The 59,006-nt window shown below is 47.3% G+C and overlaps 3 protein-coding genes and 1 long non-coding RNA gene across 9 annotated transcripts; 2 read left to right on the top strand and 2 right to left on the bottom strand.

Annotated features, from left to right (window-relative positions):
• The first annotated feature begins 3,809 nt into the window (after positions 1–3,809).
• Positions 3,810–12,702, top strand: PRR15L (proline rich 15 like). 2 transcript variants are annotated; one of them, XM_079134757.1, is made up of 3 exons: positions 3,810–4,194; positions 8,303–10,276; positions 10,326–12,702. In XM_079134757.1, the coding sequence occupies exon 2, from the start codon at positions 8,334–8,336 to the stop codon at positions 8,634–8,636; it is 303 nt and encodes a 100-aa protein (XP_078990883.1). In that variant the 5' UTR covers positions 3,810–4,194; positions 8,303–8,333; the 3' UTR covers positions 8,637–10,276; positions 10,326–12,702. The 2 variants fall into 2 exon arrangements, with proteins under 2 accessions (XP_078990883.1, XP_078990884.1); XM_079134758.1 differs by having other exon boundaries at positions 3,813–4,194; positions 8,306–10,276.
• Positions 11,601–18,721, bottom strand: PNPO (pyridoxamine 5'-phosphate oxidase). The gene is made up of 7 exons (XM_079134756.1): positions 18,467–18,721; positions 17,205–17,329; positions 15,955–16,054; positions 14,761–14,814; positions 14,389–14,517; positions 14,019–14,089; positions 11,601–13,866 (listed from the first exon to the last, which is right to left on the bottom strand). Exons 1-7 carry the CDS (start codon positions 18,602–18,604, stop codon positions 13,698–13,700), a joined length of 786 nt encoding a protein of 261 aa, XP_078990882.1. The 5' UTR covers positions 18,605–18,721; the 3' UTR covers positions 11,601–13,697.
• A 226-nt stretch (positions 18,722–18,947) lies between these two features.
• Positions 18,948–54,094, top strand: LOC306658066. Of its 5 annotated transcripts, XR_013762953.1 has the most exons (5): positions 18,948–20,520; positions 35,621–35,719; positions 35,877–35,980; positions 38,874–39,041; positions 39,574–39,702. It is a non-coding gene; the product is annotated as an uncharacterized lncRNA (long non-coding RNA). The 5 variants fall into 5 exon arrangements; XR_013762950.1 differs by lacking the exons at positions 35,621–35,719; positions 39,574–39,702 and adding an exon at positions 52,247–54,094; XR_013762951.1 differs by lacking the exons at positions 35,621–35,719; positions 39,574–39,702 and adding an exon at positions 46,326–49,329.
• On the bottom strand, positions 28,362–39,700 carry SP2 (Sp2 transcription factor). The gene is made up of 6 exons (XM_079134759.1): positions 39,621–39,700; positions 37,930–38,904; positions 33,513–33,825; positions 31,195–31,369; positions 30,725–30,918; positions 28,362–29,603 (listed from the first exon to the last, which is right to left on the bottom strand). Exons 1-6 carry the CDS (start codon positions 39,687–39,689, stop codon positions 29,503–29,505), a joined length of 1,827 nt encoding a protein of 608 aa, XP_078990885.1. The 5' UTR covers positions 39,690–39,700; the 3' UTR covers positions 28,362–29,502.
• Positions 54,095–59,006: the final 4,912 nt, after the last annotated feature.

The raw sequence follows: 59,006 nt of genomic DNA, 5'->3' as shown, positions 1-59,006 counted from the left end.
AGTTCCAGTTGCGCAATCAGTTAGCACGCGGTACTTATAAGGGAGAGTCAGAGGGAGCTGAGTTGGACACAGAAGTGGACAAGGTGATGTGAAGACAGAGACAACAAAGACACAGCAGTGTGGGCATGTGCTAGGCATGCCTACTGTCACAGGTAGCTAAAGCAGGCAACCAGCAGATCCCTGAAGTCTCCAGTGGGTCCAAGGCCCTCACAACAACTTGGTCTTGACCCAGGGAAGCTAATATTAGACTTCTGACTTCCATTAAAGAATTGTTTTTGTTGTTTAACACCATTAAGTCTGGGGTAATTTGTTACAGCAGGCACAGGAAACTAATACAAAGAGTAATAGGCCTATTGTTAGTGGAGGTACAAACTGGTGTGTCCACTTAGAGGATCCACTTCAGGGGTGGCTTCAAGGATAAGTTTACTCATTCAGAGCATTTGGAAGAGTGCCTGGCACACAGGCCCCCTGCACATCGGCTGCTCAGACCCCACTCCTTCCACCAAAGCAAGAAGGCCTTCCTCAGTGGCAGCCACGCTTCCCATCTCAGAATAGAATGCAGCTCGGCCTGCCCCTGCCCTGCCTCTTGGTGCACCTGGGGTAGCCACGAGAGACTCATCTTTGTCCTTGTTCTTCTTGTCACCCTGACCAGGCTGGGCCCCTGCAGGATCTCCAGTCTCTTGGCCAGAGAAGGGGAACAAAATGGCAGCTCGCCTCTCCTCTCTGATTTGGGAAAGAAATATCCCTGGAACCCACAACTACTCCCTTGGCAGAGGTCAGTACAATGGAAAGGATATATGTGGACCTGCAGTTTGTGCCCCAACAGGGCACGGAGGTCCCTGGCACTCTTATTTGAATTTAACTTGCTTCACTCAGCAAGAACATACTTCTGGAAATGTGCACATTGTACATTTGTACATGCTACTCAACAATTGAACCTAGTTTTAGAAGGTATGCTTTAGACAACAATAAAGTAGGCTGAAGAGGAGAAGTTACATTCATAGTGCCCAGTCCTTATCTCTAAGTCCTCTCCCTACCCTGCTCCTCCCAGAATAACCCCTGAATGCCAGGGGTTGGGCCAGGTTGGTCCCTTCCAGGAGAATAGGCTGGAGCCTCCTCAGCCTGCACCTGATCCTGGTGGCGCTCAGGGAGCGCAGGCCGTAGGTGGGCCTGACGCTGCAGTTCTCGCTCGGGCTCTTTCTCCACCGTAGAATGAAAGAACAAGGTTTTGCCTCCCTGGGTCTCAGACACCAGAAAGGCCTAGATTTCAGAAGCATCTCCAAGATAAGCTCTTTTCTGTATCAATAGGAAATGGGAACCTGACCCTGGGTTACTGTCCTCAAGTCAAAGTGCATTCCACCCTCCTCCTGGCCTCTTCCAGACACCTGAGCTGGGATGAGTTTTTGACTTCTTCCAGTGTCTTCTAAACCACACATCTGCTCTCCTTGGATTTTCAGAGAATGAGGCATCTTGGAAGCTGTGGGCACCTTTCTGGACAAATGTGTGTTCTTAGCACAAGACGCGGGGAACCTTGCAAAATAACATCCTCCAATTTACATCACCCTCAGGGAGATAGTAACAAAAGCAAGCCAGCGGTAGCTGGAACCACAAGAAGTCTTTTATTTTTTCTTAGGGAGAATAGGATAAAGTAAGTAGCTAAATGAAGACTTTTGTTTCATTAGTTTTTTGTTATACTATATTGGTAATGCTACATTGGTATTTTCTTTTTTAAACACATACACACACACACACACACACACATATATATATATATTTTTTTTTAGTTGTAGCGGGCACAACACCTTTATTTTACTTTCATGTGGTGCTGAGGATTGAACCAGGGTCTCACACATGCTAAGTCAGTGCTCTACCACTGAGCCACAACCCCAGCCCCACTGGTGTTTTCAAGTTGACCTTAAACACCTCCCATATGTCAAGTCTGTATTAGTGATGCCTCATTTCAGGCTTAAGAAGCTAAACTCTTTTATTTTTTTCTTTTCTTTCCTTTTTTTTTTTTTTTAATTGTACTGGGGATTGAACCCAGATTGCTTACCACTGAGTCACATCCTCAGCACCCCCACCTGCCCACCTTTTTTTTTCAGACAGGATTTTGCTAAGTTGCTGAGGCTGGCCTTGGATTTGGGATCCTCCTCTCTTAGCCTCCCAATTTGCTGGGATTACAAGTGTACACCAGTATACTTGTGAGCTAAAATTCTATTAGTGAGGCCAACACATGACTAAATCGTACTGTGTGTGTGTGTGTGTGTGTGTGTGTGTGTGTGTGTGTGTGTGTGTAATCAATCATGGTATATATCATGTCAAGGGGCACAAGAATTTTCTTGGTACTGTGGAAGATACAATAATTAATCCAGGTTTTGAGGGATGAATACAAGTTTCTCTTGGGTTGCATAAGTAAGTGGGGAGGCAATTCCTAGCCCAAAACACAGTGACACCCTTAATCTCACCGTTCTAAGCAACATCTGTGCCCAGGAAGGGCAGAGTGTTCAGGGAGGTTTGGGAAGGATGGATGGCAGGGGTGCTGGAAGGCTATCCAGGTCCCATCAGAGAGAATCACTCAAGGGGGTTCCACTATGGGCCTCTGAAGGCCTGTCTATCCAAAGACTAGGATCAGGGAGCTATTTGGGATGGAAAGGGGTAGGAACCCCAGTTCATAGGAAGTTGAACCAAGTAGAAGCAGAGTTGGAGATGGTAAGACAGGTTTAAGATTTGCCTAGTTAGGATTTAAAATGTACTTTGGAGGGGGAGCCGGGGGTGGGGGGAGTTTTATGTCTTTTCTCTTCCTAGCGCCTCACTCTGTGCCTGGTACACAAGGGCAGTCCATGAGCAGGTAGACTTGGGGTAGGCTGGGCAGCTAAGCTGGTCACCCCTGGGCACAGGAAGCTGCAGGGTTCTTGGATGTGCCCCAGATGTTTCCCACTCTCCAGAGAGGCCACCAGAGAGAGAACACAAATGCCAACAGGCCACCTCAGGGTGGGTGCAAAACATTTTCCAAGGCCAATTGTCTGACTGGCAGGTTTGTAGGATGCCGTGGGGCTTCAAATCAGTGAGGAGAGCTCTCCATGCACACTCTGCCCCGCCGCCAACTGTGTGTGGGCACCTGCCTTCTTTCTTTAGCTCTCTCCGCCTCACCGGGACCTCACCTCTCCCCTTTCCTGAGAGATTGCCCTAGGATTTGCCAACTTTACAATCCCTGATAAAGCATTTCCAACAGACTGCTGGAAGTTTTGGGGGAGATGAACCAAGTACTAGTTTGGGGTGGGGAGGCCACCACAGTTATGTTTGAGAGTCTGCGAAAAGCATAATCCTATGCAGGAAAGCCAATACCCCTCTGCCCACACCTGGAATTTTGCATAAGATTCCAAGGGCCTGAAACCCAGGAGGAGATGGGTGTGGATGTCTGAGGTAGTGGTGTCCTGGAGGGCCTGGCCCCAGGGGCCAGTGCCTTCTTTCAAGGAGGGGCCCTTCAGGTCACATGGGAAGCAAAGCCTGGGACCCAGCTCCATGGAGGAGCTTTGCCTATGGGTGGGGAGAGACAGCTTGGGAACCGGTCTGCCAACCAGTTTAACCAGGGACTGGTTTCGACTCGGGAGTTCAAAGTGAGCCTTTAACCCTTTCCCGGTGGTGCCCTGGACATGGGCAGGTAGTGGTCCATGCTGGAGAGGGGTCAGAGTCTCTTTGGAAGATGAAATGGGTGAGAGTGACCTTGGCCACAGCTGGAGGGTACAACCAGACACGAGAGAATGGGGAAACTGAGGAGAGAGGTTTCCATGCTTCCCCACCCTGGACTTCCCTTGGGATTCCCTCCTCCAGGCCAGCAGTCCCAGGAGGACCCTGGCTTCTGGGTAGATACAGGGTCGCTGGGATTGGGTTTCTGGGGGTGATGAATATTCATCAGCCTGAGCCAGCCTCTGCTTCTGTTTACTTAGCCGGGAGGGGCCGGGTTTCAGGTTCACCTTGACTCTGGGAGCTGCAGCGGAGCAGGTACCCGCTCCTGCACCTGTTTCTCTTGCACCTGCAGCTGCTCCTACCCACCTCTCCTGGCTGAGCCTGGCCTGCGTGGCACCCTGGAGGCACCCTCTCCTCCCCCAGCCTCGCCCTCCCAGGGCAACTCCTCCACTCAGCTCCTTCTCTAGGGAAGGTCTCGCCTTCAGCCGGGAGCAGTCAGGATTACAGGTACAGGCAGAGGGCCAGTGGGTGGGGAAACCAAGGCACAGTCTCTATTCGGGGCTCCCAGTGCTGCCTCCACGGCCGGCAAGCCCAGCAGGGAGAGGAACCCAGGCGCTGTCTCCTTCCAATCTCATCCCACTGGTCACTTGGAGTCAATCCAGGCCTCCAACAGAGCTCCTGCTGAAAAAGCCTTGCTCAGAAGCTGTTCTCTATTAACTCTTACTAAATTCAAGCCCACTCCTGTTCCTCCCCCAGCTGGGACTAGGTCTGGTAGTCTGGTAGGTGCACCTCACCTTTCCTATTCAGGCTACTGTAGTGCTATCCAGAGGGCCCATTAGGGGCCCTGCGGAGGGTGGGGGAGGGGTTCTGGGTTTTGTCTCTCAATACAGATTTTGACTCACCCCCCATCATGCCCCCTCCCCAGTCAGTGGTTAACTTATCCCAACTCAGAAGAGGCCAGGCAAGCCCTTCAGAGTAGCTCATTGAACATAGGCAGGGTAGTGGGGACTGTCCTGGGGCACCCATGTGAATACCACGGTGCTGGCCACCAAAGGTAGACTGTCCCACGAGGAGTTCTGTGAGCCCAAAGCTGTGCAAACAGCAGAGGTGGAATTGGCATCCTCAGGGGCTGATTTCCATCATCCATGGATTGCAGCGCCTGAGGGCAAGGGCCCAGCCCTCAGCCCTCAGCGTGGCCAGCCTGCAGGCTCACCATGTTACCAAATGCTGGGTGTGTGGGACCCTACCCTGTCCTCACCCCCAGAAAATTCCTGCTGGCCTTCTGGTATCACTTGGTTTCTTTACTCTCCCCCTAGGAGCTGTCACAATCCACTCCTAGGTGTCCTGAGAACCAGATCACAACCCTCCCAAACCCAGAAGGCCAGCAGGATTGAGCATGGTCATATGTCTGGAGATACCTTGCTCTTTGCAATTTTGAGTATTTGGGAAGTTTGGATATCACACCACCTTTGAAAACCAATTCAGATTTTACTCTGTCTTTTAAGGCCCGCTATTTAAAGATTACTGGGTTATTGTGTGAAGCAAATAATAGTCCTCTTCTCTGCTTTGCAAATTCAGATTTCCATATGTTAGGCTTGCCTAAAGGGACAAACACCTGCTTACTTGTACTCAGATGTCCTCCTGAACAGAAGGGGCAGGAAGGCATCCTAGGAAGACTAGAATACAAGTACAGGACACAAGCGCACCAATGACTTGGTGTATTGGGGCAGGCCCCAAGGCAGGGTATAAGTCTGTCCCTGTTTCTATGGCTTTCTGACAAGTTCCCTGTGAATTGTGGCATCACTTACACCAAGAAGTGAGGCCCGATGGATGCCAACTTGAAATATGGTACCTGTTGAAATAAGCATATTTTAACTGGCATAGGTAGAAGCCCCTTTCTTACATAGGTCTAAGAAATCCGTGTTAGAGGAGGTTCAGGCACTGGATCATCTTTCCCTGCATTCTCAATTCTCACGCAGCTCCACATGAGTGATGGTGGAGCCAGGGTACCCACAAAGCAGTGACTGGGGCTCCCACAGAGCAAGCGAGCACCCTGTTCCTCCTTCCCTGTCCTTCCCACAGCTCCTTCCAGAGGCCCATTCTGGCACACCAAGTTCTGTGCAGGGTTGTGCTAAGCCCAGGCGGGGCAAGCTGCCAAAGCAAACCTCTCAGACTGTCCCTTGGTATACTCACCTCTCGAGGGCACCCTGGAAGTATTCTGCCCTAAGTGGGAGCTGCCCAAGGTCTGTCCTTGGCTTCTTTTGCTATTTGAGCCCAGCTGAAGGAGCAGAGTGGGCAATATGGGGCTTGCTTCCTGGTCAAAGGGGTGGGAAGGAGTTCCCTGAGTGTGTATCAGGGGAAGAGAGTACAGCTATGGAGGAGCAGGAGCAGGAGCAGGAGCAGGAGCAGGAGAAGGAAGCAACAAGGGCATTCAACTCATTCCCAGGCCATTCCTTTAGTTTTTCCTGAATTTGTTATGTTCTTCCTCTAAAAATATTCGTATCAATGGAAATTCTGGAAATCAGAAAACCAACGGGGAGAAAGCATCCTCTATTTCTTTTATATAAAGAAAACCACTAATAATCACTTGGCATATTTCTTTGTGATCTTTTTACAAAATAAAGTTAGCAGAGCATGGTGGCCCATGCCTATAAACCCAGCTTAGGAGGAGGTTCACAAGTTCAAGGTCAGTCTGGGCAACTTAGGAAGATCCTGTCTCAAAATAAAAAATAAAAAGGGTTGGGATGTAGCTCAATGGTAGAGCACCCCTGGGTTGGATCCCCAGTACCACACACACACACACACACACACACACACACACACACACACACACACACAACATGGCGAAGACTATCAGCTTTTATAAGGAGGTAATATATTTGTTTGGACCTGGGTCACCTGGCCATCTAGCTTTCTGGTATCCCCTGTCTTCTGTACTCTCTTCCTGGTGTCCTAGGTGTCCTAAGAACCAGATCACAACCCTCTCAGACCCAGAGATGCCTTTACTTATCATCACTCTGCTCTCTCATCTATCTTCATTCCTCTGGTCTGCTGTCCCCCACTCTTGTCTTACATGCCCCCCAGACATCAATGGCACCCAGGCAACTTCATCTTCCAGAACTTCTGCTAGCTCACGCAGCACCTTTGTGGAAATTAGTGAAAGGTGCAGCCTCTGGAGAGGGAGCTCCGAGTCGGGGCACACCTTTTTGAGTGGAGAAGCCTGGATTTCACCCTCACACCTCTCCCTGGGGTATCCTTAGGGAAGGTACAGCCTGTGATGGCTACATCTCTGTGGGCTCCCCTTCGAAGATCTATCCTTATGGTGGGGTGGTGGGGAAAGGAAACCATTCCTTAGTAATCACCACACTTATCCTTTAATTTTGCAAAGCATGTCTAGCTCTGTGTGCAGAGATTAACAGTAGAGCTAAATGCTAGGGCTGGTGGGGGTAGATAAGGAAACTGAGGCCCAGAGAAGTGATTTGCCAGAGGTCACCAGGCTAGACAGTGCCCAGGATTTCCCACTCCCAGCGGAGGCTCCCTTTCTCCCATGATCCTTTTATTTTGTAAAGGAGGAAAGATATATTGTGGCTCGGAGTTTCAGGGGTTTTGGTTCCTGTGACTTTGATCGTAGGGTTTAGCTGAACATCATGATGGGAAGCGTGTGGTGGAGCAAAGCTGCTCACATCATGGTGGGCCAGGAAGCCAAAGGGATTCAGTTCTCCCTTATGAAAGCTCAGCAGCCCCTTCAGCCCTGTTGGTCACTGCTGGGAAGGTCAAATTTCTTGGAATATCACAAATTTTCTTTAATTTTCTAAGGCATTCCAAGCAAAATGCATGGAATGTTTCTGTCTGCATGGTCATAGTCTGCCCAATCTGGGCAATAGGGTCTGGTGGTATTTTGGGAAGGTTGGGCTCTGGTGTCCAGGTCCTGCATGCCCTGTGACTGGGCAAGCTGTTCCAGCGCCTACAGCCCTGAGGGCCTGGAAGGAATGACCTCAAAGCTCCCTATAGCTCTGTAGGACAATGGGATGTAGTTGTCCCACAGTCCCTCTGTCTGGCTTAGTGGATTCTCTGTTTACTTTGGTGGCTCTTACCCTAGACTCTTCTTCCTTTCACACTTTCCCAAAGCATTATATCACACCACCTACTTGAATCCAGGGTTTCTTTGGCCCTACCTCCAATTCTTTCTTCAACTCTTAAAATAGCCAATGAGGGGGCTGGGGCTGTAACTCAGTGGCAGAGTGCTTGCCTAGCATGTGTGAGGTACTGAGTTGGATCCTCGGCAGCACCACATAAAAATAAATAAATAAAAGTAATTAAAAAAAAAAAAAAATAGCCAACGATTGCTGGATGTCATGGTCTATGCCTGTAATCCCGGGCAGGAGGCAGGCAGGAGTTCAAAGCCAGACTCCGCAATGGTGAGGCCCTGCCTCGAAATAAAATACAAAAAAGGGCTGGGCATGTGGCTCCGCGGTTGAGTGCCCCTGAGTTCAATCCCTGGTATCCTCCCCCACCCCCCCCAAAAAAAGCCAGTGATTACTAAAGAGCCTGGAGAGGGCTGATCCAAGGCACCCACCGGATTTGCCCACTGACTTTGTCCCTTTCCCTGCTCCAGCAGGAAGCCTCCCCTCAACTCAGGGAACGTCATGAGCGAAGTTGGTTGGTGGAAGTTGACTTTCCTCCGGAAAAAGAAATCCACGCCCAAGGTGCTGTACGAGATCCCTGACACCTATGCCCAAACAGAGGGAGGCACGGAGACCCCGCGGCCTGACGCTGGAGGCCCCAACAGCAACTTTAACACCCGCCTGGAGAAGATTGTGGATAAGAACACAAAGGGCAAGCACGTCAAAGTCTCCAATTCGGGTCGCTTCAAGGAGAAGAAAAAAGTCCGGGCCATGCTGGCGGAGAATCCCAGCCTCTTTGATGACCGAGAGGACAAAGGACAGTGAAGGGGGCCGAGGAAGCTGCTAGCATCTCCCTGCTCCCTGACATCAGCCGAATCTGAGACAGGAGCTTGCCACGCTGGCCTCTGGTCATAGCTGAAGCCATAGGGGCAGTTTGATGCCTGCTGGCAGGAAATGTCTGGGTTTTAAGTTTGTGTTTCTGTGCCCCAGCTTTGTGTAAGGCATCTCCTCCTCCCCTGACCACATAAAAATGGTACTCTTGATGGAAGAGGAAGACTCCCACCCTGGAAGCACAGGCTTCCTAGGAGCCACAGCAAGGCCTGGAGGGAGGCGAGGATGGTAGGGCGTAAAGAGGAGCGGCAGCCTCATTCCACCTGCCCTGTGAACACAGGGGCAAGGGTCAGTTTGAATTGCAGCTCCTTCTACTTTCTCTACTTGGAACTGTTCCCTGGACCAATCCTCGAAGAGCACATTTTCCAGAAGCCACGTCCATGTGATTGGGGGAAGGGATGGTTTCCTTGGTACCAGAGGCAGAGATGTTGAACTTGAGCTCACCTCTTAACACAAGCGGTAAACTTCCTGGAACTTTGCCCCAGGTGTGGAGGAGCAGAGGACCCGGTCCCTCCCTGGGAGAGCTGCAGAAGGCCAGACCAGTGATCCCCCAGGTTCCTGCCTTGGCCACCGATGCACAGACCCTCAAAGGGCAACGTCGCCAGCTCAAGGAGTCAAACTGGTGATGTGGGTGGGAAAGCCCTGGTAGGAACTAAAAGGAGCCAGTTTTCTCCTCTCCTCCTCCTGTAGTATTTAAGACATGAATCATGGAGCTTTGCATTTTGTTTAAAAAGTAATTGTAGGTTTCTCTTTGTGATAAACAATTCTGCAAAAGCGGAGAATCTATTTCTGCTCTTAGCTTGCATTTATGGAGATGTCTGTTTTTCATGTGCTCAGACTGTTTCTTTGAGCTTCAGAAAATATCCCCAGGTGTGTGAGAATACAGGACTTCTTCGGTCACTAATTTCACCATCAAGCTAGTTTTAGTATGGCGGGAGACAGAGGAAGGAGCTAGTCACACACACCTCAGTGGTTAGTTCCTTCTGGGCAACAGAGAGGCCAGAAAAGTGGGGCAAAATTTTTTAGTGACTGATCTTAAAGTCTCTGTGTGTGGTTTGGTTTGGGATCAGGATTCAAATGCTCGTTCCCCTACTTAGTAGTTGGGTGACCTTGAGAACATTTTCTCAAAGATTACTCTGAGCCTCAGTTCCCTCTTCTGTGAAAGGGGCTGTTGTAGCACCTATTTCCTAGGGCATGGTCCATATGAAATGGCCCATAAGGAGTTCCATAGTAGGTGCTCAGTTAAATACTGGTTTGCCTCCTTTCTTTATTACAGAATAATAAAGAAATTACATCATGCCTACAGCTTCAGTTTAAGAATGAGGCAAGAGCTGTCTTCCTATAATGTTTAGGGCAGGCTCTTTTTAAAGCCACAAGACCTGGGAACTGGAATAAAATTGGCCAAATCTCGGGAACTCATGGTGAGAAACAAGGAGAGTCCGGGGTGGCCACTGAACTATGTGGCCCTGCACCTTCCAGATCAGCTCCTTGCAGGCGCTGGGCCACCCCACCCCAGAGAACTGCTGCTGGACAAATTTATTGCCAAAACAAACAGAAATGTAAAAGGGGCCTTTGTTAGGTGCCTCCCCTGACCACATAAAAATGGTACTCTTGATGGAAGAGGAAGACTCCCACCCAGGCCAGGGGGAACTCAGATGATGAGTGAGGAGACCAGGAGTTGGAGGGATGGAAGGTGGGTTCAGGGGTGCTGCCTTCACTAAGGACTCCTCTCCTCCTGCTTCCCACTAAACTTTCTAGTCTTCTCACCGATTTCTCAATCCGAACAGTCTCCCATGGAGGAGCTCAGGCCTTCCCCAAAATCATAGTCCTGCCTCCTGTTAATAATTACCATTTATAGAGCACTTGTAACAGGCAGCAGGGCACAAGCATCCCACAAGGCTCCTCATTTAATCAGCTCATCACGGAGATGGGTGCTATTATCCCCATTTTCCAGATGAGTTAGCTGAGGCTCAGGTGAAATCACTTGCCCTGGGTCAGGCACTCACACAGGCAGAGCTGGGTTAGTCCAGTTGGTCTGCGCCCATAACCACTGCCCCTATGGAGCCTTCCACTGTTGATTTGCATCTTCTGGGGGGACTGAAAAAAATGAGGCTCAGAACAAAGGAAGAAGCATTGTCAGTGACCTTCTGCAGAAAGGGAGTGGGGAGGAAAATGCACAATGTCTGGGCCTTGGAATCCTAGGAGGTGAGGGCCACTTCAGGGGGCTGTACAGACTCTGGAACCGATAGGAAAGAGCCAACCAGCCCCCAGGCCGGGTGTGCCCTAGACCCCATACTGTAGGGCCTCCAACGTCAACCCAACTGGGAGATGACAACAGGGCCTGGCGCATGGTTCTGCCTATTACTGGTACTGCATTGCCATCTACTCCAGTATCATTGTGACCCCTCTTAAGTAAAAGGGTCTGTAAGCTCCCTGTCCTTTGTATGCTGACCTTGTTCACAACCCCCACGTGATCTTCACAGGAATCTTCCAGGGAAACTCCACACATATACCAAGAAGTTGGAAAGGCTGGCTGGGGTAAGATGTGGACACTTAGGAAGTCTGGGCCAGGCAGCTGAAAGTTTTCAGGAGACTAGAGGAGGAGGAACTGAGAGTGCAAATATGTGCAGGAGCCGGGAGAGGCTACGCGTTATCGACCACAGTTTCACTGGGACACAACCCAAGTGGAGGAAGGGGGAAGCAGGCCAGGCTGGCTGGAACTGCCCTCCACTGCCCAGAAGGAGCCGACCCTGGGTGGCGAGCTCCCCCTGCTGGACGCCCGACCTGCAAGGTGAGAAACAGGATAACAGTCACGTAAATTCCCCAGCTCCCTTCCTTTCTGAGGCAGGTGGAAGACTGAGGGGTGGAGATCCAGCCAAGTTAAACATTAATACCACACGTGGTTGACAGGCTTTTATTACACACTTGGCACGGCGACTGATGGACAGAGAACTGAAAAGGAACAGCCCAGACCAGGCTCGAGGCTGGGAGGTGACACAGCTCCCCCAAACACAGGTGGGGTGCAGTACTCCACACACACACACACACACACACACACACACACACACACACACACACACGTGCTCATAAAAGTTGCAGTCCATGGCACGACAAAAGGACCAGGTAGGTAAGGTCACCCTGTAGGTGGCCACAGGGTTAATGTGCCTTCCTTCATTCAGGCTTTAGCAGGGATCAACACAGAAGAGGGCTGTCCTTGGAGGACCCCTGCCAACAACAGAGACTGAAGCCCACACCCACACAGTTAAAGGAAGTGCAGTTTACAGAGCAGCAAGTTCAAGACCAACCAGTGCAAATAATTTTGGCTCCATCACAGCAAATGTTTACCAGCCTGGTTCCTCCCTGTGGCCAACAGGCCACTTGGGCATGTCCTTGATCAGCAGGCCTGTGCTCATGGGAAGCAAATGCAGTTTAGCGCAGAAAACAGACGAGGGTTATGAAAGGCTTACCAACTATGAAGGTGGGAGGCCTTGATTTAGAGGTTGAGACCAGTGCCTGTAATCACAGAGAGGCTTATAAAAATGCAGCACTGGATGCAGTGGGTCTTGGGTGGGTCTGAGGGTCTGTATCTCTTAACAGACTCCCAAGTGATGCTAATGCTGCTGGTCTACAGACCAGCCTTGGTGAATGGCAAGGATTTAAAACTAGAAGGTCTCACTCTTGGCTGCACAGATTTCCCTGAGGGATGTTGAAGTTCCCCAATGCCCAGGCTGCACTCAGATCAGTTAAATCCTCTCTGAGGATGGGACCTGGGGAATCAGGATTTCTAAACCTCCCTGGGTAATTCCAATGTAGGAGAAAACCAATGACCTAGGAATTATCTTCAGTAGAGGTGAGGAGTAAGGGAAGGGAGTGTGTGGATAGTCTGAACAGAAAATCTCTATAGTAATTTTATATTTGGAAAATAAATTTATGTGCACATACATACATGTGCACATGCATGCACACACTAAGTTTCCATAAATGAACGTGGACAGTAAAATTTTTTAAAAATCTTCCTGGCTTGTAAGTAACAAACAGCACATGAACCCCTCTTCAAAATTTCTGATGGGCTAGGATCCAATACTTCTAATGACACAATACTCACTACCTAACAGAGGCGCACTCCAATTTCTCCTCACGTGGAGATGAAACTTACTTATCTGAAACTTCTACCTATGGGTCCCTAGGAACTATGAAGAATAAATTTAATCTTATGCATATTGGTATGCTTCAAATAACGGAAGGTAGCAATCAGTGGGAGGTAAATGTTATAAAAATAATCTATCATAAATTAATGTTCTTTTACTTGTAAATTAATTCTAGCTAGTTTAAGCTGAGGGGGGGAAAGAAGACAAAAGAAAGAGAATTTATACAGATAGTAGGGTGTTTTGACACAGAAGGAGGAATCACACAGCAGAGGCATGACAAGGAGGGGTTGGGGGCAGTGCAGGAATTGCAACGACAGCAGCCATAGGCTGTTTCTTGGTTGCTATTAATGACTTAGCTACAGTGACTTCCAAGGCTCTGGTTCTCTCCATTTCAAATTTCAAATTATTAACAAGAATATCTGATTGGCTAGATTGGCTCAGGTACCTGCACTGGGACCAATCAGTTTGGGGCAATATAATTTACATGGTAATAGATTGAGGTTGGGCACCCTGTTGCCAGAAAGGGAGTCACACCAGCCACCACCGTTAGGGGGAGCCATTCCAAAAAATCTGCTGCAAAGTTAAAAAAAAAAAAAAAAAAAAAAAGAAGAAGAAGAAATGATTACAGGATTCTCTCGCATGTGTGATTCTCTATGGCTCAGTTACACTCCACTCCAGCAGCTAATTGAGGCCCGATTGAGTACGGAGAAGTCAGAGAAGGAGATCTGGAGAGCCACGGATATAAAGGGTGGGAAGGGAAATGGACTGAGTGTAGAAAAAGGGCCTGGCCTCCAATCCCACACCCTCTCTTAAGCACCTCCCTGCTCCACTCTAGCCAGGAGACTGGTCAAGGTGCAAGTCTCTCATAGAGCCAGCCTTCCTCCCCATGATGAGTCATGGGCCCCAAAGGGGAGTCTTGTGGAGGGACGTCCCGCCGAAAGACAATCCGGTCGTGCAGCCGGTTGGTTTGACCTTGCCAGAACTCTATCACCTGCGGGCACAGGATGTAGCCGCCCCTACAAGGAGAAGTAAAGGTTTACTCTCCTACCCTCACCCCTCACCCCAAGCCCTCTGGCATCCCATGAGGGTTGCTGGGAGAAGCATGTCTATAATTCCACAGACAGGGGTCCTGGTGTCCACTTCTGGAGGACGACCAGGCATTACTCACCAGTATTTGGGCTTGGGCACCTCTTGTTCCCGATAGAGCTGCTCCAGTTCCTCATTTTTTTTTCTCAAATACTGTTCAGAAGAAGGAAATGGAGAAAGAGCCAGGCCCAACAATGATTCATTTAAGGACTTACTGATTTTGTGCTCTGGGGTAGGTGCTGGGGACACCCAGATGAACTAGGCAGACAGGAGCATAGTCAACAGGAAGGCCAAACAAAGGAAATCTGTTCCTGGCCAGCCCTCTCTTCCCTAGGGAGAGCATCCTTTTTTCTTTGCCAGAGTCAGAGGACTCTGGAATCTCCTGGGGATGACCTCTAGGGATGAGCCCAGGTCCCTCACCACCTGGAGGACCACACAGGAACTCCACTCACCTCCCGATCAGGGATCACCGAACTCTGGTGGCTGACCACAGCACCAATCTGGCTGCTCTTAGGGCGGGAGTGGAAGTAGCGCTTGGCCTCCTCCTCAGGCAGCTTCTTCACAGAGCCCTCCACACGTACCTGCTCAAGAACAACCCTGGCTGGGGTGCTTTCGGTGCCACTGGCCCTTCCTACCAGCACAGGCCCTGGTGGTATTCTATCAGCTGCCTCTCCTCTCCTGCCCCAAACAGAGCAGCTGGCTGAGCATTGTGCCCAAGCACAGGCAAGACGTGCATCCAGTTGGGGGACCTGCTCTAGGCTCATCCATAAATTTGTTCCCATGAACTCAGTTCACACCAGGGTGTCCCAGGAACACTCACTCACCTGGCGGTTAAGGGGCTCCCAATAGAAGACCAGGGAAGCAAATGGATTAGAGTCCTGGAAATGAAAGAGAATTCATGGATAACCATCAGGACAGGGAGAAGATACTTCTGACATGCAGGGGGAAGGCAGGAGACACGCAGCATGCAGGCCCTCAGCAGATGCATTCAAAGTTATACCTCATTTAAACCTTCAAAGGTAGGCCTACTGTCACAGATATGGAGACAGGCTCAAAGAGTTTGTCATAGTAAGTGGAACAGCTTGATTTAAGCCAATCTGACTCCAAAATGAGGTTTGGGCTGGAAGAAGTGGCACACGCCTGCAACTTGGGGAGGCTGAGACACGAGGATTACAAATTCAAGGCCAGAATCAGTAACTTAGCAAGGCACTAAGCAACTTAGTGAGACCCTGTCTCAGAATAAATTTTTCAAAAAGGGCTGGGGGTTATAATTTAGGGGCTAAGCGCCCCTGAGTTTAATCCCTGGTACCAAACAAAAGAAAAGTAAAAACAAAACAACCCCAAAAGTAACAATGAAAAAAATGAGTCTTGGCTATTTCTGTCACTCATAGATTTGTGAGAAATGCATGTGTGGCTGGCATGGACTTGGGCAGGGTTACTCATTTTGGACTCATTCATTGAGTGCACACAGAATGCCAATTTTGTGTCCAACACCAGGAGAGGGACTGCAGGTAAAAGAGATAAAATAAATGCAGCCTCTCCATTATTATGTATGACTATAATGCATCAATTAAAAAGTTAAAAAAAAAAAAAAAGGATGCAGCCTTTATGCCCATAGAGTTTACTGCTTAGCACAGGAGACAAATATTAATCAAATAATTACACAAATAAACATACAGTCACAAACTAGACAAAAATGGCAGAAAGGAAAGTTGCAGGTTAAAATGACAGCCAACAGCTTCGGGGCTGACTCAGCATAGGAGTCAGGAAGGTTCCCCTGAGGAGGCAATGCTTGGGCTGAGACCTAAAGGAACAGCAATGATTAGGTATCTGTCAGGTGACAGCAGTAGGGATGGTTTGTTCATTCTCCAGAAAGAGACCACAAGTGCGAAATCTTCAGGCGGGAAGAAGCCTGAGCTTGGGAGGACTGGTTGTGGGTGGGAAGCATGAGAAGCCCATGCAGACAAGGGTGGAGGCTGGGGCTGGAGGCCCTGGGAGGATTGACCCTGGACCCTCACCAGCTCTTTTCCTTTTCGACTCTCGTAGTTAGTGAAGAAGCGGAAGCCATCCTTGCCAAAGCCCTTCAGCAGCAACATGCGGGCAGAGGGTTTTCCGTCTCTAGGGGCACACAGCAGAGTGCTATGGTGAGAACCCATTTCACTTGCTTTGATCCTCCTTCCCACAAGATGTCTGAGCATCCGCTCTGTTATGCCTGCTTATTTGGCTCTCAGGCAACCCACTCCCATGTGCCCCTAGGGATTTGTCCTGGGGGTACAAATATGACACTACTGCCTGGGGCCCTGTCATAGACTGACTGTCTATAAAGCCATATGTTGAAGCTCTAACCTCCCAAGTGACTGTATTTGGAGACAGACCTTTAGGGAGGTCATTAATGTTAATTGAGGTCATAGGGAGGGGGCCCTGATCCAATAGGACTGTCATCCTTGTAAGAGGAGAGAGACACAACGGAGCCCTCCCACTGCATAGGCGAAGGAAAGGCCGCGTGAGGACACAGTGAAAAGGCAGCTATCTACAAGCCACACAGACCAGTCTTACCAGAAACCAAGCCTGAAAGCACCTTGATTTTGGACTTTTAGCACCCAGAACAGTGAAAAATAAACATTTGTTGTTTCAGTCACACAGATCTAGTACTTTGTTATGACAGCCCTAGCAAAATAAGGCCCTAGGAACAGGGATCAACAATAATGCCACCAGCCAGTACCTAGGGATCATAGAAGGAGTTATTAATCAGGTGCTCTGCACAGAGCTCTGAAGCATACCTAGGGAATAGAGTAAGAGTCCTTCCTTTAAGCCCTGCGCTTCAGTGAGGGGGTAAAAGATAAGTTAAATAAGAAGTTAATATGAGATGTGTCAAAGGGTATATGATCCATTGTCAAAAATGAATGATAGAACTAAGTCCTGTGCTAGGTTTCATGACAGGGACAGAGCTTCATAGAGTGATCCCATCTTGAAGAACAGATGGGGCTTGGGCAGATAGGGAGAGAGGCAAAGGGTTGTGTATGGGAAAATCAAGGGCAGAGATACACAAGGCACTCCCTAATCACTGGAAGGGAAGTTAGTGACCTGGTTTTTGGTTTACCAGTAAGGTTTGGTTTACTGAGGCCCAGAGAGGATAAGTGACTTGCCTATGTCATACAACATTTTATAACAAAGGCGGAACCATAAAGTTGGCTTTTATTGAGTTGCGAGCTTTCTAAGTTTCCAGTTTCATCTGTACCCATCCCCTTGGGGCCCAGGATATGCCCACCTGGTGCAGGTAGCCAGACACATGGCATTGGCTTCCCCGATGTCAGGACACTGAACGGCCTCCTCAAACCAGGAAGCAAACTGCTTCATGGGGTCCAGAGAGGTCAGATGAGTTTCTTCAAATGCCTGGGAAGTGAGTTTTATTCCATTTAATAGACACATATAGTGCTTACTATGTACCTGGTACTGAACAAAGCACTATTCTTTTTCTGTAGTATTGGGGATTGAACCCAATGGTGCTCTACCACTGAGCAACAACACCAAACCCCTTGTTTTTATTTCTTATTTTAAGACAGGGTCTCACTAAGTTGCCCAGTCTGGCCTCAAATTTGCTATTCTCTTGCCTTAGCCTCCTGAGTTGCTGGGATTACAGGGTGCCACTACTGGCAGCTCCTTTAGTCCTCACAACAAAAAACAATACCCAGGGAAGTTAAGTTCTATGCCCTATCTTACAGATGAGAAAACACATACAAAGTCTAAAAGACTTGCTGGGTCCCACAACTAGTAAGGAATGAATCAGGGTCTCAGGATGTCAAAACTCTCTGCATATCAGAATTACCTGGGGAGCCTTAAAAAGGATAGATTCCTGCATTATCCACCCCCACCCCCAAACACACAATGAATTCTCATGCAAGTAAGTCTGAGATTTAATAAAATACTGCATATTTAACAAGCATTTCTAGAAATGCTCTCATGCAACCAGATGTAGTAACCATAACTCCGGATCCCTGGTTCCAAAGCAATTCTTTTGTTCCCAATCTTGAGAAGGTCAAGGAGGTAAGCAGAAGGTGCTGAGGGAAATGCTGAGAACTTCTCCCTCCTCCTTATTTAACTTATAAGGTGTTTCATCACTGTTGTAACACTTATCACCCTTACAGGGCTGTTGTACGCACATCGAAGTCCACAGTATCCTTGTGAGGTAAGTACTATCACTTTACGGGTGAGGAAATCTGAGTCCCAGAGAGGATGAGTGCATTGCCCAAAGTGATATGTACATCCAGTAAATGGCTGAATTCCAACCCTGATGGGCTTCAGAGTTTGAGCTCTTAACAACTAGGGTGAACTTCCTCCTGAACCCACCTTCATTCACGTCTCCCCTGAGTCCCTCCCCGGTGGTCGTCTCTGAATCCCGCTTCTCCCATCAGGGTGACCCCTCGCCCTTGCCCCACTCGGGGCTCCTCCAAACCCTCCTCTCGGTAGATGACTCCGCGGCCCCCTTCTCCCGCCCCTGGGGGAGGCCCTGCCCGAGCAGCGCGGCGGCACCTCTCGGTCCCCGCGGTAACTCTTGCGCATCGGTCCCAGGTCCATGACAGCTCCGCGACTACACAGGTGACGGAGGTAGCCCGACCACTTAGCAGGTCGCCCGAACGTCACAGTGACGCCCCTCAGTCCGCACGTCATGGGGACCGCTGGTCACGTGATCTGGCGTCGCCTAGCCCTGGGTTCCTTTGGGTTCGGAACCAATTTCTCAGCCTGGGCATCTAACTCGGGAAGGAAGTATTTGCTAGAGACCCAGACGAGCTAACAGGTATTAAGTCGTCGGAGCCAATGGGTGTCCAGGATCGGAGGAGGGAGACAGACAAGGAGAGGTCATTGGTTGGAGTTTTTCAGGAGCAAGGCCAATTAGAACGCGAACAGAGGAACCCAGGGGCCAATAGGCAGCGCCTCTGGGGGCGGGAGCAGAGAGACAAGGAAATGCTGTCACCGCCGTTAACACGCACGTGGAGGTTTGTTAAAGGTATAGGGACTGCAGCAGTCCAGGCGGGGAGCAGGGGAGGACTCCCTGCGGGCTTGAGGAGAGTGGTCAGTAATAAGTGGGAGCCCCATCGTAGGTGACTGGACGCGAGCTTTGGGCGGAAGTATTACCTGGAAGGGGAGGTTGGTGGACTGGGAAAGAAAAAATGGAATATGGAATTAGGTGTCAGACTCTGAGGCAAGATGAATTGGGGCAATCTAGTTGGAGGAAGATTGTGGCTTGAGAGTGGGAGAGGTTGAAACAACTTATGGATCATACACTTGCTGTGCGGTGGGGATGGGGGTGGAACTCTGGGGGCTGAGGAGGTGCACGGGGGTCTGGAAGAGACTAGGTTGAGAAGGAAGACAACTGAATGGGAAAGGAGAAGAGTGAAATTTGGGGTCAAGCATTCCCAGGTCAGATCCCTCTACCTCTTCTAGCGCTGATCACCCTCCCTCCTGCCTCATTTCTCTATCCTGCTGTCTTTGTTCATGGTATCCCCTATCTAATTGCACCGAAGTTTATACTAGCCAGTGTTCTATTAGATGAGAGGTTGTCGTTTTCCCATCTTTCCCACGTCTCTCCCACCTTGGCTGTTTCCCCCTTTTCACATTTTGCCTTTCCTAGGTAGTAAGGGTCATCCTTAAGTCATTGCCAGCAATATTCAAGGATACAGGGGAGCAGGTGACTTGCAAAGCCACTTCCAGGCTGTGTACATAAGACTGAGAACTGGGAAACCTGCCAGTGCTCATCCTAGCTTTGACCTGGCTGGGACAGCCTGGGGTTGAGACCACCATCATCTGGAAGGGTTGCTGCAAGAGCCATCTAGGCAGGTACCTAGTATGATGCCAGGTAAGAGGAACTCCCTGGCCTGCCCGCATGCCTGCATTGGATACCTATCATCCTTTATTATGTATTTATGGCTTGAGCCAAATAGAATCTGGAAGATACATTTGCTACAAAGAAATTAGACTGTCTCACGACTTAATGATATTAATCTTTGGATTCTCCACTGGTTGGATTTTTTGGTGCCACCATCATTTTCCTCCAGCATGATTGAGAGGTTGTTGACTAGACTTACTTTCTTGCTGAAGTTGCCTTTCCAATATGTCTTATAATTAGCATCCTTCATGGGGCCATGCTCTTTTTGCACTCCTGAATGATTGCTACCCTGGATCTGGATTCTAATGGGCACCAAGATTAGGATCATTTCAGTAGTTTGCTTAAAAACCAAGAACTGCCAGGCACGGTGGCACACATCTGTAATTCCAGCTACCCTACAGGTTGAAGCAGGAGGATTGCAAGTTCAAGGCCAATCTGGGCAGTTTAACAAGATAAAAAAATCTCAAAATAAAAAATAGGTGGAGCTGGGGAATGTAACTCTATGGAAGACCACCCTTGGGTTTTATTCCTAGTATGGCAAAATAGTTGCAGGTACTTAAAAGATGTTTCCATAAGGTAAGAGGAAGCTAAAACAAGGGGGCGCACAGTCCAGAAAGGTCAAATAAAGCGAGCAGACGTTGGATTTGTCCAAGTGTCTGCCAGATGGACAATGGAACAGGCGTTCAGAAGAGGGAAGATGGTGAGTAAAGGCATGACACACCTGGGGAACAGGGAGGAGGGTGCTGCTGCTGGAGCCAGGCAGTCAGAAACAAGCCAAATGAGCCATTGGGGCCCTGTGCTCCTTGCTGGAAGACTCACCATGAAGGTGGTGAGGGCCAGATTTTTTTTTTTTTTTTTCCTGTACTGGAAATGAAACCTAGCGGTGCTCTACCACTGAGCTGCATTCCCAACCCTTTTTATTTTTTTGATACAAGGGCTGGCTACAATGTCAAAGCTCACCTTGAATTTACAATCCTCCTGCCTCAGCCTCCTGAGTCTCTGGGATTATAGGCCTGTGCTGCCACGCCCAGCGTGGGCCATACTTTTAATACACAATGATTCTGTGTTGAACCAGAGTCTAATTCTGGATATTTATTATTTATTTAAGACCAGATGGGCAGGAAAAAAGTGCTAGATTCTGACAGCCTCTCTCTTCCTTGGCAATTATGAAGAAGATTCGCAGCTGATTCTTTTTTTTATTTTCCCTTTGTCTTGAAGATAATAAGTAGGCTTGTGTTGTGCTTTTCCATTTAGTTGGATTTGGTGTCTGGATCACTAAGCAGCCTGGCTGCTGGCTGTGACTGCTACTGATGCAATCCCTGGCAAGGGTTTTCTGAGTGGGAGAAATGAATTTTTTTTTTTTTTTGGTACCGGGGATTGAACCCAGGGCACTTAACCACTGGGCTACATCCCCAGCCCTTTTTTGTATTTTCACTTAGAGACAGGGTCTCACTGAGTTGCTAAGTGCCTTGCTAAGTTGCTGAGGCTAACTTTGAACTTACAATCCTCCTGCCTCAGCTTCCTGAGTTGCTGGGTTTATAGGCATGCACCACTGCGCCTGTTGAGAAATGAATTTTTTATTGGTACTGCTTTTTCTTTCTCTCTCTCTCTCTCTCTCTCTCTCTCTCTCTCTCTCTCTCTCTCTCGTCTCTTCTAGTTGTCGAACCCAAGGACGCTTGTTCTATCACTGAGCTACATTTTATTTTGTTTTTTATTTTGAGACAGGGTCTGTTAAATTGCCCAGCCTGGCCTTGGACTTTCAATCCTTCTACCTCAGCCTCTTGAGTTGCTGCAGTATGGGCGTGCACACCATGCCAGGCTGATACTGCTTTTTCTTTAAAACTTTGCCACGTCCCCCACCTTTGTAATACCATTAATCTTTCTTTGAGAAAGGCTTAGGTGAATAAAAATATGTTGCAAAATTTCATTTTACAGAGAGTAATACTGCTTTCTCAATATGAAACAAAGAAGTCTGTGCTGAGAACTATGCCTTACCTGTTTCCTTCTAATGCTTTTGCATTTATTTTCTTTTTCTTTTTTTTAAATTATATATATATACATATATATATATATATATATTTTAGTTGTTGATGGACTTTTATTCATTTATTTATATGTGGTGTTGAAAATCGAACCTAGTGCCTCACACATGCCAGGCAAGTGCTCCATCACTAAGCCACAACCCCAGCTCCTGCATTTATTTTCTTAAATCATGTTTTTCTTTAATTAGCTGATGGGATTACTAGGTTTCCATTTTATTTTATTGATTGGATTTATGTTTTGGAACCTGCCTCTAGTGACCAAGTGGATGATTGACAAGGGAGGGTAAGGCTGGTGACAAGGAGATGCTGCCCAGTGTTTTCTAGGTAGACACTGGGACAGGCATGGCTGACGCATGAATGTTGGGAGGGAGTGTGGAGAGGAGGGATCACTCACTGGCTTTTGGCAACGTGGGCGGTGCTGCTAATTAATTGGGCATGTTAGAGGAAGAAGTTTGTGGGGAAAGAGGAATTCCTTAGCATACCTGTTGCGGGACACCCATGTTTGGTCAGGTTGGATGGTGGAGTTTGGAGCTTAGGGGCGAGGTCAGGCACTGTGTCACAAGTGGAGGTACAAATGAGATGTTTGCTATAGAAATACAGCCTTGCGGAGGGCAGAGGTGGGAAGTTACCATCAGGAGCCAGGGAGGCAAGAGATAAATCTGTTTTTTTTTTTTTTTTGGGGTGCTGGGGATCGAACCCAGGGCTTTGTGCTTACAAGGCAAGCACTCTACCGACTGAGCTATCTTCCCAGCCCCAAGATAAATCTTTAAATGAGCAGCTTCTTCATATCTAACAAAGGGGACCTAGTATCCCCAAGGAGCAGACATTTTTGTTCATGAAGAAGCCATCACTTCATGAAACTGGACTGATTTAGGCATCATGAGCCTCTGAAGTGGCACTTGAAGCCATAGGAATGATGAGAATATCTAGAAGCGAGAGGACAGGGGAGAGTTAAACATGGTGAGGAAAGGGGAGAGGTCCAAAGAGTAATGAGGCTGGTGAAATAGAGACTCAGCTTGCCAAGAGGAGGTCCTAGGACAGGCACAGGGTTGTGCTGGAGGCCCAGAGCTCAGATATTTCTTAGCCTTGGGGTGAGCTCAGCTTGGAGCCCCTGAGGTAGTGACACCAGGAGACCCTGAATGGTGGGTGCTTGGTTCCTTGCCAGCATGTGCCTGGGCTCTGAGTAGGTTATCCGGGGCCCAGAGAGGGCTGGGACCTCTAAAGCCTGCTGTGGGATGAGAGGAGGCTGAACCTTGTCCATGCCCTGCCTGTGGTCCTTTGTTTACACCTTCATGTGCTCCCAGATTGCTTCCCAAATCCATTCTGAAGTGTTCATTAATGCGACTGATATTATGGAGCAGCGTGGGAGCTTCTTCATGGGAGAGATCACATCTCTTACTTTCTCTGGCTCTTTCTTAAGATTCCAGCCAATAGGGTGTGCTCAGGAAATGCCAATCTGTACCATAATGCATAAATTGCTTTTGTTAAGCTTCTCTGTAGAGTGGGGGGCTAGGCATGGTGAGTGGGGCCTGGGGTGATTTTGCACCTGGTGAGAGCAGGGAGCACCTGTTTGTGGATTGGAGGGATGTTAAACCTCCAAAGGCCTAGTGAATTCCATCCGTCTCAGTCCCTGGCACAGCTGCTTTGGTAATACCGCCATCCTCATAGGTGGAGGCCAAGTGGTGGGTTTCCAGGCAGACCCGGAAGATGGGACCTGGCAGCCTCTCCTTTGGGAAATCCTGATGGCTCTTTGCATTTGGCCTGCCCGATGTCAGCTCTCATTTCCTCTTGGCCCAAGATCTCTGTGAGCAGGCTCCTGACCTGAGTCCCGGTCACCAAGGACTTGCCTTCTTCTCACCCACAGCTCTGTTCCTTGTTTTTTCTTCCCAGCACACCTCTTCCCTCTTCTACTTTGCAAGGGCCTCTTCACCTAGGAAACCCAACTGCCACCTGTCCTGCGATTACTGTGCTTTCTTTCTTTTAATTTTTTTTTTTTTTTTTTTTTTTTAGTTTAGTTGGACACAATACATTTATTTTATTTATTTATTTTTTTTTTGTGGTGCTAAGGATCGAACCCAGTGCCTCACACGTGCTAGGCAAGCGCTCTACCACTGAGCCACACCTCCAGTCCCTGTGGCTTCTTTGGTGGTCAGTCACACATTGTCTCTGAATTAAGTAAGATCTCACCCCAAATTAGGCTCCCTAGAATCTGTGTGACATTAGTTACAAGCCCCCGATGGATCTAGGGACCTGAGATGCTACAAGTGGCTCCTTGTGAGGGACGGGGCAAGGTGGGCTGTGACTGGCAAGCTCTGCCTACAGCAGGTGCCCATGCCTCAGTCCCAGACTCTCTGGATCCTAGTCATCTATCGCACTAGCCCTCTCTTTACAGGGTGTATTGTCCACTCTGATTGTGAAATTGGCTGGGTGATCTTTTTCCATCTGCTTTGATTTTCACTTGTATGTTGTACTCCATTTCTTTCTTTCTTTCTTTCTTTCTTCTTCTTCTTCTTTTTATTTTTTTGAAAGGGGGTGGGGTAACCAAGGATTGAACCCAGGGGTGATTAACCCCTGGGCCAAATCCCCAGCCCTTTATTTTTTAATTTTTTTATTTTTTTAAAATTTTTTTTATTTTTGGGCCCAGGATTTAACCCAGGAGCACCTAACCACTGAGCCACATCCCCAGCCCTTTTAAAATTTTTTTATATTGAGACAAGTTCTTACTAAGTTGCTGAGGTTGGCTTTGAACTTGTGATCCTCCTGCCTTGGCCTGCCAAGTTGCTGGGATTACAGGTGTGTACCACCACACCTGGCCCTTTTTATTTTTTATTTTGAGATAGGGTCTCACTAAGTTGTTTAGGGCCTTGCTAAGTTGCTGAGGCAGGTCTCAAACTCAACGATCCTCATGCCTCAGCCTTCCAAGTGTTTGAGATTATAGGGACTCACCACCATGCCTGACTATATTCCATTTCTTGATTTACTGAAAAGTTACACCTATGGTAGAAAGATTTCCCATAATCCCTTCACCCAGCTTCCCCTAATGTTAAGATCTTACTAAGCATAGCACAGTTGTTAAAAACAACAGTGACACACTGCTAACAACTAAACTACAGGGTTTATTTGAATTTTACCCCCGCCCCCAACTGAAGTCCTCCTATTCTGAGAGCCAGTCTGTCTTCTCACATTGCGTTTGGTGGTCTTGTCCTCTTAGTCTCCAGTCTGTGACAGTTCTCAGTCTTTGAGCTCTGCTGCCTACACTCCCCCACTTAAGAATGAGTATGGAGCCAGGTGGGGTGGCGTGCACCTCTAATCCCAGCGGCTCTGGAGGCTGAGGCAGGAGGATCACGAGTTCAAAGCTCAGCCTCAGCAATTTAGTGAAACCCTGTCAACAAAAAATAAAAAGGGCTGGGATGTTTCTCAGTGGTTAAGCACCACCCTGGGTTCAATCCCTGGTACCAAAAGAAAAAAAAAGAATGGGTATGCAGTGTGGAGATAGAGGCAGCCACATCACTCTGGGAATGATACAGCAGACCTGGTTGGAGACAGGACTGAAGATAAGGGTTACCCTGGGCAGGGGAGTTTTTTGGAGGTCTGTGTACACTGCAAAGTCTCTGCTATGTTCCCTTTCTCCTGTGGTTAAGGAAGATGCTGCTGACCTGTGTGTGTGTGTGTTGCATGTCCATTGTATGAAATGGGACTGTTTCCTGAACCTAAATCAGTGTCCATCAGCTGGGGAGGCCAGGGTGTCCCCTGCTGTGACCTCCCAGGCATCACCAATCCATGATATTTTTTTCTTTTTTTTTGCAGTACTGCAGATTGAACCCAGGAACGCTATACCACTGAGCTACATCCCCACCCAGTCTTTTTATTTTGAGCCTTTTTAATTTCTCACTATGTTACTAAGATTGGCCTTAAATTTGCCATCCTCCTGTCCAGCCTTCTGAATCCTAGGATTATAGGCATTCACCACTGTGCCTAGCTCCTGCTGTTTTTTTTTTTTTTTTTTTAAACAATTGAGCCAACATTTAAAGATTGGGAGACTTCACACGAAACTTCATGTGTTAAGTCAGCTTTCCAGAATTGCACCTAACAGAAAACCTGAGATAATCAACTTAACTTTTTAAGTTAAGGAAAGGTTGCTGGGTCTGGGAGGCTGAGGCAGGAGGATTACAAGTTTCAGGCAAGCCTCAGCAATTTAGCAGGACCCCAAGCAACTTAGTGAGACCCTTTGTCAAAATAGAAAAAATAAAAATGACTGGGAATGTAGCTTAGTGATAAAGCACCTCTGTATTCAATCCCCAGCACCAAAAAAGGGCGGGGGTACTGGGGTATTAACTCAGTGGTAGAGTGCCCTTGGGTTCAGTCCCCAGTCCTGGGTGGCAGGGGGTTGAGGGGTGGGGAGAAAGAAAAAGGAGAAGTTTATTTCAGCTCAGTTTTGGAGGTTTCAGTCCATGTTTGGATGGCCCTGTTGCTTTAGGCCTGTGCTGAGGCAGTAGATCATGGGGAGCACATGATGGAGGAAGCTGCTTAATTCATGGTGGCTAGGAAGGAAAGACAGGGGAAGGGAGGGGTTGGAGCCCCAATATTCCCTTCAGGGCCTTGCACCAACGAGCTAACCTCCTTCCACTGTGCCTCCTAAAGGTTCTACCACCTCCCAATAGCACCACAGGCTGGACCAAGCTTTCAACACCTAGGCCTTTTGAGATATTCAAGATCCAAACCATAGCACTCCACATGTCTGGCCTCCTCAAAAAATCAGGAGAGTTGGCATTTTGCACAGCAACAACTGGCAAAAACCAAGTTAGGGATACCCAGTTGGTGGTCTGTGTCCCCAGTTTTTGGTTTTTGTTTGTACTGGGAATCAAACCCAGGGCCTTGGACATGGTAGGCAAGCACTCTGCTACTGGCTACATCCCCAGCCCTGTGTGTCCCAGTGTCATAGTCATTTACTCCCCAATATTTCATTTACCATGGTGCTTGCTGTTTTCCTTACAGTTGAAAACTGTTCCCCTTCTGGTCCTGGAAGCCACTGAGTGCAATGAGCTAGTGTTTAACTGAAGTCATGACAGCTGGAGAAGAAGTCCCCCACCCCAGTGGCTATGGGGGCCTGAAGTGTGCCCCAGGAAGGTCTGGCTAGGAGAGTCTGGAATGAGTGAGGTAGGGCAGGAAGCAGTCAGCCTTCAAGGGAGGGAAGGAGGAAGGGGAGGGCTCTCAGACCATAGCTCATTTCCAAAGGATGCCAAGGAGTTAGGTCAGTTTCTTCACTGGAAGCACAGGGCACAGGCCTGGGAATCAACTCCCAGGTAGAATAATTCTTTGTGCCTAAGAGCAAAGCTGAGGAAAACGTGTGGCAGAAAGAAACCAGTTGGTTAATACATCTCTTCTCTTCACCAATCCCCTCCTTCAGAACATGCAAGGCAGGTTTCCAACTATGCAGCCACACACTTCCCCCTGGCTGTCAGAGCAGCGAGGAGACACAGGGCCAATGGGCTGAGGAAGAGGTTCTATGCCAAGGTCCATTCAGCTAATGGTCTAGTATTGCCCAGAAAGCTTGAAGTGATCACAGGCAGAGAACCTGGATCCATGAGATATTTGCCCTTTTTATTTTTTCAGTCATTTGAGGTCGACTGGCTCTAAAAGAAAAGCTGTTTTCTAGCAGTGCAGGTGACTGGTGACAAAAGCAATGGACAGCTCAAAACAAGCCTCACCACTCCTGAACAAGATTGCCATCCTGGCTGTCCTGAGGGCGAGTAGAAAGCACATTCTGCTCTCTGCATGCTTGAGATGACTCGCCTTTCCCTTCAGCCCCGGATGCTCTGCTCTTCAGGCCCCAAAGAGGCTTAACTATTGGCTCCAATCTTCAGCTGCATAATACCACAACCCCCGACTTCCTCCCCAACCCGCCCCCAACACAAAAAAATCCCCACCAAAATTTTAGATCTGTAGCCCTTGCTAAAACCAAAAGGCGTCCACCAACTGACTGCCCTCCCTTGGATGCTGGGTGAGGGGACAGAAGAAAAACAATCTGTGGCCAGCCAGGGTCCTCTTTTAGGAAATGCTGGGCTCATAGGCCTCTGGCTGTGGGCCCTCTGAGGAACCTACCTGGTCCTCTACCTTGGGAAGGGCCCTTAGTCCTTGCGGAAACTGTTTTCCAGACTCTGAGCCTTTGGAAGTGGCTGAGCCAGAGTCCTTGGCTCTTCTCCCTAAACTTATTAATGGGCTGTGAGGCCAAAGCCTCTCCCTCCAGGGGCTGAGTGAGGGGGGAGTCAGTTTGCTGGGAGGGAGTGCCTGCTGTAACTTGTCTCTGTGGCACCTGCTCTATGGCAGAAAGGAAAAACAAACGCTGTGGGCCCTGGCCTCTGGAGGTCCCTGGAGACGCTTGCTCTGGGGACTTCACTGTGAAGCACACATGACTGCAGCCCCTGGGCAAGGTCCAAAGGCTCCCTCTCCTGGAGTCCCTTTCTGAGTCCTCCAAGGCAAAACACAAAGGAAGCCAAACTGCCAAGGTGCAGATTTTGCCTCAGGCAACTAAATTTATTAGCAAGAAAAAATTTTTGTCAGCCCAGCACTGACCAACAAAGTACATTGTTAATAAAGGATAACAAATCTGTCACTTAATTCATAAAACATACCTCAAGCAGTTACAACTAAAAATAAAGTTGGATTTTTGTTTAATTTAAAAGCCTCAAAAATAACAAGCAATATGTTTTTTAAAACATGTAGTAGACACAATCGTCTATTATACAATATACACTGTACACAGTTGAGCTTGGGGGGCAGGTGAGATGAGGGGAGAGGGAGGAGGTTCGGGATGGAAGTGTTTTTGAGTTGAAATGCTGTTTCACTTAGAAAATAGGACTGCTAGAGTGAGAAAAAAATTCATATGCTCATCATTGCCCCCCCAAATCCTAAACTGAAAGCAGGCATGGGGGAGGTGGCTACAAAGGAAAGGAAGAAGGGAGCAATTAAATAAAACGTCCTTAAAGCACACACAATACACAGTGTTCATCATCTGAAGTAGAGTATAAGGCAACGTTCTCCATAGAAAAAGGGGAGAGGAAGAGTCCACGGTGTCTGACTTTTTAAATAGGAAGTTGGAATGTCTGGAGGAGAGCCGTGGCAGGGCTGGGCAGTGGAGTGGAGGAGGCCTCCTGAGTCTCTGCAGAGGTGGGTGCCAGAGGGAGGCTGGGTGCAGGACACCGGGGCATCCCAAGTGGGTAGTGTGGGGGGCAAGGAGGCACAGGAGTGGGGGAGGCATGGCACAATGGGACTCCGGCAGTGTTGGGAGTGTTGGGGGCAGGGAACAGGGCAGGGGTGGGCTCACTTTGCTCCTCGACGGAGTGAAATGCATGTTTTTCCTTTGGAAATAAGGGTTCCCATGCGTCCTGGTTTAGAACGTCTCATTGGGCATGGCCACTGCCCATGGTCTGGGCAGGCCGGGAGCTCGTGGTGGGAAGGAAGGGCCAGGGAAGAGCCAAGGGACTTCAGAAGGAGAGCATGGGGAGCAGGGCCCCTTCCTGTGGGGACACAGCCGCAGAACAGGAGCGGGGCTGAGGGCAGCCATGGGCACCTGTTCACTAGGGGCCCAGGCAGGACAGATGAGGGAACTGCATCTTCACGTCCTCCTGTCTCAGTTGGCCTTATAAGTTCTTCGTGACCAGGTGGGTCTTGTAATGCTTGGTGAGGTGGTCACTCCTCATGAAGCGCTTCTGACACTGGGCACACTCGAAGCGTTTGTCCCCTAGGAAGAGGAGATATCCATTACACATGGAGCCCATGTGCAAACACTGTGGTTGCCCCCAAAAGAAGGAGCACCTGAGGGGCCCCTGATTAAGCTGGCATGGCCTCATCGCCTCGTTCTGACCACCTCATGCTTAAACATTTCCTCCCTGTCATCTACTGCTCTGAACTTTTTTTGATCAGTCCTCACTTCTCTGCCCTATATGACCTCTCCAGTCTACTTGGCTGTAGCTCCTTGTCCTTTGCCCGAGATACTCACACTGAGCCCCTGCAGTCTTATGTAGGACTGTCTGCCTGCTCTGTTCTGATCTGTGTTCCTTGGACTTTAAATGTGCATCAACACCTTCCTCACCCAGGAAGACGCCACTCCACTCTGACCTCACGAGCCCTGAGCACTTACTGACCTGAAGCACACTGACCCAGGCCAGGTCAGCCAGTGTTGAGAGAAGTATTTACTCTTCTGCATCTAATGGGGTCTGTCCTGTCCTACACCCTGCCCAGGAGCTCTGGTTCTCAAGTCCCCTACCACCAGTCCCCATACAGGGGTCTGCTCACTGGGGCATCTGCTATAGCATTTTTCTAATAATGTTGCATTTTTTTGCCAGTACATTAAAACATGATATCAAAGCTACAATATAAAAAATAATAATGCTTAGGAAATAAATGAGTAAAACAGATAAATAATTTAAGAAAAATCATTATGTAAATAACAACAGGAGGGCAGCACGGAATAGTGACTAAGAACATGGACTTGGGAGCCAAAGGGCTGGGCTTGAACCTGGCTCTGCCTGTCACTGGCTGCGTGACCTGGCCACCTGTCCATGCCTCAGTACCTCCCAGAGAGTCCTTACCGGGATTAACTCGGGTAATCTGTAAATGTTTAGTATAGCGTGTAGCACACTATGCAAGTGCTTTTATGCAGATGTGGCAGGGGTCACTGGGGTCGTATAATGCAGTGATACCACTTTGGGGAACGCTGTGATTGAGGAATGGCTGCAAAGAATTTCTGGGGTAACCTCTGGACAGTCGGTAGCTCTTGTTCAGTGTGGCAGCTCCTGCACAGGCCAGGGTGCTGATGCACTGAGGGCAGCGGGGCAGGGGTGAAGGGAGGCAGGAGCTGACCTGTGTGGGTGCGAGCGTGCCGCTGGAGCTCGTCGCTCCGCGTGAACCTCTTTCCACAGAAGAACCAGTTGCAGACAAACGGCCGCTCTCCGGTGTGCAGGCGCACGTGGGCCCGCAGCAAGGACGTCTTCCGGAAAGTCTTGCCACAGTCCGGGATGTGGCACACGTGCTTTTTCTTGCCTTGCTCTCCAGACCTGAGAATTGGATTAAGGGTGGGGTGGAGGGAATGGGAAAAGAGGAAGGAGGTAGAAAACAGGCAGAAATAGGATGGAGCAAGGTGTAGGGTCAGGTCACAGGGAAAAAAAAAGGGGGCTAAAGGTGTAGCTCAGTGGTAAAATGCCCCTGGGTTCAATACTCAGTACTACAAAAAAAAAAAAAGGCAAGCTAAGCCTAAGTCCTGGGCACCCGCGGAGCGGGCTGGGGAACAGGGCACATGCCAGGCCGTTCGTGCAGCCTAATCCTAGGATTACCTCTTCTCCCCATCCTTGCAGTTGGGACACGTGCAGGCCATGCGGCGCCGCTTCTCCCCTGGCTGGGCCTCTCCAGCCAGGGCCTGCTCCATCTGCAGCTGGATCTGGGTGGGGCTTAGCCCACTGATGGTCAGGTTGTTTCCAGAAACATTCTGCACCGTCAGCTGCTGCTGCCCTGTGGTAAAAAGAAGGGCATGGTTCACCGGGAGGAAGCCTGAAACCTTGGGTGAACTCTTCTTCCCTTCTACATGATAATGATAATCACAACTGCTATTTTTGAGAGCCAGTTAGAGACATAACAGATACTGTTATCTCTATTTCAGAGAAGAGGAAACCAAGGTTAAATAACATGTCAAGGTTACATGGCTAATAGGTTGTAGAGCCCAATCTGAACCCAGGTTCAGAGTCAGTACCTTGAACCATCATACTTCACAGGCAAAATTCATTCCTTTTATTTTATCTCCCCTCACTTCACCTCATCTTTTTTATTTTCTTATCATTTTATTTTTATATGTGTATATCTTCTGTATTACTGTGGACTGAACCCTGGGCCTCACACATGCTAAGAAGCAGGTGTTCTACCACTGAGCTACATCCCAGCACTCTCCGACCTTTTGAAATTTTTTTGGTACGGGGGATTGAACCCAGGGGTGCTCAACCACCGAGCCACATCCCAGCCTTCAGCCTTCATACACACACGCACACATACATATAACATATTTGGCTTTTTTTTTTTTTTTTTTTTTTTTTTTTTGAGACAGGGCCTCACTAAGTTGCTGAGGCTGGCTTTGAACTCATTATCCTTCTGCCTCAGTCTCCCAAGCCACTGGGATTACAGGCTTGAGCCACCACTCCTGGCATCCCAGCCCTTTTAAATTTTGAGACAATGTCTCACTAAATTGCCCAGGCTGGTCTCAAACTTTTGATCTTTTTGCCTCAACCTTAGAGTAGCTAGGACAGAAGGCATATGCCACTGTACCAAGCTCAAAATGCACTTTAAGATGTTGCCTACAGAAGCCAGGTGTGGTGGTGCACACCTGTTAATCCCAGTGGCTTGGGAGGCTGAGGCAGAAGGATCTTGAATTCAAAGCCAGCCTCAGCAAAAGTGAAGTGCTAAGCAACTCAGTGAGACCCTGTTTCTAAATCAAATACAACAAAGGGCTGGGGATGTGGTTCAGTGGTTTAATCTCCAGTACCCATCCCCACCAAAAAAAAAAAAGATGTTGCCTACATGAACCAGGTGGTGGAGCACATATATACCAGCTACTTGGGAGACTAGGGCAGAAGAATTACAAGTTGGGAGGCCAGCCTCAGCAACTTAGTGAGACCCTGTCTCAGAATTTAAATTAAAGGTGTGGAGTATAGCTTAGTAGTAAAGCTCCCCTGGGTTCAATCCCACATGCCACAAAAATAGGAAAAAAAAAAAAGTTAAAGACATTGCCTACATGATTCCAGTAACAAAGGGTCATATTGAATTGTCTTGGAGCATTCTTCCTGAATTTCCTCTACCTTAGGTCCTTGTGAGGTATCTACTCTGCTTTTAGAAAAGTCTCGAGGGACTTTTGTTAGCGTCAGGAAACAGTTCTGTGTGCTTTGGGAAAAAGCAAGTCCTGTAGGATGCCTCTCTTTTGGGGTTCCCTCAAATAGGAAAAACAAACACATAAAGTGCTATATAGCTCAGTTGGGTTCAATCCTCAGCACCAAAAAATTAAAAAAAAAAAATAACGGAGAGAGGAAATTCAGAGTTGCACTGCTACCTTTGAGTTTGCCCTTCAACCAGGTACAGGATGCAAAAAAGCACTTTTGCTAGGTAGCTTCAATTTTTCCTATGATTATTTCTGAGGCCACTTTCACAGCATACATACCACCAGTGACTTGAAGCATAGCACAAGCTTTCCCACCACTCAGGGTTCCCTCCTTGCCCTCAACCTTGATGACAGCCTTTCTAAGAAGTCTTCTTTGCTCCCTTTACTCAGAATCTCCCTTGAACATCTGTCCTCAGTTTGTACCAAACTAATCTGTGTGCCTGTTACTTGGAAAATTTCCCGAGTACATACATCTATTTTCTCCATGTTCAAGGTCTGCATATTCAAGGTCTGCATCTGTCAGGTGGGGACAATATGTGACTTACTCTATCTTACAGCTCTACTGTAAGGACCAATTGGGACACATGGGTGTGCTCTTAGGCTGCAGGGGACCAGGCAAAGAATAGGCAGTATCCTCACTGCTGCCACTGGGAATCCCCAGACTGGCCCCTTCCCACATGCTGGGCACACAGGCTTTGGTACCAACAACCTGGCTGCAGGCTCTTCCCTCACCGCCAGTGTTGGTGATGGTGACCGGCACGCCCTGGACCTGCACTCCATTGATGTTGATAGTCTGCATGGCCTGGGCAGCCGCGGCCAGCTGCGCAGCATTCAGGCTGATGATGCTCCCGGCGGGTGCGATCTTTGGCAGGGGGCGCTCTTTTCGGAGAATTGCGGCTGAGTGCTTTTTGCTGGTTCCACTCAGATGGGAAGCTCGGGGCGCAGGGCTGCTACACGTGGTGGTCGAGGTGGTTGTAGCTGTTGCTGGGGGGCTGTCCTGGACAAGGACTGTTTGTACTTCACCAGAAGGTGTGCGGATGTAGACCTGAGGGGGCCGGAGGGAAAAAGTAAGAGTTCTAGGAGAGAGGGCTCCGGCACCTCCAAATCTCCTTGCCCAAGTAAGAACAGGTGGTGCCCCTCTGTCAGCCCAAGCCTCTCCTTCAACAGCCCAAATCTACATTTATACACTGTTGATGTTCAACAAGGGGCGCAAGGTATCTGTACTAAGTTAGCAAGGCTGGCTATTGGTTTGAAACCAAACTTAATTTACTGTGTTAATACAGAAAAATGTCAATGCCAAATCTCAGAGTTGGAAAATTAGTAGACAGTGCACTGTGACAAAAAAAAAAAAAAAAAAAAAATAGGTTCACGTTAGTCCTCAAGAGACACGTAAATGAGAAACAATTTTTCTCCTATCTGGATTGGCAAAGGTGAAAAAAAATGTATATATATGTTTAGACAATGTCTACATCTGTAGACATATGTCTATTTGTATGTACTTCATAACTGTGTCCACTTAGAATGGCTGGGAGCAGCAACACCCCGCGAGCAATAAGCTCCCCCAGCACCAAGCCCTAGTTTCTAAATCCACGCTCCACTAACAGGAATGAGAGGCTGCCGTTGTGGCTCAGTGATAGAGCGCTTGCCTAGCACATGTGAGGCACTTCGTTCGATCCTCAGCACCACATGTGAATAAATAAAAGGTATTATGTCCATCTACAACTAAAAATTTTTTTAATTTAAATAAATAAATAAAGGGAATGAGAACTCCCCAGAGAAAGAGCTAATTCCAGGGTTGGGTCAGGGAAGGTAGAAGTAGAGACTGGGACACTTGTGCTGGGAAGTTAAGGAGATGCCCACAACAGGGTAGGGACGGTGAAAAGTCAGCTTGAGGGGGCCCTCATTGACCAAATCTGGGACAATTTAAACATCAAAATAGTTATGTTAGTGAACTATAACCCACTGAATAAAACAGGAATCCATGGCTCCATACTGAAAAATAAATAAATGGAATGGAGAATGATAGAATGAAAAAACTGCCATCACATCCTCCAAGAAGAGGAACCAGGACTCCTAAGAGAAATGGTTGCTTCTTAGTCTAGAGCTGAGAAGATCAAGGGATGAAGTCCCGATGCTAAGCATGGATGAACCTGGAGATTACGCTAAGTGGAAGAAACTAGTCACAAAAGACCTTCTATTGTATGTGTCCATTCATGGGAAACGTCCAGAACAGGCAATGCAGAGGCAGGAAATACACCAGTGGTTGTCAGAGACTGCGGGGAGGGGGATGGCAAGGGAGAGCTGAATTAATGATGAAGGCTGCACAACTCTGTAAATATACTAAAGACCGCAGAATTGTATACCTTGAAAAGCTGATTTTATGGTGTATGAATACCTCAATAAAGCGGAATTTTTAAAAAAGGATGGGAACACGTCAAAGAAATATAGGTGTCAGCATGAATGAGTTCCCAATGGCGAAAGCTGAAACAATTTAAGCAAAAATAGTACTGGCTTATAACCCAAAGTATAAAATATACATGAGTCCATACTGGTATAAATGATTGAATAAGTAAATAAATGGGAAAAAGACACAAATTCAAACTTAGCCACTGTTCTCCAAAGAACAAAGGGAAAAGTAACAACTTGCAAAGAAGACACCTGATGAACACCACCTTTGCCACCTATATTTACCAAGGGACAAGAGCTAGGGGTGTCTTGCAGCCCTGATGTAATGTGATGAAATGGGCATCTTGCCTCTGATATTCTTTACAAAATCCCATAACTTCAGTCTAATCATCATAAAAATGTGAGACAAATCTACACAGGGGGACTTTCTACAGGGTATTTGGCCAGTACCACTGTCAAGATCGTGAAAAACAAAGACAGAAACAATCACTGACAGAGGGCCTGGGAAGTTGGGGGCCAGCCTGGGAAACTTGGTAAGACCCTGTCTCAAAATAAAAAAATAAAGAGGGCTGGGAAAGTAGCTCAGTAGTAGAGTGCCCCTGGGTTCAGGCCCTAGTCCCAAAAGTAATAATGATAATTATGATGATATCATACCTAAATCTTTATGCATGTGTATGATTATTTCCTCAGGAAGAACTGACTTAAGTCCTGCCTCCAAAAGTCTAAAGATGTGGAACCTCATGGAAGAAAGGATGACTGAACCTGCCGAGGATGTACATACCACACCTAAGCAGGTATTGCTTCAGTTCTTCACTTTCTTTTTTTTTTTCTTTTCAGTGTTGGGAATTCAATCCAGGAGTGCTTTGTCGCTGAGCTATATATCCTAAGTCCTTTTTATCTTTTAATTTTGAGACAGGGTCTCACCGGGTTGCCTAGGCTGGCCTTGAACTTATGATCCTACTGTCAGCCTCCCAAGTAGCTGGGATTAAAGGTGTGTGCCACCACATCCAGCAGTTCTTCACATTTAAAATAGGTCTGATAATGGGACCTCAGATATTGTGATAAATAAACAATTTTTAAAGTCACCTGGCAACATGTAATACACCAGAAGGGAGGAGGAATTCTAAGGAAGGCCTCAGATGCCTATAGAGCCAGTCACAGGCTCTACAGGCATCTTGATTATAAATTCCTCAATGGAAGGAATTAATTTTCTACATTAAAAAAAAAAAAACAAAAACCCATCCTCAATTTTTTTTTTTTTTTGGCAGTATTGGGGATCAAACTCAGGGCCTTGTGCTTATAAGGCAAGCACGCTACCACCTGAGCTATCTCCCCAGCCCCCCATCCTCAATTTTAATGGTAGCACCCACCACACAGAGTCAAGGAGGAGAATGGAAAAGTGTGGGGTTTAAAGTTAGAAATCTGACTTGAGGGCCCGGCATGGTGATACACACCCATACCCAGCTATTTGGGAGGCTGAGGCAGGATGATTGCCAAGTTCAAGGACAGCCTCAGCAACTGAGTGAGATCCTGTCTCAAAATAAAAAATAAAAAGGTCTAGGGTTGGGTGTGGTGGTGCACGCCTGTAATCCCAGCGGCTCGGGAGGCTGAGGCAGGAGGATCTTGAGTTCCCAGCCTCATCAACTTAGTGAGGCCCTAAGCCACTCAGCAAGACTGTCTCTAAGTAAAATATAAAAATGGCCTGGGGATGTGACTCGGTAGTTAAGCACCCCTGGGTTCAATCCCTAGTACAGCAAAAATGAAAGAAAAGGAGAAAGAGGAACAGTAAAAAGAAAGAAAACTCTGGGTTGAATCCTGGTGCTTATCATTTACCCGCTAAGAAATCTTGGGTAACTTTCTAACTTCTTGGAATTCCCAGTTCTCCATCTGCAACATGGACACAATCTCTGGCATTCAAGAAGCATGCACAAAGAGTAAAATGTGCTCACAGAGCCAGAGAGATCTGGAGTAACTGAGCACTTTTTTTGTTGTTGGTGTTGTTTTTGGTAGTACTGGGGTTTAAACCCAGGGGTCCTCGAACACTGAGCCACTGAGACAGGGTCTCACTAAGTTGCTTAGGGCCTCGCTAAGTTGCTGAGGCTGGCTTGTGCCACCATGCCCAGCCCTTTTTATTTTGAGACAAGATCTCACTCAGTTGTTGAGTCTCCAACTTTTGATTCTCCTGCCTCAGCCCCCAAGTAGCTGGTATTGTAGGAGTGTGCCTCCATGCCCAGCTTAGACAACCTTAATAAATGCGAAAGGAGAGAACATACTTGTTGAATTCAACACTCCAGATGAATTTAGCCTAAATGTTCCTGCTGTAAAATTAGGCTGCTCCTATTATTATTATTTGTAATTCACAATGATAAGCATATTTCTTATTGTTACTTTATTTCAAATTCTATGGATCTGACTAGAAATTTTCATTTTTGTTCTCCTAAGTAATTCTATAAGAAAGCTTTATTAAAAGATACATATCTGTCCCCTACGGGTCCCCAAAGATTCCCCATAAAGAAAAAGGATCAAAATAAATCTATTTCATCTGCTTTCTACAGATTAGCAGTAGTTGGTCCAAGATCTGAAGAGAGCTCATTTGTCAGACCGAAATGGCACTTCCTGCCCACCCTAAATGATATTAACTCCAACCCCAGATCAAATCAGGAGATGACCCACCTCACCTTCAAAAGCAAGCTGAGGGGTAATCAGAGCAGAAGAGGGAGGCAGGGCAGAGGGTGTATGGTACCTGAGTAGGCGTTGACTCAGCCGTCTGGATCTGAAAGTTCTGGGAGGGCTTCTGGGGGACGGTGGGGAGAGTGGCAGATGCAGCCTGCACTACCCGCAGAGCCTGCTGGGGGATCTGCACCACCTGTTGTTGCTCGGCCTTGGGGGGCACCACCTGGACCTGCTGAACCACAGCTGGCTGGCCACCCCCAGGGCTCTGAACAATCAGCAGGTTGTTTCCTGCCTGGATGATGTTGTCTGCTGTGGTCTCGATCAGCACCGTCTCCACCTGCTCAGCCACAGCCACGGATGGCTGGGAGGCTGGAAGGCTCTTCTTCCTGGCTTTCTTGTTAGTCTTAGACAGAGGTGTGGGAGGGCTTTCGGTGAGGAGCTGAGTGGCTGCCCCAGTGTCACTGGTGTTCATAAGGTTGTTGACAGGCAGGGTGAGTGTCACGTTGCCACCTCCGCCTGTCAGCTTTACCACGTTGGCCCCGCTCTGCACAGGGGTGGTGGTTGCACTTGACTTCTGGACAGGGGCTGGCTTGATGGGGACAGGCTTGTGACTGGACGGCGAGGGGGTGATGATGGCCTGGTTGGTGCCTGGGATGATCTGGATCTGGTTGGTGAGATTGGGCTGCACCTGGATGGTCTGGGAACTGCTTGCCTGAATCTGAGGGACCGCCTGGTACTGGATATTGGCGTTTGACCGGCTGCCTTTGTTGATCATGGTGGGGTTCTGGATAGCGAACACCAGCTGCCCTCCAGGATAGGAGGTGCTCAGTTGTGACCCCTGAATCTGAAGTATATTTCCTTTGGAGGACAAGATGCCAAAGCTATTCTTGCCAGGACTGAGAGGAAGTGGGGCAGGTTTGATAGGGACCAGTTTCCGTGGTGTGGGCTGGGGGGGAGCAGGAGGTGTCACAGCAGCTTCAACAGCTGGAGGGCCAATTTTGCTACATGTTGCAGCAAGCAGGGCCAAAGGAGAAGGCTGGGAATCCTGCAAAAACCAGCAGAGGAAAGGAGTGAGACAAGAAGGCCTGGCGCCAGGCGCCCATCGGCCCTTCATGATCCCTAGCAGCCCTCTGTGTGCCCTTTCCCACCTGTGTCACAGCAGCCCTCTGGCTTCTCTGCCAAGTAAGTAAGGAAAGGTAGGACAAGCCTTTCTCAGGAATCCCCCAGAAGCAGCCCCTGGGCAGGGTGAACTAGCAGTGTGGGCTGATCTCTCCTCTCACTGGCCTTAGATTTACCAGGGATAATGACGCTCCTTAGTCACAGAAGGAGTTCTACAATCCCATCACAGGGAAGGAGAAATCCCTGACTATTCCACTGAGGAAGGAAGGAAGGGGAAAAGGGAGAGGCAACAGGAGGGACAAACACGCTGGTGTTTTCTGGTGCTTTGTACATGCAACTTCGTGAACTGGGGAAGGCTGCTCTCTTGAGGCTGCAATAAAAAGGCCTCTGTTTCCATCTATGGGCAGTGGTGTCTGGGGAAAGAATACTGACTGTAATCCTGGCTTTCCTCCTGACCCAACTGTGGCACCTTAAGTAAATGGCATGACTTCTTAGTTTAGAACTCATGGATCAGTGAACCTTCCTGGGTCTCACATGTTAGGGTATTGAAAGTGAGAGTGAAAAGGGTTTTGAGTGTGGTTAATATCCGTTTCAGTGAGCCCACCCAAGCAGCTGAGAAGCCCACCCTCAGAGCCCACTCGCCTGGGTGGTGGCGGCGGCAGGCTGCAGGTAGTCACTGGGACTGACGGCAGCAGTGGCAGCCATGCTCATCTGTGGATCTGCTGAAAGAAAAGAGACAAAGTAACACACAAGACATCTTAGAAACAGAACCCACGCTCGCCCCGCCCCGCTGCCTCAGATTGTCTTTTCGCCTCTGTTTATTCTTGCTTCTCCGAGAAGAGTTACCTGCCTCTCCCCACATGTCCCTGCTATAGGATAGCAGCCCCATACCTTTTAGCAGATGATCTTCTCTGCTCAGACTCAGTTATGCGAGACTATGAGGAGCCGGGCCTGCCTCCAGTGCACTGTCCCCTTAGCCACATGACTGGGCTAACACGAAGACCCTGAACACTGTACCAAGACTGTCTCAGTATCGAGGTTATTCACACCACCCCCTCAACTGGCTCTCCCAAGCTACATAGAAACCCTCTATAGTGGGCAGAGGAGCCCCCAGCCAATCAATCTTCCTGCTCACTCCTGCTATAGGCAGATGTCAAACCAGCCCCTCAGGGATAGGGGGAAGCAGAAGGCTGGATCAGGGTTCCTGATGGGTGGACACACCTGTTTCATTCCAATTTCAAGGGTGCTGTATGCTCAGCCTTTACCACAAACGGACAAGGGTTCCAGGAATATCACATACAGTTTATTTTTTTAAATGAATTTATACTTATACCCAGGACAGCAGGTATTGGCCCCAAGAACAGGTGGAGCTAATAACAATATACAGAGCAGAATGCCAACAGAGTAAATTCTATTTTTGTCTAAATGTGTGTGTGTGTGTGTGTGTGTGTGTGTGTGTGTGTACAAAATGTTACAAGTTGTTATTTCTTGGTGGTAGAATTTTACTTAACAAACGTTTTTTTTTTCTTGTTCTATATTTCCGTGTTTTCTCACAGTGATGAGACAATTGGCCTTCTGTATCCACAGATTGAACCACACATATCAAAACATTAGGAAAAAAATACTGTATACCAAATTTGTGCAGAGATTTTCTTGTAATTATTCTCTAAACAATGTGGTATAATAAACTATGTTGTTTTAGGTATTACACGTAATCAAGAGATGATTTAAAGTATACAGGAGGGGGTTGGGATTGTGGTTTGGTGGTAGAACACTTGCCTAGCATGTGTGAGGCACTGGGTTCGATCCTCAGCATCGCATATAAATAAATGAATTTTAAAAAGGTCCACCAACAACTAAAAAGAAATTTAAAAAATTATAAATAAAGTATACAGGAGGATGTGTTGTATGTTACATGCAACTGCTCTACAATTTTGAGTATCTCTGGATTTTGGTATCTGCAGGTTCTGGAGCCAATGCCCTGTGGATACTGAGGGACAACTATACCGTATTATTCTTTTTTTAAATAAAAGAAAATAAAGAAGGTTGAGGAAATAATGAAGGGAGACTCTACCCTGCACTTAGTCTGATTTAAAAGGAAAACAAGATAAGAAAAATGGAAGTCATGAGAAGTTTCAGGGAAAGAATCTAGATCATCCTGAGTTCATAAATCACTCAGGAAAAGAACACTGGGTAGGAAGTCAGACTGTATCCTAGCCCTTTGGAAAGCAGGTTCCAGGAAAAACAGAGACAAGAGGAATATTATTTGGGAGAGCTGAAAAGACAAAAAGGCTCAGGGCTCGCACCTGGCATTTAGCAAGAAAAGGAAAAAGGCTGGAGCACGCAGAGCCATTCCCAATGGGCAGGCCTCTCTGGCTTCTCTTTCTGGGGAAACATTCTTGGAGAAAGGTAAAGGAAGGGTGATGAAAGGGGACCTGAAGCCCAGACTTGGTGATGAGCTGGTAGGAGGCATCCCAGTGACTTTAATAGTCACCAGGTCCCAACTCACAGAAACTGCACTGCAAGTCAAGGGGGCTTTGCAGGTCTTGCACACTGTGCCAGGAGCCAAAGGGCAGCTCCAGGTGAGAATGTACATGTAGATCCTGAAACATCCCAGACAGATCCTTGGTATATTTCTAGAATAAATGATTGAACAGCACTGTAGTTACTGAGGGAAGGAAGAAATGACCATAGGAACAAGCATGGAGTTGCAAGAAACAAGCCATGCCGAACACATTTCAGTTTCTTTTCATAGGGTTTTGGACAGACACATCGGGAGAACATACACACCGTGCATCTTAATTCAATAGCCATCGACATAAATCTTCATAATATTCTTGTGATCAAGAAGAGAAAAAATGGCTGGGTATGGTGTTGCATGCCTGTAATCCCAGCAGCTCAGGAGGTTGATACAGGAGGATCCTGAGTTCAAAGCCAGTCTCAGCAAAAAGCAACCCAGCAAGACCGTCTCAAAATTTTTTTAAAAAGGGTTGGGGATATAGCTCAAGAGGTTAAGTGCCCTTGGGTTCAATCCCCAGTACAAAAACCAACCAGGGAAAAAGTGCAGGCAGGATGATAATCCAGTCTGGGGGCTAAAATGAACATGCTTCTACCTAAGAACTAAGGGTTGGCTGCTGCAAGTTGACTGGGTATCTCAAACGGGTGGGTCCCAGGACCAGGTTCCATGGAACTTTCCTCAAAGGACTCTTTTTTTGGGGGGTGGGGTGGGGGAATTGAACCCAGAGGTGCTTTACCACTGAGCCACATCCTCAGCCCTTTTTATATTTTATTTGGAGACAGGGTCTCATAAGTTGCTTACGCTCTTGCTAAATTGCTGAGGCTGGCCTCGAACTAGCATCCTCCTTCCTCAGTCTCCCAAGTGGCTTCCACAACCACACCTGGCCACCACCACGTATTGATCCACTATATGTCATGCCTTATGCCAGATGTTGTCATGTAAATTATCAGAGTATCACAGAAATCCTAGCAGGATGACAACTGTCTGTTTTATAGGCGGAACAGTGAGGCTGAGAAAGAATGCCCAGGCACCCACTCCCCAGTAGTGGACCAAACAGAATTTTTATTTAGGTCTAGAGAATTGTGCTCTTAAGCATTACACCTATCCATTTTTAAAGATCTTTGAAACCTAAAACTAACACCCATTGTGTTTACAGCCCTTCTTAAGTTTGTGACATCTGCAAGCTTAACTTGCCTTCTAGATCTCTGTAATGGCTCACAAACTTCAGTGGCAGGGAGACTACTCTAACGCTGTTTTTTTCAACCAGTGGGGAACAAAACCAATTCAGTGGATCATAGTCAACATTTTAAAAAATGAAATAGGGTAGACAAATATCAAAATCTATCATATGTAATAAAGGCACGCTGGGTCTTGATTTTGTGTGTGGGGGGGGGTTCTGAGTATGGAATCAAGGCCTTATACATGCTGGGCAAACGTTCTATCTCTGAGCTAAATCCCCAGCCCCAAAATAAATTATTTTTATAACTGTGGTTCATGGTCTAATAGTTTGAACATGACTGCTCTAAAGGAAAAATAGATGTGTTGGGGAGTTGTCTTTGATTATTTTCATTATAACATTACAACCTGACTTAATTTTATATGAACATAAATCTGTCTCAACTAGTCAGCTTAGCTACTTTAAAGTTAATAGCTACAAAAAAAAAAAAAAAGCCAGCAAAATTCAAATTAGCAACATCATTCTGGGAGGACAATGTCTGATGGAGCCCTGATCACTGCTTTCAGCACACGCATAGCAGAGAGGCGACCCTCTGTGCCCCTTGAGCTCGGCTCACCCACCCTGCATTGGACAGTGCCAAGTGACACATTCCTCCCACTGCATCTGGATGGAAACATCGTCCTTCAATTTGCACAGACGTATCATGAGTTGAATGTGCAAAATGAAGCTGTCCTAACTAGCCCACGCAGTTATAATGGAGCACGTGTAAACACACAGCCCTGAAACGTGTAGGATGTGGCTAAGCAACAGTCCTCCAGTGATCAGTGGTAGATGCTCATTTTTAAAAAGACAATCAGCATAATAAAAACAAAGGAAGAAAAAGTCCTCTGAAGTCAGGGTGGCGCACACCTGTAATCCCAGTGACTAGGGAGGTTGAGACAGTAGGACTGCAAGTTCCAGACCAGCCTCAGTAACTTGTGAGACTCTATCTCAAAAATAAAACGGTCTGGGAATGTGGCTCAGTGGTTAAGTGCCCATGGTTTCAAACCCTGGTGCCAAAAAAAAAAAAAATGTATACACACAGTGGTATCAAGTTTAGTAAATCCTGCTCTTAGGTTAAGAAACAAATCACATGTATAAAGGACAGGAAGACAGAGCTTTAGAGTGCTTTTCATGCGAAAAAAAACCCAGTGGTTTTTAACTCAAAGCCAGTAGAATCTAGATGGTTGCAAAAACAAAAACAAAAACAATTACTACAATCTTGGACTTCATTTCTTTCTTTTGCCTTCCCCTGCCGCAGTTCCAGGGATTGAACCCAGGGGCACCCTGCCACTGAGCTACACCCCCAGCCCTTAGGCTGGCCTCACACTTGCATCCTTCTGCCTCAGCCTCCCAACTTTCTGGGAGTACAGGTGTTTGCAACCATGCCTGGCTTGGAATGCATTTCTTATGGTGGAAGGTAGAACTGGGAATTTAACACCGAGCACTTCATCACTGAGCTACACCCCTAATCCTTTTTATTTCAAGTCAAGTTCTTACTAACTTGCTGAGGCTGGCTTCAAACTTGTGATCCTTCTGCTTCTACCTTTGGAACTGCTGAGATTACAGGCATGTGCCACACCTGGCTTTGGACTGCATTTCAAAAAATTCAATTACAGGACGAGAAAAATCATAGTCTTACTGTAATCTGCACACTTGGACAACATCTGGAGTGTCATGTTCCATTGTGAGGGACATTTCAAAAGGAGAATTTACAACGGGGGCTTGTTAGAGGAAAGCAGCAAAGGTTGTATCTAGGATGCCTGGGTGGGGACATTTACCAGAGTATTCATTCCATATATGAGTTCAAAGGGCAGAACAAAGACTTGGGTGCAGACATTTCAAAAAAGCAGATTTCAGTTTAATATAAGAACTTTCAAAAGATGGAATCAGTTGCCTTTGGGGATAATGTTCTACCTTCTCTGGAATCCTTTAACCAGAAGTAGGATGTGTATGTCTGTCGGAGATGGGCTCTTAAGATGGGATGGGAAATTGGACCAAATGATTTTTAAGATTTTTATACTTTTGGGGTCTGGGGGTTCAGCTCAGTGGACAAGTGCTTGCCTAGCATGTGCAAGGCCCTGGGTTCAATACATAGCATCCCCCTAAAAAGAAGATTTTTATACTTTTTAGATCATGTTGCTGATAAAAATGTAAGATGAGTTAGTTGCTAGCAGGCTGGGAAGGCAGGCAGGGGATCTCCTAGGAGACGCCCTGGGGCTCAAGTTCACTTGGCTAAAATTGGTGAATGACTCTCCCTCCGATCCTCTGTTATAAAAAGAAAGGACACAGGAACAGGAGAGTGCAAATGAAAATTGGCCTAGTGCTTCCTAATCATTTCCCTCTCTCTGCTGCAGTCACTATTACCCTGGACTCAAACTCGATAGGGACCTGGCTGGCTCTGAGAGCTTCTTCAGTTTAAAGTTAAAGCAGCAGCAAGCTGCAGATGCTGGTGCTCCACGTTGCACCATTTCAGTTTGGTTTCATTTTCCTCCCCACCTGCCTCTTGAAACACTCCTCTACATCTCAAAACACAGTTTGTAAGTTATGTCTCCTGGTGTCACTCAGAGCTTTATGGCCCCTGGGCTGCAGACCTGGGCGATGGAAACAGAAGAACCTCCCTGTTATTGCAGAATTATGTTTTGGGATTTGCAGAATTATGTTTTGGGATTCACCATGAAAGGGAAAAGAAGCATTTCCTGTTGGTGGTTGGAAATGAAAAGTGGTAATGGAGAGGAAGCACAGATCCGCTATCGTCAATGGTACCTTGGAACCTCATTAATTTGGAACCTTGTATTTAAAATGTGTCATTTGGATGTAAATTGTGCTTCACTTTTCCTTCCTACTATTTAAAGCATGGCTAAGTAGTGTATGAAGACTCAAAGAGACTCCTGAACATGTAATTGTTTTACTCCACTTCTACCATTTAACGGTACCATGTGCTCTTTGGGGGCGAGTGGTACTGGGAATTGAACCCAGGGCTGCTCTATCACTGGGTTACATCTCCAGATATTTTTATTTTTTGAAACAGGGTCTTGCTAAATTGCCCCAACTGACCTCAAACTTGTGACCTTTCCGCCTCAGCCCCCCAAATTGCTGAGATTACAAGCATGCACCATCACAATTAGCACCTGGTCACTGAAACCTACACGTAGCAACAGTGATAAGTGGAATTACTGCATATTCTTGAAAGAAAAAGCTCCATGTCTTTCAAAGTTATATCATTTAGACTTTTCATTCATTCAGTTGTCTAACACTTTCCCAATAGTCTCTGGGCTAGTAAAGTTTTGTTTTTGGTACTGGGGACTGAATGCAGGGGTACTTCACTACTGAGCTACATCCCTTGTCCTTTATTATTTTTTGAGATAGGGTCTCACTAAGTTGCTGAGGGGCTGGCTAAGTTGCTGAAGCCCGCCTCGAACTTGCAATTCTCCTGCCTCAGCCTCCTGAGTCTCTGGGATTACGGGTGTGTGCCACCACGTCTGGCTGGGCTGGTCAGGCAATTTTTCCAAGGAAAATGTTCAAGGACATCATACATGACTTGATAATAGCACAGGGTGTGGGGAACCAGGTGTCTCATGAAACCACACCTGAATTTCTTTTCCTCCTATAGGAAGCCAACAGACCCCCAAGACTGACAGAAACAGATCCAGAGCCTCCAGGCTCTTGTATTGATGATCTCCATCTCCTGTCCCTTCCAGCACAGCCGATTTTCTTCACTCCCCACTTTACTCGCTTCCTTCCTAAGCAAGCAGAGGAATCAGGACTTTGACCCCAGCACTCTGCTTGCTGGTCCTGCCCAAGTCACCACTGATGTCCTTGCTGCCAAATCCAACAGACCCTCTGATTATTCCCTCCTCCTTGAAACTTCCATGAATTTTCTCCCACCTCTTCCCCTATGGGCACCTCTTCCTTTGCTATCCTTTAAATAGTGACAACCCTCAACATCTGTCCTTTCTCCTCACCCAATATCCTTTCCCCGGTAACCATGCCCACTCATATGGCTTCAGGAACCTTCCACGTGCAGGCTGACGACTCCCAGGCCCTATGCAACCCAGACCTCTCCTCTGGGTGTATTCACCCAGTCCTCTACAGGCTTCTTCAGCTGGCCATAGACTCCGCCAACATGGGGCACCCCTTCTGGCCTGCCCAGCCTCAGCCCCAAAGGCCTCCTTCCAGACTCCTGAAGAACCTTTATTTTTGCTGCTGCCTTCCCTTGTTTACACCCCCTTCTATCTTTCTGAGTTACTGCCTTCACCCTTTAGGTCTCAGACTATTTTTTCCCCAGCAATATTTGTTAACAGACATTATGTAACAAGCATGCCACATCCTCAGAGGCCTTTCTGGACCCCCTGAGCTGAGGTTAAGTCCTTTAATTCACTAGTCACCCATTAAATAAATAATCATGGGCTTAATGTATGAGAGTATGGATGAGCTCCCCAGGGTGGCCATGTCTGTCTTCACTGAACTGCTGACATCAAGTTCAGTCAGTACCCAATGCAGGGACACCTTCCGTATATGGAGGGTAAAAAAGTACCTCTGGTTAAACCAGTCTCTCTTCTGGTATTTTCAGTCACAACAAAACCTGAGCATCCACCTCATGGTGGATCATCAAGTTCTGATAACCTACCTCCAAATTAGACTTTTGTCTCTGGTCTCCTCACCCCTCTGATTCCCCAAGGCCATAGCATTAACTACCCTCAGCTCAGCCTGAAATACCATTCACAACCTCCAGAATGGGTTCCAGTCTTTGGCCTGGCCCCCTCTTACCCAGCCTCCACAATTGGTCAGAAGAGTCTATAAAATGCAAATCCCACTGCTACCACTCCCGTGATTAAGCCCCTCAACGGATTCCAGATACCCTTATGATAAACTTAGAAAGGCCACTGTGTGCTGGGTGTGGTGGTGCACACCTGTAATCCCAGCAGCACTGAGACAGAAGGATCACAGAGTTCAAAGCCAGCCTCAGCAACAGCAAGGCGCTAAGCAACTCAGTGAGGCCTTATCTCTGAATAAAATACAAAACAGGGCTGGGAATGTGGCTCAGTGGTTGAGTGCCCCTGAGTTCAATCCCTGGTAGCAAAAAAGAAAGAAAGAAAGGAGGCCACTGTGCCTTTTCTTGGCCCTTCCCCCTCCTCCCTCTCCTACTTTATCTCTGGCCCCTCCAACTTTCCCAGCATACACTTGAGTATTTTTCACTCCTAAAATTTAAAAAGACCACAATTTATCTTGTTTGGAGTCTATAGCTGGTTCTCTCCCATTTGTCTGGTCATTTTAATTTCTTCAAAGCTCCTTTATAACTCAAAGAAAGCCTGAAATCCCAGCTACTCTGGAGGTTGAAGCAGGAGGATTCCAAGTTTGAGGTCAGCCTGGAAAATTTAGTGAGGGCCTGTCTCAAAATAAATAAAAAGGGCTGGGGTGTAGCTCAGCGGAAAAGTGCCCCGGGTTTGATCTCTAGTACCCCCCCCCCCAAAAAAAAGCCTTTCCAATCCTTCCCCATGTCTGAGGCAGGTGACCTTGCCATGTACCTGAGTGTACTCCCCAGGGCACCCTTCATAGCACTGACCCTACCACAGCCACTGGGCAGGGAGTGTGTCTCTGACCCGGGGTCTTTCTACAGCTAACTAGAGGTCAGGGGTAACACAGTATAATGGGTTATCCCACTGGTCCTTTCACCAAGAACTGCTTGTGTGTGCGTGTGCGTGTGCGTGTGTGTGTATCTCGCATGTGCTCAGAATCCTAGCACATGGTAGGCAAATGCTCTAGCACTGAGCTAGACCCCAGCAAAACAATTTTGAGACACAGGAAATGAGAAGAGGGGCCCACAGAAATCCCACAACAGTAGGCTTTAGGAAGCTTCCCTCTGGGAGAGAACTTGGCTCACACTCCACAGCTAGGCCTTAGGAGTACTCAGCCTTTTTTGCCTTCTGGGTTCCTACCACCCTGACTACTGGCTTCCTTGGCCCTCTGCTCTGGTAATTCCCCTGGAGGAATTTCACTTTGCACAAACAGTCCTTCTGTTGGCTATTTTGGTCAGCTTGGCTGGGCCAGAAGCCAACAAAGCAGTTTCCAAGTCCATGCTTTCCCTGTTGCCTGGAAGAATTCAGAGCTGGTGAAAAGCAAAGCCACGGCTGGTTTTAAAGAACAAAGCTGGGCCTCAAGGGAAGCTGACAAGAGACTCAGCTTGGATGGAGGGAGCAGCAACCCAGGTCAAGAGAGACTCCAAACTACACCGAAAAGCACATCTCCAGCCACCAAAATAGCGAATATAAAAGAGCCCAGTAACATAAGACGAACTTCACTGACTTTCATTAAATGAGAACAACTCTGGGCAGTGGCCGACTAGTTACCATTGGCCAAAAGAGGAAGGTGAGGGAGTAGGGAACAGAGCTCTTTCCCTGGCTAGACACTTTATTATGCCTCCTGTCTTCCCTATCCTGAACTCTGACCCCACAATTCAATCTGTGGCCCCTATGTGCATCCACAATTCCAAGAAGTTAAAATTTCCTACATCAGTAAATATCACCAATTCTCTCCTCTTCAAACAAAACTCCTCTCTAGTTACCTATGTGGGCAGTTCCTGACTGTCAGTGGTTTGGCTAATGCTTTTTTGACTTGATAAGCAGGTGAGGCTAAGCTATGATGTTTAGTCTGGGCATATTAAATGTATTTTCGACTTACAATATTTTAACTTACTGTGGATTTACATAACCCCAGCACAAGCCAGGGAACATCTGAACTTGCCATTTCTAATTATTCTTCTGCCATTTTCTCAAATTTGCTCCAACCAGGTTGTTCCCCCCATTCATGCTGCCAAAACTGCTCACACTACCAGAAACCTCTATGCTGCTGAATCTAATGGCTAATTCTTATTAGACCTCAGACTTCATCTTTTGTGTTGATCTGACGGCTGGCTGCTTTTCCTCTGTGACACACTCTTCACTTGGTGACAAGGACATTCATACCACGTTGGCCTCTTACCTCTTGAGCTCCTTCTAAATCTCCTTTGCTAGTTTTTCTCTCAAATTCTACATGGTTGGGCTATCCCAGGGCTCAGTTCCAGGACCTATCTTTCTTCTGTCTACATCTGTTTCCTGAGTGATTTACCTAGTCTCATAGCTTAAAAAAAAAAAAAAAAACAGTAATATATACATTACTATATAACGATAGACTCCCAATTTCTATCTGTAGATTTGTTATCTGAATGCCTACTGACCTCTTCACTTGGATGTATTAATAAGTATCTCAAATCCTGGCCCTAAACAATGTTGCTGGTATCCCTAATTCTGTGCCTCCTTCAAAATTTGCCACTGTAGCCACAAGTAGAGGTGCACACCTGTAATACCAGTGGCTCAGGAGGCTGAGAGAGAAGGAACTCAAGTTTGAGGACAGCCTCAGCAATTTAGTGAAGTCCTATACAACTTGAAGAGAACCTGTCTCAAAATAAAAAGGGCTAGGATGTAGCTCAGTGGTAAACTGCCTCTGGGTTAAATTCCCAGTGTCCCCCATAAAGCAAAACAAAATGGTAATATTCCCCACTGTGGTGAATGCTCACTCCATTCTTTCAGCTGCTCAGCCCTAAAACTTTGGGAATTATCTTTGACTTGTTTGTCCCACAGTCCACATTTGACAGCACACATTTTCAGCTACCTTTAGAATGTATTCTGAATATGGCTGTTTTTACCACCTCCTCTGTCATCACCTAGGTCCACCTTGTCTTTCACCTGGATAACTGAGAAAGGCTCCTAGCAGGCCTTCTGACCTTGACCCTGTCAGCCTGTTCTCAACACGCATCAAATTTAAACAAAACCCTGTTATTCTTTTGTTCAGATTCCCCCAATAGTGTCCCATTTCCCACTCAAACAGCCAAAGTCCCCACCATGACACAATATGTCCCTATGTGACCTGGCTCCCTCTTTGACCTATCCTGCTATCAGTCTCCCTTCCTCCGGCTTTAGCTGCTGGCCTCCCTGTTGCTTTAAACATAGTAGGTGTGGTCCCTTGTCAGGATCCTCTTACTTGCTCTTATGATTGCTGGAGGTCTCACCCTTCTCTCCTCACTCCAGATTGGGCATAGCTCAATCTCCTCTCCTTGTTCTGGGAACTACTCAGATGCCATTGAGACCTTCCTTCACCTAGAGACCTTCCCTGATTACCATACATAAATTGTCCCCTCCCACACACATTTATTTCCTATTTTCTGTTTTTATCTTTAGCACTTCTTACTTTCTTTCTTTTTTTTTTTTTTTTTGTACCTGGCATTAAACTCAGGGACACTCAACCACTGAGCCACATCCCCAATCCTAATTTGTATTTTATTCAGAAACAGGATCTCTACTGAGTTGCTTAGTGTCTTACTGTTGCTAAGGCTGGCTTTGAACTCTGGGATTACAGGAGAGTGCCACCCCGCTTGCTAGCACTTCTTACTTTCTAACAAGTATCTATTAGTTACTTATTTATTGTCTCCCACTTAAGAATTGGAAGCTTCCTAAAGATTGTCTCATTCATTGATGTGCCTGGGTCCATAGTACCTGGACCTTCAGTGCTTACTAAACATTTGTTGAATAAATTAATGAACAAATTCTGGACGGATGCAGAGCGGAGAGCCTAAACAGAGTTTGGGAACTCACGAACCAAAGGAGAAACCCTACAGATCCACATATCCTGGCACCACATGAGGATCCACTCCAGGGCTGCTCTGCTGATCCAGTTCCAGATAGAACTCTGTGGCTGGGGATTGAACCCAGGGACGCTCAACTACTAAGCTACATCCTCACACCTTTTTGTTTTGAGATAGGGTCTTGCTAAATTGCTGAGATTGGCCTCAAACTTCCAATCCTGGCTTAACCTCCCAAGTTGCAGGTATGACAGGCATGCACCACCATCCTAGCTCCAGATGCAACTCAAGCCCACCAGTCCTCTCACATGGGGGCGCTAGCCTGATGTGGGCCAGCAGTCTAGTCCTGCTCCTAAACAAATACTTCAGTGAACCCACCTCACCACAGAGTAGGTACAACATTTCGGTGCTTAAGTATAAAGGAATGGCTGGGGGGTCTGTTAAGATAATGAGGGCATCTGAATATGAATACCCCACCCATCTCCACCCTGAATTCCTCTCCCCCAAAGAAGACTGTCATTTGCTAGTTTGCATTCCTACCCTGCTGGAAGAAATTCTGGAGACGTGAGGGACCTGAGGCAACAAGGGATGGAAACTGTTCACTCAGACCAAAGCAGTCCCAGGAAATATTGTAGTATCTTTTTGTCAAAGAATACTGGGTCGCAGCATTCTGTCTTAGAGAACAGGAGGGAAAAAGAAGGCAAGAAACGTTTTTCCCTTTAAAGAATCTCATTATGCACAAACACTGCTTCCTCTGCTTTGGCGCATATATTATTTGTGAGTCACTCCCTGCATTCACCCCAGGCTATGATCTGCTTCTGAAATGAGTAGTGACTTCATTTCCCCTGAGAAGAGAGGGCTGGCTTATTCTTTACTTTGTTGAAGGCTGGGAAATGTCTTGGTCTGTTTTTCTCTAGGTTCATCTGAGAAGATTTCCAGTTAAAACACTGACTGGAGGAAGAAATATTTCACGTTCAATCACATGGCCCTGCTTGCTGTCTCTTACTCCTTATTTACTCTCTCGGCGGTCACTTTGTGATTCAACCAAATCCCACAGGAGAGGTGACAACCCCAAAGTAGAAGCTCTAGAAAGATGACATTTGGAAATGTGCAAACCAGTGACTGCTGGCTCCTCCTGAGCAACTTTCACCCCATGGCTGCAAGGAAAGACCACCTAACAGTCTAACTTACATGCAGAGATAAAGTAGCATCTCAGAGCACTTTAGCATCAAATAACAGTCACCCGAGCTAAATCTCTGCATTGCACTGTGGCTAGATGCAGCAAGCAATTCTGAAACGAAATATAGCTAAGAGAAAGAGTTACCCAATGAAGGATTCCAACAGCTGGGTTTCCAAGCGTGCTTATCCTGTGATGCAAACAGTCTTGACATCTCAGCACTGCTTGGAGCTCTCTCTGGAGCAGACTGAGCAGCACCCAAACCAAGCGCTCTGCCTCTTCATACCCCCTTGCTCCTGAACACAGCTCATCTCCCAAGAGTACACCGGCCTGAAGCCCATTCTAATGAAAAGCACAGTGATCTCCATGCCAATGGCAGCCTCAGAGCATCCAGAAAGACAAGGAGTGGAATGGACGCCTGGCTTCACCCAAGCTGCGAGTGCTGACTCTCAGCTTGCTCCAGGGCTCTTTTCTCAGTGTCCCATGAGGCAGCAGAAAACTCAGTTTTCCACTTCAGAGTCTGTCAACTGGAACAAATCCACCCATGACACCTGGGAGCACCTCCTCACAGGCAATCTCCAATTCCTTTCCTATTTAGCCTGACAATGCCCTTGAGTCAGAACTGTCCCATGGTTTTAGCCTCTTTGCTCATCTTTCCACCCTGTTCCAAAAGATTACTGATGGAAAAGTAAGACCTCCTCCACCCTAAGGTCCTAAAAGAAAGCTTCCCAACAAAAAGATCTACTGGCGATGGAAGAGCATCTCAAGAGACAGATTTTCCACTACATTTCAAAAACACAAAATCTAAGTGCTGGCTTTATGAAGGAGAAATAAAGAGAAAGCTGCTCCCCCAGCTCCTACCACAGGTCTATAAGTCACACAGGAGATGCATAAGTATTTAAAAAGGGCAAAGTAAAAACAAGTACACTCCATAATGTCCATTTCTCAGCCCAGAAATTATTGGTCTAGAGCCAATGCATATGACTGTAATCTCAGCAATTTGGGAGGCTGAGGTGAAAGGATCACAAGTTTGAGGTCAACCTCTGCAACACAGAGAAACCCTGTCTTAAAAATAATTTTTAAAAGGTGGGGGGAGATGGCTAGAGATGAAGCTCAGTGGTGGCGCACCCCTGGATTAAATCCCCAATGCCTAAGAAAAAAATGAAGGAAGGAGAAAAGAAAGGGAGGGAAATTACTAGTTTGGTCCACCCTGTAAGCAAAGCATTCCTGGTTTAGAACATACTGAGAAGATGGTCACAGATCTGTTAAACTGCCCAAAGGGATACTCCAGACATACTACCGAAAAACTCACAAGGAAGCATATGACCTTCTGCAAATAGATTTTACTCTATGTTTGCTAAGCACAAGGTTTAAAGTTGGACCATGTAATTCCATAAACTGAGAACTGTTCATACCACTACATCCCTAAACTCTCTAATACTCCGCACAATCTTTACTTATTTATTGATACTGGGGATTGAACCCAGGGTGTTTTACCACTAAGCCACACCCCCAGCACTTTTTATTTTGACACAGGGTCTCCCTAAACTCCTTAGGGCCTCAATAATTTGCTGAGGCTGGCTTTGAACTTGTGTTCCTCCTGTCTCACTGTCTCAGTCTCCTGAGTTGCTGGGATTACCAGCATGCACCACCATGCCTGGCCTTCACACAACCTTTGAAGCAATGTCTCTCTGCCTCCTTCAATGTGTGGCTACTGCCCACTTGATCCAAAATAATTCCTATATTTTTCAATGTTTGCAAGCAGGACCTCCCATCTATATGTATGAAGGGAAAAGATAACTCTTAGAACAGGCCACATTCCAATCACAGAAATGGGAGTGGGCAAGGTCTACTGGTTGACTACAATAAATTTAAAATGTCCTCATAAGTGCCCTAATTGGGCAACACTTGCTTAAAGTCAGCTTGGGGATTGCCACATTCCCGTAACAAAGGACTGTTCACTGCTTAGCTCAAGGAACCCAGCAACTTCTCCAAAAGTCACCAGAATAACTAAAAAATTCAAAGTGAAGATATTAAAATGAACTAGACTACCTGCTGGAATGCCAGAAAGTTCCTCTACCCAGACATTTGCCAAAATATGCTTACAGCTTCTTTCCTCCTCTTTTGACAGGCCTCCAGAGGGTGAAACTTTAATAGATTCTAAGAGGAAAAGTGGCCAGTCTATGTGCTGTCCACAAAGATACCAAATTCTTCCTCCTGGAGCCAGGTCTCTCTCTCTGCTGGGCAGTCAGGGAGTATCCAATTATCAGCATACTCTACGTGGGTCTCCTTGTCAGAGTCTGTGTCTTTAGTAGCCTAGTTCAAGAGGCTCATCATTATCTCAGACCAGCTTTCTTTTCCTTATTGGTGATGCTTTTAACCAAAGAGGTTAAGCCTCTGTACAATCAAGTAATACTAGAATTAGAAAACTTTTATCAATGGCCCTAGCCAATGAGAATTCATTTCCAACTGGTATAAAAGCCACTGGAACACTGTTATCATCAATTGATAGGCTGTCTTACAGATTTGCCCTCTTCATCATACACAGGAATTTAAAATAAAGCAAGACACTGCACTTATATTCATTATTGCAAACAACAGATTTCTTTGTGTCAGTAATCTAAATTACTGCTGTGGTCTAGGCTCCACCATGATTCCCTCTGTGGTCTCTGTGAGCTGGTCAACACTGTAAAGTTTCTAGTCCTAAAAATTTTATCCAAAATACTAACTCAACACTTAGCCATCCTCTGTGATATTGACTGCCTCCTAAGATACAGCATGAAACAAGTTTTAGACAGTCCATGCCGGTGCACCATGAAGTAGTCCGTGACCTTCTATCTGCAATGAAATCTGTACAAGGGTGACCTTGGGCCAATTCATTGCTCACAGTGGAGTCCTGGTTCATTCCTTTTTTTCCAGGAAGTAACAAGTGAGTGAATAAACTCAGGAGAAAAAAAACTTCAGGAGAAAAGTCAGACTAAGTCCCCATGCATCAAGTGAATTAAGAAACAAACAATGACAAGATACTGGAATCAAAACCAAAGAATGCAGTGAGGACAGATTTCTCAGTTGCACAGAGAAGACACACTTCCTTTTGAATTAAATTTAGAAAGCCACTAGGAAGGAAACATAAACCAAAAAGCAAGGATAGGAAGTTGAGAACCATTAAGTCAGCAATGGGGATGGAGTGGGGTGAAGGAAGAAAGCTGTCATCTGTTTTGTTTTATTCCTTAAATCATTCCTTAAGACTGACAGCACCTGGGCTGTAAGGTAACAAACAGGTTGGGAGCTCTGTCAACAAGTTCCAAACTTCTCATAATTCCAAGAATTTGCAGATAAGTGGGTGGAAGTTCAAGTGCAAGCATTTTAAAGACGATTTTGTTCAGTCCCAGCACCCCGGTCATCTGCCCAGGGAGTGCCAAGTGGTCTGACACCATTTCCCGATTGGGATACGTCAGTAAGCAGACTTAAGTCAATGCCCAGCAGTGTCCATCTGGTTGGCACCGTCTAAATTTCAAGCATTCCCTCGCCTCTCTCTGCAGTCCCGCGGCCCTGAACCGCCGGTGGGCACCTAGTTGTAGCGCGTAAGGCCACCTCCCCCAAAACACAGGGCGAGCCCGAGAGGTGCCTCTAGCCTTCTCGGAGCAGACCCAGACATTTCCACCACGCAGGCGGTGTTGAGGTCGGCCGGCGACCCTGCTAAGGGGGCGCCAGGCATGCCCAGGGTGCCCGCTTTTCTCGCCAGCCCCCGGAAGCGCCGCCCTCCCTCCCAGCGGGCTCCGAGGGGGCGGGGAGTCGAACGCCCCCTTCCGGGTGCCTCCGCCCGGCTGGCCAGCCGCGCTCCTCCTCCGGGCGGGAATCCTCCCTCCCCCGCCCCTCCTGTAGCCGGGCCCCGGCGCCAGGCCCAGCCCCAGGGGGGAACCCCCGACCCCGACTTCCCCTCCCCGCGGCCTCTGCCCGTCTTCCCGACCCTTGAGGGCCGAGAAGACCCCGCCGGCAGAGGCCAAGACCCACCGCTCATTACGACATCTTCCTCCCTGGCCTCCGCCGCCTCCGCCGCCACCGAGAGCCTGACACCGCCCGCCTAGCGCCCGCCAATCCCGAAGCCCGCCACCACCCGAGCGACGGCAACATTCACCAATAAGCATCTGGCACATTGGGGACCGACAGCACTAATAACCAATCAGTGAGAGGCATCTAGAGCGACGTTGGTTTGGCCAATAAGGTTGTGAAGTGTCACTGATGGACGGTAGCGACTACCAACCGGAAGCCTACCGAAGAATGAACGACATATTCATCAGCCAACTAGCGGGAGGCAAAGTCCCGCCCACCAGATGGTTGATGGACAGCAACAGGAAGCTGGATGGGGAGGGGCTTAGCTAAGGAATGTTTCTTTATTGGTCGGGATTGACCTTCCACCCACCTCTAACCCAGAAGATGAGTGATAGATCTGCCCTAAAGCCAATCAGAAGTCCTTAGGGTAAGGCCAAGAAATGCCCTCACAAAAAGCATATACATTGGGCCTTACGTGCAGTCTCGCCCAGGTGGGGCACTGGTTTCCTCCTTTTTCGGCTGCAGTCAGCTACCACTCAATCCCTTGCCTGGTGAGTGGAAAGTCACCTTTCTAAGTCCCTTCCTTGCCATCTCCTTGGAAGAGGCGACTTTGTACAGTGAGGCACTGGAGCCCGACACCATAACCGGAGTTTGGGTTACTTGACACTTCTGAGACGGGATTTTCATTTTATCAGTTCAAGTCCCTCTTAATCTTCACCAGGTTGTCGTAGGGACTCCCCCTAATCCATGGCCCCCCAAACGGGCTCGTCGGAATCATCTAAGCTCTTTCTAAAGCACACTCCTCGGGATGCCTCCCTTAATAAGATTTGGTACTTTGGGGGCGTGCCTAGAATCTGCATTAACAAACGCCTCAGGTGGGCACAATTGCACACAGGAGTTTAAGAACCACTGCTTGGTCTCAACCCCCTTTCCTCCAGAATGAAGTAAAGCACTTGATGGGCATCACCTAGGTAGGATTATTTTTCTTTTCCAAGCCTTTCTCCTGTGCACGATTAATTTAGGAAGGCTGCCTGGCATCCACTCCAGTTTCAGATAGCCCACTTTGGAAACTTACGCATCCCACTTACAGCGAGACCTTAGGCAGGTAAACGAAACTCTGAGCCCTGTGTCCTCAAGTGTATAAGCCAGGCTGATCACACCTACACCTCAGATTGGGGCTTCCTTTTTTAAAAAACATAAGCCAGACCAATTAGAACAAATTTTTAAAAATTAATAAAAAACAAAATCATAAACCAGGGCTGGGGTTGTGGCTCAGTGTTAGAGTGCTTGCCTAACACTGAGTTCAATCCTCCGCACCACATTAAAAAATAAAGTTATTGTGTCCAGCTACAACTAAAAATATTTTTTTAAAAAAATCATAAGCCACAGAGAGAAAAAAGTTTTGCATCCTGACCCAATACACTTAAAGTGAACAAGAGTGTATAACAATGTTTCCAAAAACAATACCTTTACTACTATGTACTGAATATATGTATGTATATAATATATGATACATTGAATAGATACATACACTTGTATATATGTTTGTATCATACATCTATATATATTCACACACACACAATGAGCAGATTGGGCAAATCTATTGAACCCAGGAATGTTTTAAGTGCTGGGGATTGAACCCCAGCCTCCTACATGCTCAGTACACATGCTACCACTGAGCTACGCCCCCATCCCTGATAATTTTCTGTTCTATCCTCTTTCCTTCCTTCCATCTTCTTGTTGGTCATGACTGGCAATTTGAAAAACATTGCCAGAAAGGTTGATGGTTGATGTGATAAATTTATATCAGGACGCTTAGTACACAGCAATTCTGAATCACCAGTCTACTCATCTCAATGTTAACCTTTGAAAAACAAGACATTGGATGATATCACTTCTCTACTTAAGATCCTTCATGGGGCTGGACCCCGTGGTGCACGCCTATAATCCCAGTAACTTGGGAGGCTGAGGCAGGAGGATTGCAAAGTCAAAGCCAGTCTCAGCAACTTAGTGAGGCTCTAAGCAACTTAGCAAGACCCTGTCTCAAAATTTAAAAGGGTATAAAACGGTGAAGTTGGGGGTATAGCTCAGTGATATAAACACACCTAAGTCTAACCCCCAGTACCAAAGACAAAACAAAACAAAACGAAACTTCTCTGGGTTCCCTATGCCCTTTTAGGTATAACCCAAACTCCTTTCTTGGCAAATATCCTACTTGAATATCTTTCATACTTTATCTTCCTTTACCCATTTCTTCTCAACAAGTCCTAACCTTGTTCCTCAAGAAAAGATTCCATAGTCCCTAAAGACTTATGAATCTTTCTACTAGTTTCCGTCCTACCTTACTCTTTTTTTTTTTTTTTCTCCTGGTAAGCATCTATGTATCCTTTAAGATCCTGTTCAACAGGGGTTGCAGCTCAGCTGTAGAGTGCTTGGCTAGCATGTGC

The sequence above is a fragment of the Sciurus vulgaris genome, assembly GCF_902686455.1.
Source record: "Sciurus vulgaris genome assembly, chromosome: 3".
NCBI classification, from domain to species: domain Eukaryota; kingdom Metazoa; phylum Chordata; class Mammalia; order Rodentia; family Sciuridae; genus Sciurus; species Sciurus vulgaris.
This window is presented reverse-complemented; position numbering and strand designations above follow the sequence as displayed.

Excerpts from the sequence above, each read along its gene's own strand:
- SP2 (XM_079134759.1), bottom strand. The coding sequence starts at position 39,689 with ATGAGCATGGCTGCCACTGCTGCCGTCAGTCCCAGTGACTACCTGCAG. Across the intron at positions 31,370-33,512 it reads CACCATCACCAACACTGGCG|GGCAGCAGCAGCTGACGGTG; the intron begins GTGAGGGAAGAG and ends TTTTTACCACAG. Across the intron at positions 29,604-30,724 it reads GCACGCTCGCACCCACACAG|GGGACAAACGCTTCGAGTGT; the intron begins GTCAGCTCCTGC and ends TCCTCTTCCTAG.
- PNPO (XM_079134756.1), bottom strand. The coding sequence starts at position 18,604 with ATGACGTGCGGACTGAGGGGCGTCACTGTGACGTTCGGGCGACCTGCT. Across the intron at positions 17,330-18,466 it reads GTTACCGCGGGGACCGAGAG|GCATTTGAAGAAACTCATCT; the intron begins GTGCCGCCGCGC and ends CTCACTTCCCAG. Across the intron at positions 13,867-14,018 it reads GTGCCCAAGCCCAAATACTG|GGGCGGCTACATCCTGTGCC; the intron begins GTGAGTAATGCC and ends TTCTCCTTGTAG.
- PRR15L (XM_079134757.1), top strand. The coding sequence starts at position 8,334 with ATGAGCGAAGTTGGTTGGTGGAAGTTGACTTTCCTCCGGAAAAAGAAA.